We start from the raw sequence: 72089 nt of genomic DNA on the forward strand, positions 1-72089 counted from the left end.
AAACCATAAAAAGAGACAATGAGGGACACTACTTAATGATAAAAGGACTGATCCATCAAGAAGACATAACAATCATAAATATGTACGCACCCAATGTTGGAGCAGCCAGATTTATAAAACAAACTCTATTAGACCTAAAGAAGGAAATAGACACTAATACCATAATAGCAGGGGACCTGAACACTCCACTGTCAATATTAGACAGATCATCTAGGCAAAGAATCAGTAGAGAAACACAAGATCTAAACAAGACTCTAGACCAATTGGAATTGGCAGATATCTACAGAACATTCCACCCAACAACCTCAGAATATTCATTCTTCTCATCAGCACATGGATCATTCTCCAAGATAGATCACATATTAGGTCACAAATCAAGTCTCAATAAATTCAAAAAAATTGGAATTATCCCATGTATCTTCTCAGACCACAATGGATTAAAACTAGAAATTAATAACAAACAAAACTCTGGAAACTATACAAACACATGGAAATTAAACAGCATTCTACTTAATGACATATGGGTCCAAGAAGAAATCAAGCAGGAAATCAAAAAGTTTATTGAAACTAATGAAAACAATGATACATCATACCAAAACCTGTGGGATACTGCAAAAGCAGTATTGAGGGGAAAATTTATTGCATTAAATGCTCACTTCAGAAGAATGGAAAGAGGGCAAGTGAACAACCTAACACTTCACCTTAAAGAACTAGAAAAACAAGAACAATCCAATCCTAAAGTTAGCAGACGGAAAGAAATCATTAAGATCAGAGCAGAACTGAATGAAATTGAAAACCAAAAAACAATTCAAAAGATCAACGAATCAAAAAGTTGGTTTTTTGAAAAGATAAATAAAATTGACAAACCATTAGCATGGCTAACAAAAAAAAGAAGAGAGAAGACTCAAATAACAAAAATTAGAAATGAAAAAGGCGATATTACAACTGATTCATCTGAAATACAAGGAATCATTCGAGACTACTATAAACAACTATACGCCAACAAATTTGAAAATCTGGAGGAAATGGATAAATTTCTGGACACACACAAGCTCCCAAAACTGAACCGTGAAGACGTAGAAAATTTGAACAGACCAATAACAATAAAGGAGATTGAAGCTGTTATCAGAAGGCTCCCAACAAAGAAAAGCCCAGGACCAGATGGATTCACAGCAGAATTTTACCAAACATTCAAAGAGGAATTGACACCGATTCTTTACAAACTATTCCAAAAGATTGAAACGGACGCAAATCTCCCAAACTCATTCTATGAAGCAAACATCATCCTGATACCAAAACCAGGTAAAGATATAACCAAAAAAGAAAACTACAGGCCGATATCCTTGATGAATATAGATGCAAAAATCCTCACTAAAATACTAGCAAACAGAATACAGCAACACATACGAAAAATTATTCATCACGATCAAGTGGGATTCATCCCAGGGATGCAAGGTTGGTTCAACATACGCAAATCAATAAATGTGATACACCATATTAATAAACTCAAACACAAGGACCATATGATCATCTCTATAGATGCTGAAAAAGCATTTGATAAAGTTCAGCACTCATTCATGACAAAGACCCTCTATAAGTTAGGTATAGAGGGAAAGTATCTCAACACAATTATTTGAAGTTGATACAACAAACAAACAGAAAGGACATGGTTGGGGGGGAGGGGGGAGGGAGAAGGGAGGGAGGTTTTGGTGATGGGGAGCATTAATCAGCTACAATGTATATCGACAAAATAAAATTTAAAAAAAATAAAAATAAAAAAATAAAAATAAAAATAAAAAAAAAAAAAAAAAAAAGAAATGCCAATAAGCATACAAAAAGGTCACTAATCACCAGAGAAATATAAATTAAAACCACAGTAAATGGCTAGAATTATAAACAGTAGTAATACCAAGTGATGGTGAGAATGTGGAACAAAGGGAACATTCTAATGCTGATGGCTAAATTAAATGATACAACCATTTTGGGAAAAAAAAAAAAAAAAAAAAAAAAAAAGAGTTAAAAGACAACCAACAGAGTGGGAGAAAATATTTGCAAAATATACATCTGACAAAGGATTAATATCCAGAATATATAAGGAACTCAAACAACTTTACAAGAAGAAAACAAGCAACCCAATTAAAAAATGGGCAAAAGAGCTAAGTAGGCATTTCTCTAAGGAAGATATCCAAATGGCCAACAGACATATGAAAAAATGCTCAACATCACTCAGCATCTGGGAAATGCAAATCAAAACCACATTGAGATACCATCTAACCCCAGTTAGGATGGCTAAAATCCAAAAGACTATGAACGATAAATGCTGGCGAGGCTGCGGAGAAAAAGGAACTCTCATACATTGTTGGTGGGACTGCAAAATGGTGCAGCCTCTATGGAAAATGGTATGGAGGTTCCTTAAACAATTCCAAATAGATCTACCATACGACCCAGCCATCCCACTGTTGGGAATATACCCAGAGGAATGGAAATCATCAAGTCGAAGGTATACCTGTTCCCCAATGTTCATCGCAGCACTCTTTACAATAGCCAAGAGTTGGAACCAGCCCAAATGCCCATCATCAGATGAGTGGATACGGAAAATGTGGTACATCTACACAATGGAATACTACTCAGCTATAAAAACGAATGAAATACTGCCATTTGCAACAACATGGATGGACCTCGAGAGAATTATATTAAGTGAAACAAGTCAGGCACAGAAAGAGAAATACCACATGTTCTCACTTATTGGTGGGAGCTAACAATTAATATATAAATTCACACACACACATACACACATACACACACAAACGGGGGGGGGTAAGAAGATATAACAACCACAATTATTTGAAGTTGATACAACAAACAAACAGAAAGGACATGGTTGGGGGGGAGGGGGGGAGGGAGAAGGGAGGGAGGTTTTGGTGATGGGGAGCATTAATCAGCTACAATGTATATCGACAAAATAAAATTTTTAAAAAAAAATAAAATAAAATAAAATAAAATAAAATAAATAGGATATACTGAATGCAAAAAAAAAAAAAAAAAAAAAAAAACAAATTGGCAAAACTCAGAGACAAAGAGAGAATCTTAAAAGCTGCAAGAGAGAAGCGTCAAATCACCTATAAGGGAGCCCCAATCAGGTTAACATCAGACTTTTCATCACAAACCCTAAAAGCAAGAAAGGAATGGGATGATATTTTCAAAATACTAAAAGACAAAGATTGCCAGCCAAGAATACTCTACCCTGCAAGGCTATCCTTCCGAAATGAAGGGCAAATAGCATATTTCTCAGACAAACAAAAACTGCGGGAGTTCACTACCACACGACCACCCTTACAAGAAATCCTCAAGGGAGTACTGGGTTTGGTTCCTGAAAAATAACTACCACTGCCATAAAAACCCAAGAAAAATCTAAACCCGCTAGTACAATAAAAATGGCATTCATGAAGAGAAAACAAGCTAACAAAAACACTATCTACAACCTAAGGAACCAACTAACACAGAAAACAAACAGTAAATCAGAAAGCAAGGAACAAAAGACACCTAAGACAACCAAACAACCAATAAAATGCTAGGCATAAATCAACACCTTTCAATAACAACTCTTAATGTAAAAGGCTTAAATTCCCCAATCAAAGGACACAGACTGGCTGACTGGATCAAAAAGGAGGACCCAACTATATGCTGCCTACAAGAGACCCACCTCACCCATAAAGATTCACACAGACTAAGAGTGAAAGGATGGAAAAAGATTTACCATGCAAACAGAAAAGAAAAACGAGCTGGAGTGGCTGTTCTTATGTCTCACAAAATAGACTTTAAACTAAAAACCATAAAAAGAGACAACGAGGGACACTACTTAATGATAAAAGGACTGATCCATCAAGAAGACATAACAATCATAAATATCTACGCACCCAATGTTGGAGCAGCCAGATTTATAAAACAAACTCTCTTAGACCTAAAGAAGGAAATAGACACTAATACCATAATAGCAGGGGACCTGAACACCCCACTGTCTATATTAGACAGATCATCTAGGCAAAGAATCAGTAGAGAAACACAAGATCTAAACAAGACTCTAGACCAATTGGAATTGGCAGATATCTACAGAACATTACACCCAACAACCTCAGAATATTCATTTTTCTCATCAGCACGTGGATCATTCTCCAGGATAGATCACATATTAGGTCACAAATCAAGTCTCAATAAATTCAAAAAAATTGGAATTATCCCATGTATCTTCTCAGACCACAATGGATTAAAACTAGAAATTAATAACAAACAAAACTCTGGAAACTATACAAACACATGGAAATTAAACAGCATTCTACTTAATGACATATGGGTCCAAGAAGAAATCAAGCAGGAAATCAAAAAATTTATTGAAACTAATGAAAACAATGATACATCATACCAAAACCTGTGGGATACTGCAAAAGCAGTATTGAGGGGAAAATTTATTGCATTAAACGCTCACTTCAGAAGAATGGAAAGATGGCAAGTGAACAACCTAACACTTCATCTTAAAGAACTAGAAAAACAAGAACAACCCAAACCTAAAGTTAGCAGACAGAAAGAAATCATTAAGATCAGAGCAGAACTGAATGAAATTGAAAACCAAAAAACAATTCAAAAGATCAACGAATCAAAAAGTTGGTTTTTTGAAAAGATAAATAAAATTGACAAACCATTAGCATGGCTAACAAAAAAAAGAAGAGAGAAGACTCAAATAACAAAAATTAGAAATGAAAAAGGCGATATTACAACTGATTCATCTGAAATACAAGGAATCATTCGGGACTACTATAAACAACTATACGCCAACAACTTTGAAAATCTGGAGGAAATGGATAAATTTCTGGACACACACAAGCTCCCAAAACTGAACCATGAAGACGGAGAAAATTTGAACAGACCAATAACAATAAAGGAGATTGAAGCTGTTATCAGAAGGCTCCCAACAAAGAAAAGCCCAGGACCAGATGGATTCACAGCAGAATTTTACCAAACATTCAAAGAGGAATTGACACCGATTCTTTACAAACTATTCCAAAAGATTGAAACGGATGCAAATCTCCCAAACTCATTCTATGAAGCAAACATCATCCTGATACCAAAACCAGGTAAAGATATAACCAAAAAAGAAAACTACAGGCCGATATCCTTGATGAATATAGATGCAAAAATCCTCACTAAAATACTAGCAAACAGAATACAGCAACACATACGTAAAATTATTCACCACGATCAAGTGGGATTCATCCCAGGGATGCAAGGTTGGTTCAACATACGCAAATCAATAAATGTGATACACCATATTAATAAACTCAAACACAAGGACCATATGATCATCTCTATAGATGCTGAAAAAGCATTTGATAAAGTTCAGCACTCATTCATGACAAACACCTCTATAAGTTAGGTATAGAGGGAAAGTATCTCAACATAATTAAAGCCATATATGCCAAACCCACTGCCAATATCATCCTGAATGGGCAAAAGCTGAAAGCTTTTCCTTTAAGAACAGGAACTAGACAAGGATGCCCACTCTCACCACTCCTATTCAACATAGTGTTGGAAGTACTAGCCAGAGCAATCAGAGAAGAGAAGGAAATAAAGGGCATCCAGATTGGAAAAGATGAAGTCAAACTGTCCCTGTTTGCAGATGACATGATCCTATATATCGAACAGCCTAAAACCTCTACAAAAAACTGTTGGAATTGATAAATGACTGCAGCACAGTAGCAGGATACAAAATCAACACACAAAACTCAGTAGCATTTCTTTTCTCCAATAGTGAACATGCAGAACGAGAAATCAAGAAAGCCTGCCCATTTACAATAGCCACCAAAAAAATAAAATACTTAGGAATTGAGTTAACCAAGAAGGTGAAGAATCTCTATAATGAGAACTACATACCACTGCTGAGAGAAATTAGAGAGGATACAAGAAGATGGAAAGATATCCCATGCTCTTGGATTGGAAGAATCAACATAGTGAAAATGTCCATACTACCCAAAGTGATATACAAATTCAATGCAATCCCCATCAAAATTCAAAAGACATTTTTCTCAGAAATGGAAAAATCAATCCAGACATTTATATGGAACAATAAAAGACCACGCATAGCCAAAGCAATGCTGAGCAAAAAAAATAAAGCTGGAGCCATAACACCACCTGACTTTAAGCTATACTACAAAGCTATAATAACCAAAACAGTATGGTACTGGCATAAAAACAGACACACTGATCAATGGAATAGAATAGAGAATCCAGAAATCAACCCACACACTTACTGCCATCTGATATTTGACAAAGGCACCAAGCCTATTCACTGGGGAAGGGACTGCCTCTTCAGCAAATGGTGCTGGGATAACTGGATATCCATATGCAGGAGAATGAAACTAGATCCATACCTCTCACCGTATACTAAAATCAACTCAAAATGGATTAAGGATTTAAATATACACCCTGAAACAATAAAACTTCTTAAAGAAAACATAGGAGAAACACTTCAGGAATAGGACTAGACACAGATTTCATGAATACGACCCCAAAAGCATTGGCAACCAAAGGAAAAATAAATAAATGGGATTATATCAAACTAAAAAGCTTCTGCACAGCAAAAGAAACAATTCACAGAGTTAAAAGACAACCAACAGAGTGGGAGAAAATATTTGCAAAATATACATCTGACTAAGGATTAATATCCAGAATATATAAGGACCTCAAACAACTTTACAAGAAGAAAACAAGCAACCCAATTAAAAAATGGGCAAAAGAGCTAAGTAGGCATTTCTCTAAGGAAGATATACAAATGGCCAACAGACATAAGAAAAAATGCTCAACATCACTCAGCGTCTGGGAAATGCAAATCAAAACCACATTGAGATGCCATCTAACCCCAGTTAGGATGGCTAAAATCCAAAAGACTCTGAACGATAAATGCTGGCGAGGTTGAGGAGAAAAAGGAACTCTCATACACTGTTGGTGGGACTGCAAAATGGTGCAGCCTCTATGGAAAATGGTATGGAGGTTCCTCAAACAATTGCAGATAGATCTACCATACGACCCGGCTATCCCACTGTTGAGAATATACCCAGAGGAATGGAAATCATCAAGTCGAAGGTATACCTGTTCCCCAATGTTCATCGCAGCACTCTTTACAATAGCCAAGAGTTGGAACCAGACCAAATGTCCATCATCAGATGAGTGGATACGGAAAATGTGGTACATCTACACAATGGAATACTACTCAGCTATAAAAATGAATGAAATACTGCCATTTGCAACAACATGGATGGACCTTGAGAGAATTATATTAAGTGAAACAAGTCAGGCACAGAAAGAGAAATACCACATGTTCTCACTTATTGGTGGGAGCTAAAAATTAATATATAAATTCACACACACACACACACACACACACACACACACACACACACACACACACACACACACAAAACCGGGGGGGGGAAGAAGATATAACAACCACAATTACTTGAATTTGATATGACAAGCAAACAGAAAGGACATTGTTGGGGGGGAGGGGGGAAGGGAGAAGGGAGGGAGGTTTTGGTGATGGGGAGCAATAATCAGCCACAATGTCTATCAACAAAATAAAATTTAAAAAAATAAATAAATAAAAAATAAAATAAAATAAAATAAAATAAAATAATTTGCATTTCCCTGATGGTTACTGAGGCTGAGCATTGTTTTAAGTGCCTGCTGGCCATTTGTGTGTCTTCCTTTGAAAAATGTCTGCTCAGCTTCTTTGCACATTTTTTGACTGGGTTATTTGTTTTTCCCTGTATAGATGCTTGAGTTCCTTGTATATTCTGGATATTAGTCCTTTGTCAGATGTATAGTTTGCAAACACTTTCTCCCATTCTGTAGGTTACTGCAGAACCTTTTTAGATTGATATAATCCCATTTATTCATTTTTTCTTTTGTTGCTTGTGCTTTGAGACTCTTGTTCAAAAAGTCTTTGCTCAGTCCTGCTTCCTGGAGTGTTTCCCCATGTTTTCTTTTAGGAATTTTATAGTTTCAGGTTTTATATTTAAGTCTTTAATCCATTTTGAGGTGACTTTGGTATATGGTGAGAAGTCCAGGTCCAGTTTCATTCTTCTGCATATAGATGTCCAATTTGCGCAGCACCATTTATTGAAGAGGCAGTCTTTTCCCCAATGTATGTTCTCATTGCCTTTGCCAAAGATCAGTTGGCTATAACTATGTGGGTTGATTCCAAGGTTTTCTATTCTGTTCCATTGATCTGAGTGTCTATTTTTATGCCAGTATCATGCTGTTTTGGTTACAATAGCTTTGTAACATAATTTGAAGTCAGGTAGTGTTATGCTTCTGGCTTTATTTTATTTGCTCAGAATTGCTTTGGCTATTCAGGGTCTTTTGTTGTTTCATATGACTGTTAGGATTATTTCTGTGAAGAATGTTGTTGGCATTTCGGTGGGGATTGTATTGAATCTATAGATCACTTTGGGTAGTATGGACATTTTCACAATGTTAATTCTTCCAATCCAAGAGTTTGGTGTGTCTTTCCACCTTTTTATTTCCTCTTTAATTTCTTTCAGTAGTGTTTTGTAGTTCTCATTGTAGAGATCTTTCACCTCCTTGGTTAAATTGATTCCTAAGTTTGGTTCTTTCTTGATTTTTTGTTTTTTGTTTTTTGGTTTTTTTCATGGCTATGGTAAATGGGCTTGCTTTCTTGAATTTTCTACCTGTTCATTCATTATTGGAGTATATAAATGCAACTGATTTGGGGGTGTTGATTTTGTATCCTGCAACCTTACTGAAAGTATTCATCAGCTCGAAGAGTTTTTTGATAGAGTCTTTAGGTTTATCTATATACATAAGATCATGTCATCTGCAAATAGGGACAGTTTGACTTTGCCTTTTCCAATCTGGATGCCCTTTATTTCTTTCTCTTCCCTGATTGCTCTGGCTAGTACCTCCAGTGCTATGTTAAATACAAGTGGTGAGAGTAGGAATCCATGTCTTGTTCCTGTTCTTAACGGAATAAGCTTCAGTTTTTCCCCATTCAGGATGATATTGGCAGTGGACTTGTCATAGATGGTTTTTATTGTATTGAGATACGTTCCTTCTATACCTAATTTGCTGAGAGTCTTTATAATGAAGGGATGACTGGATAAGGAAAATGTGGTATATATACACCACAGAATACCACTCTGCCATAAAAAAATGAAATTCTTCCATTTGCAACAACATGGATGAGCTTGGAGAAAATTAAGTTAAGTGAAATAAGCCAGGCACAGATGGAAAAATACTGCATGTCCTCACTTATAAGTAGGAGCTAAGAGAGAAAGAAGGAAGGAAAGTGGTATGTTCGACTCAAAGAGAGAGAGAGCATAACTAGGGTTGCAAGTGGGGGAGTGGGGAATGAGAAAGGGAAGGGAGGCTGAGGGTTATTTGGGTGGAGGACATGGGTAATAATCACAATTTGTGGCAATGGGCATTCTGATACTATTGATTTGACCTTCAAATCCTGGGCACAGGAGGTGAAGATCAGCTTTGTACCCCCTGAATATGCATAATCAACAAAATTATATTAAAAAATTAAATTAAATTGAAAAGTTCATGTTACCCAAACCAATCTACCCATTCAACACAATCCCTATCAAAATGCTAATGATACTCTTCACAGAAATAGAAAAAATAATCTTAAAATTTGTATGGAACCACAAAGGACCCCCTATAGCTGAAGCAATCTTGAACTAAAAGAACAAAGTTGGAGGCATCACACTTCCTAACTTCAAAATATACTACAAAGTTATAGTAACAAAAACAGCATGATACTGGCATAAAAATATATAAATAGACCAGTGGAACAGAATAGAGAGCCGAGAAACAAAACCACACACTTATAAGCGACTGATTTTCGACAAAACCAAAAATATACAGGGGAGAAAGGACAGCCTCTTCAATAAATGGTTCTGGGGTAACTGAATATCCACATGCAGAAAATTGAAACTAGACCCCTATCTCTCGCCACACAAAAGTCAACTCCAAATGGATTAAAGACCTAAATCTAAGACCAGAAACTATGAAACTACTGGAAGAAAACATAAGGGAAACGCTACACAAAATGGGAGTACGCCATGCTTTTTTGAGCAAGACTACAAAGGCACAGGCAACTAAAGCAAAAATACCCAAACGGGACTACATCAGACTGAAAAGCTTATGTACATCAAGGGACACTATCAATAAAGTGAAGAAACAACCTACAGAATGGGAGAAAGTGTTTGCAAACTACATTTCGACAAGGGGTTAATATCCAGTACATATAATGTACTCAAGCAACTCAACAGCAAAAAACCAAATAACCCAATTAAAAGATGGGCAAAGGATCTGAACAGACATTTTTCAAAGGAAGACATACAGATGGTCAACAAGCACATGAAAAAAACACTCAAAATCACTAATTATCAGAGGAATGCAAATTAAAGCCACAATGAGATATCATCTCACTCCAGTTAGAATGGCTGTTATCAACAAGACAGAAAAGAATGAATGCTGCTGAGGATGCAGAGAAGAGGAAACCCTCCTACATTGTTGGCGGGAACGTACATTGATGCAGTCATTATGGAAAACAGTGTGAAGGTTCCTTGGAGAACTAAACATAGATTTAGGTTACGACCCAGCTATCCCACTACTGGGTATATATCCAAAGGAAATGAAATCAATATATCAAAAAGACACCTGTACTCAACAGATGAATGCCCATCAACGGATGAATGGATAAAAACCTTGTGGGATAAATATTCAATGGAATACTCTTCAGCTATGAAAGGAAAAAATATCCTATTATTAGGATATTAAGGTGATGCTCATTTTACATTTGTATGTATGCCCATGTCAATAATATCCTATTATTAGGATCCCTACTATTATCATGATGCAACATGAATGGAACTGGAAACCATCACGTTCAGTGAAGTCAGATGCATCAAGACAAATACCACATGATCTCACTCATATGTGGAATCTAAAAAAACAAAAAAGAAAGGAAATGTTTTTCTCATAGAAGCAGAGTGTAGAGTAATTGCTGTCAGAGTTCAGGAAGAAAAGTGGTGGACTAATGGGTACAAAACTATGCCATCTACCCTAAGCAAATCATTGTGCTGTATATGCATGTATTGAAACAACACACTGTATCCCACAAATATGTACAAGTAAATATTAAAATTAAAAAATTTTAAATAAAATGAATAAATAAATAACAAATGAATCATAGACCTAAATGAAAGCCCTAAAACTATAAAACTCCTAAAATAAAACACTGGGGAAAATCTTAGATACCTTGGCTTTGTCAAAGATTTGTTAATTTTATGACACAAAGAATAAAAAACATAAAACTAAAAACTCAATACAGAGGAGTTCATAAAAATACAAATGTTTGCTCTTCAAAACACACTGCTAGGAAATCGAATCAAAAACCTGGGAGAAAATCTTTTCAAAACAAATATCAGATAAAGGACCCATATCAAGAATACATAAAAAACTCTTACAACTCAATAATAGACGAACACCCAATTTTTAAAAATGGGCCAATGATTCAAATAGAAACTTCACCAGTGAAGACTGATATATGATAAATAAGCACACAGAAAGGTGCTTGGAATCATTAGTCATAAAGAAATCCAAATTAAAACAACAAATGAGATACCACTACACACCTACTAGAATGGCTAAAATAAAAACACTATACCAAGTATTGGTGAGGTTGTAACACAACTGAAACTTTCAGACACTACTGATAGGAATGTAAATCATACACACACTTCAGAAAACAGTTCCACTATTTCTTAAAAAATTAAACATGCATCTACCATGTAATCCTCTCCAGCAACTCCACTTCTAGGTATTAACCCAAAAGAAATAAAAGCTTATGTCCATATGGACACTTATACATGAATATTCATAGAGTAGACTGAAAACCAGTAGTTAGAAATAACCCAAATGTCCATCGACAGATGAATATACACAGTGGAATATTTCTCAGCAATGAAAAGAATGAACTTCTGATAAATGCAACAACATGGATGAATCCCTGTTACAGACTGAATGTGTCCCTCCAAATTTCATATGTTGAAGCTCTAAACTCCAACATGATGGTGTTTAAGATGGGGCCTTTGAGAGGTAATTAAGATTAAATGAGGTCATGAGAGTGGAGACTCATGATTGGACTATGAGAAGAGACACAAGAGAGTTTTCTCAGTCTCTACACCATGTGAGGACACGGCAAGAAGGCCACCTTCTGTAATTCACAAAGAGAGCCCTCACCAGGAACCGAACTGACCAGTGCCATGATTTTGAAATTCCTAGCCTCCAAAACTGTAAGAAATAAATTTCTGTTGTTTAGCCACCCAGTCTATGGTATTTTTGTTATGGCAGCCCACGCTGACTAATACAATTTCAAAATAAATATGCTGAAAGAAACCAGATGAGAGAGTGTATATTTTATGATTGTATTTACATAAAACTCTTGAAAATGCACACCAATCTATAGTAAGAGAAAGCAGAGCAGAGATTGCTGGGGGCTGAATAGGGGTTGGGAAGATATGTTAGGAAGGCATACAGGAGAAATTAAAAAGAAGTACAAGGGATAGGGCCACAGGAGCCTTTGGGGATGGTGCAGACGTTCGTTACCTTGACTGTGATGCTGATTTTACATTTATATGTATGTCCATGTCAAAAATGATCAAATCGTACCTTTTAAATGTGTAGTTTATTATTTGCCAAGTATGCCTCAATAAAGTAGGTTTTTAAAAGGCTGAAACCAAAAGCAGACAGAGCTAAATGGAGAAAAACAATTACTCTGCACTATAGAGAATACAATTTTTTCCCTTTCTCTTAATTATAAAGGGGAAACTTTCTCAAGCATGCAGGAGTAACAGGATATTTTCTGTTTCTCATAATAAATGTCATACTTCACCGTAATAAATAAATGTATCTCATATAAAAATTAACTCCAGAAAAGTCATTCATTATTCAACCTTCCTCAGTCTGGCTAAAGGGTGGCAGTATTTAAAAAGTATTTGAGTTAGGGCTGTGCAGTGCTGAACAAACAGGAACCTACTTATGGGCTCTGATTGGTGCAGTCTCCTGCACCAGTGAGCTACAGTAACCTCTGCTAGAGAAGCCCATTTAGAAAACCTGAGTCAGCTGTGTTCTGAGGAACCAAAGGGATGGAGACTCTTCTGCAAGTACTCATAGGGATATTGGGGTTGCAGACAGCCTGTAATTATGTGGTCAGTCTGGGAGAGGTGTGAGGTGGTGATAGCATCCTGAGGGCAGGAATTGAACCATCTTCTCTCCTGCGAAGGCCCGTTTGAGAGCCAGACATATGTTGAAAGAATGGACAATATTCTGTGTTAATGTGATTGATGATGATGCTGCCTGGGGGACGTGAGGAGGTAGAGAGAAGCACCATCCCAGCTATGACCATGAAGATCTTACAAGAGTCTCCTATGTTTTTTTAAGTTGTCTTTTTGAACAGGGGTCAGTAGCCAAGAATTGGAGCAGAGTCCTCAGTCCCTGGTCATCCAAGAGGGAGAGGATCTCACCATAAACTGCAATTTATCAAAAACTTTTTATGGCTTACAATGGTACAGGCAGAAGTATGGTGAACGTCTCATCTTCTTGATGATGTTACAGAAAGGTGGGGAAGAGAAAAGTCATGGAAAAATAACTGCCACGTTTGACAAGAAAAAGCAGCAAAGTTCCCTGCATATCCAAGCCTCCCAGCCCAGTCATTCAGGCATCTACTTCTGTGGAGCAGATACACAGTGCTCTCCAGGGCTCTACCAGCTGTCCTCAAATCTGCAGCTGTGTTCTGCTGACACAGGGCTCCTGAGGAGAGGCTGGGACACTTGCCAAGACAAGAAGCCTGAGAACAATGCAATTGTCTCATTGCAAAAAAGTGGGGTAGGGATGATACAATGGGAAGCTATATCTTTAATAGCAAATTTAACTTGACTTTTTGTTACCTTTTAGTAGGTAGAACATTAAACTGGGATGAAAATGGCATAAGTTTCAGTGATTATGCAATAGTTATGCATAAATCTTGCATCTCTGTTGTGCCAAGGATCCTCTTTCCTTTCTGCTATTCACCCACCTTGTTAACGGAAAGAAATTCTGGGTCATTTATTAGGTTCTTTGTGACATATTAAGACCATACCATAAATATTGGAATAGCAATACTGTCACACACTGGGAGGAGTCACAGGCAATATTTTTCTCTAAGTTATATTACAGATATAGAAATATACAAATGGATGGATAAATAGACAGATAAGAATAGATACCTAATCCAGTCTTAGACTGGCCTCCACTTCTCTTTTTATTGTGCTTTTATTCATATTCTGTTCTCAGTATTTCCCCAGGCACTCTGAACTATCAGCTTGAAAAATTGTTTCCCAGTTTGCCCCAATATGAAATGGCCAAAATCTTACCTTCATCTTCCACTTGCACAGCCAGTATAGAGCTGGCTCAAAGCAGGTGTTTAAAAGTATTGATTGAATAGCTGATAAGATTATAGGTTAGAGAAAAATAATTCACATGTTTCTTAGAGGAGCTAAAATGCTCTAGCGAGTAAATTGCCAATCTGTAAGTCCCAGTTCTTCTTCTTATAAGCCATGTGATGTTGAGCCATTAACTAACTTTCTAAGTCTCAATTTTCCCTCCATAAAATTGATACAGTCATACTATTTTATTCATATGGTTCTTATTAGGATGAAGTAAGGTTATAAATTACATATATTAAGTATCTGGTATGTTGTAAACCCTCAATATTTGAAATAGTTTCTTCACTATTAATCAAACAATGATAACCTCAAGTAAGTCAAAATTCACTAGATAAAATCAGTTGATGAGATGGCTCCAATCTAGTTAGGGGATATTCTATTATTTAAATGTAGAAAAGAAAAGGGTCTCATGCCCTCAGAAACTGCCTAGTGACCTGGTTTCAAGGGAAACTGTACGTAAAATAGGGATAATCATTCATGTTGGCCAAGGCCAGGGCAGATTTTTAAAAATCAAGCATAGTTAGAATATTTTCCATTTTAAAGAAATGTTACCTAGACCACTCATCAGGATAAAAGCTTGCTAAAATAACCAGGAAAGAGAGAAAAGAGAGAAGTCCTTGAAAGGAAATATTTGGTAATATGATCCGAAAAAAGAACATAAGGTCTTGATTTTTGTGAAATGTTGTGGATAAAGTGAAACATATCTATGTGTGTGCACATATATGCATATACATGTGTGTACATGTATGCATATGCATGTCCATATACGAATCTGGAAATATAGACTGTACATATTTGCATTAATTTTTCTAATTGGGAAATAATACTGAAGGTATTATCTGCAATGGATACTAGGAATACTAAAATTTATAAATGTAAAGATGAGTACAAGTCATAAGGGTGTTTAAAGATTAACCTGCCATGCCCCACAAGACAGGTAAACCATTGTTTTCAGGAGAAAGGAACTGTTAAATCCATATTAGTGTCTTAGGTCAGCCTAAGCAAATAGGTTATATGGCACGCAACTTAACCTTCTCCCCCTCCTTCCACTCCAATCACAAGCCAATTTTCCTGTTCTGAGAAAAGCATTCACCCTCTCCTGTGATTCTGACTAAGAATGTCTAACAAACTGAACAAGGCTGAGCCCAGACATTCATTGATTTTGACTCTGAGCGCAGAAATTTCCCTAAGAGACAAGACACCAGCATGACTTTTCCTAGTGTGCCATGAGCAGTGACCAGCTCTGCCTGCCTGCACAGGGATAGCTCCTGACGGAGAGGCCATCAGGAAAAAAGAGGGTAGGAACCAAGTTTTTATTCCTTCTACCTTGAGTGCAAGATTTAACTCCAGTTCTAGCAGTTCTCAGCAATTCCATTATGAATCAACTGAGAGGATTAGTCTAGCTCTTCCCTTTGTTTACAGGGCCTAGCATGTCCCAGAAAGTAAGTTAACCTCCACCAACAGTATTTGGATAAGAAGGGAGATTGTGAATTTTTTCATAGAACATATGTGTTGTCATTATTATTTTGGTAAAAATGGCCTCCCAGCAGAGAGATAATTTTTCTTGCACTTTGGAAATCTGCTACAGAAACCAATGGAATGAAGGACCAATATTTTCTGAACTTCCAGAAAGGAGTTAAAGCCATCAGACTTGTCGTTTCACCCATAGCTAAAAGCCGTTGCAATGTATGTCTCTGCTCTATGGATACCACAGTGAGGAAAAAAAAAAAAAGTATGCATCAAAACAAGCATAAATACTTTTCTACATTCCAAGTGATTTTAACTCTGACCCCATAGTAACTCTGTCTTATAAGTGGATCTATTGAATGAGGTCACCCATAGCCACAGCCTATCATATTTCTAGTTAATATCCTGAGAGAAAAGATTTTCATCAGGAAACTTGTCTTCACCTTTTGGAGCCTATTGTTAATCTTGCTGCTGCCTAACTGGATATGCTAGATATGAGCCTGCTAGTTTAAAGCCAAAGAATTATTTATTCTTCTACCCAGTTCTCAACTGTGTTCAAGTTTACAGAACAAATCTTAGCCTTAAATTCCTTACTTAACACTTCACTTCCTCTGGGACCTATTCTATTATGCTGTAGCACTGACAACTTGCCACGACAAAAGGTTGGGAGTTATAATAGAAAGAATAGCTAAGGAGACCTTAAAACCTGCTACCAGCTGACAGGAAAAGCCAGGAGTCATTCGTGTTAGGAAGATGATAACATGATTCAACGGATCCTACATTACCATGACTCTTAGAGCCCTTTGTGGAGAGAAAGGGCAGGAAACTGAAAATAATTAAAAGAAATACCTAAACACAGCCCTTCAAACAGACAAGGAGGAAGAATTCTAACATTTAAAGAACACCATGTCTTTGACACTTCTTAATAGTGTGACTTTGAGCAAGTTACTTAACTTCTCTGAAGCTCAGTTTCCTCATCGGTAAAGGTAGGATAGTAATACCTATCTCAAAGGAATATTTTGAGGTTCATAAAAGGTCTTGAGAGTACTCAGTACTCTGTTGTTTACATAATGTCTGTTAGTTATGTTAATATGTGGTGAAAGTGTGTATTGTTTATCTCATACACTCTACCCCTTTAGAAAATAGACATTATTCATTTTTCAGATGAATCTAAGTTCAGAGAGATTCAGTTACATTCCTAAGGTCATCTGGTTTAGAAGTAAAAGGGCTTGTATATGAGTGATCTCTAAGATACCAAACCTTTACTCTTTTTACTGTGCTGCCCCTGAAACAGCTTAACTTTCAGCACTTTTCTGACAAACTAGTTCCCCTGCCTCTTCTCTCAAGATGAACTTTTGCTAATACAACAAAACCTGTGTCAGATTGGGCCATTGGTCAGAGACACCAATATACAGGATGTAATCAAGATATAGAACCAATGTCAGCCTTCCAGACAGAAATGGAACAATCACCTAACTTAGTCCAAGAACACGTTCTACAAGCAAGAGGATCAACTTCCCAACTCGTGGAAACAAGGAGAACCATGATGAATGTAGAAGAAAATCATCATCTCTGAAATTGTCAGAAAAAAATTTCTGTCAAGGAATTCTTTTGAGAACTTGAATTCTGGGGAAGCACATTGGAGGCCACATTTACTCCAGAGACATGGAGGCCACCGTTATATGGCAAGGCCTCACCTCCACTCATTTCCTGTCACTGGGTGTCACTGAAGAAATTTTCTCATAGTCCTAGCCACTCACCTAGTGCCTGGAGGCAGGTATTACTCTGCTCTTACATCTGCAAAAAGAGCGTATCAGAAGATGATGGAACCCAGGTGTTATCGACTGAATGTTTATATCCCCTCAAAATTTACATGTTGAAGCCCTAACCCCTGGTGTGACTGCATCTGAAGATAAGGTCTGTAAAGAAGTAATTAAGGTTAAATGAGGATATAAGGGTGAGGTCCTGATCAAATAGGATTAGGGTCCTTACGAGAGAGTACACTAGAGAGGTCTCTTCCTTTTCTGTCTCTCTCTCTTCCCCACCCCCACACCACCACCACCACCACCACCACACACGTCATGTGATACCTTAATCTTGGACTTCCAGCCTCTAGAACTGTGAGAAAATAAACTATGTTGTTTAAGCCACCCCATCTGTGGTATTTTGTTATGGCAGCCCAAACAGACTAATACACTAAGTTACTCTGCTCCTGGCTTTACTAATTGAGCTAAATCTTCTTTTGTCCCCAAATATCTCTCCTGGAACAATGTATGCAGCTCCAGAGCTGCAACATTTTCCTATACTCAAAAGTGGTGTCCCCCTATTTTTTTTACTTCATGTTTGTTTTATGGGGGTTCCTAAAAGGTATCTTCCTTCTCTTACAACCTTAAATAGGTATAATCCATCTTTTTAAAGCAGGATTTTCTTTCTGAACAAGCTCACTAGCATCATTTGCTACCCTTGATCCTCTGGCATAGCAAATCCAATTAAAAGACCATCTGAACAATTACATTAGAGTACACAGCAACTATATTTCTTAGGTTGTTGTAGTTTTCAAACAAAAAACATATATGAGTTTTTCTAATAACCTTCTTGTTTTTAAGACTTTTCTACAAATTACTGCTAACAGTCAGGGATAATGAGGCCATATTCTTGGAGGCTTGGGAGATATAGTCCTCTATACATAAAATTTCTTTGAAATTTCATGTTCTATATTTAAAACTCATGTGCTACTTTCTAATCTGTAATATATCCGCACTTGTTTCAATATACAAAAAATCCTTTAAATTGATGATCCAGAAATGTATGCCATGTTTATCTCAGGGCTTAATGTCACCGTTTATATACTGCTACTTGGCTTATTCTCCTTTAGGGCATAGAAATGTATTGCCAGTATTGTCAAGGAAATGAAGACACTTTCCAGGCTGAGACAGCAGGTCTCATGGAGAACTGAACAACACTCACTGTTACCGAGACTGCAACAACAGCCAGGATGACAGCAAGGAGGCAGAAAAATCTAATGATAACAGCAAACTTCTCACCTTGTCATGTCTGTGCCTCCCACATTCTATTAAGAGAGTATCAGATTTATGCAAATTTCTTTTTAACTGAATAAAGATGTTTTGGTTTTTTATTTATTCTGTTTCATTTTGTTTTGTTTTGTTTTTTAAATGCAGGCTGGCCAGTTAGCTCAGTTGGTTAGAGCATAGTGCTGATAACACCAAGGTCCAAGGTTCGATCCCTGTACTGACCAGCTGTCCAGGAAAAAAAAAAAAAGATAATAATATTCTGTCATCTGAACATACAACATTTCAAGGTCAAGAGTTCAGATCCTTGTACCAACCAGCTGCCAAATAAAATAAAATAAATAAGGTAAAAATGCAATTCTCCAATAAAATATCACAGAATCATTAAAAAAGAAAGAACAAAGAAACATGAGGTTACCTCTATTTATACTTGGTGGGAGGTAGTAACTCATATTAAGAAACATTCCCATCACACAATATAAGTAGAGGTGATGAGCAAGGTAGATACACACACAGAAGTAAGTCTTGGTCAAACCGAGGCAAAAACTCTATGCAAACCTAGAGAAAAAAACTAGCTATGAAACTGGAAGGATAGAGGGATGCTCAGTTAAACAGAAATAGATCTTTCTGCTCTCCTGTCTGAGGAGCACAATAGAATATGAATCAGAAATCCTCACCAGTAGATGGTGAAAGCTCATTTACCTAAATCAGAACTGAATCTATAAGGCATTCTTTGGGCACTCAGCACAGGTCCTAGGTATTGGAAACTCCAAGATGTGATATTAGTTTTATTCTTGAAAACCAAACTCCCCCTCCAAAATTCCATCTGTAAAAATGAGGTTTTGCTATTATTCAAAGTTTTTTCTTCTTAAAGAAAGGTGGGAATGTTCACACCATTGTATTAATAGCAATGGCAGCCTTCTTCTTGCATTGTCTCTGTCAGGGTCCTTTTCTCTTTTCGTTTTTGTCTCTGCTTTTCATGTTAAAATTTTTTTTTTCTGAAACATCTAGTAATTCTGGGGTACTCATCCATACTTAGTGGGATATAAATCTGGGATTTGAGCAAAAGAAAATGACTCCAGTTGCTCTGTTTTTAAATATTTGCCTACCTTCACCCTCAACTAAGCCTTGTATCACAGAATCTTATGACTCTTTGTTCAATATATTCAGAAAAATAGGCTTTTGTTTCACAAAAGCGGTTGGGAAGGAGAGAACCTCTATCTTTTCCAGGTCAAGATGAGAGACCTGAGCATATAACTATACTTGATAAAATTGTACTTTATACTTTATGCATTCTGTTTAAAATCCCCTACCTCCACCCTTTACTCTGATCTCCTGAGGTATCAGGTGCCTTGATTACTGAGACTTTTGAGGCACCTGGATTTTTGTTGGCGTTTTCCTCATAGGCCCTTAGGATTCAACTTCCTTCAGTGGTTTGAATCAGTTATCACTTGCTCATTCACTCCCATTTCCCAAAACATCTCACATGCTGTCATCTCTCACCTGTTCTCTATGTCCTTCGGAGCTCAAAACTTTTTAAAATTTTTTTACTTTCATTTTAGTGGGTTCTCATAATGTAAGAGGGAAAAATTATGTCTTCAATTCACCATGCTTCAGCATAAGTCTAGCCTTCACTGATTTTCCAGAGATATTACAAGTTTCCCAGAGGCAGTGTTCTGTCTGTCTTGTTCATGTCTTTATATTTCCATAGCATACAGTGAGTACTCATTAAGTGTGTTCATCAAATGAATAGGAGAAATAGAAGGAAGATCAAAAGAAACTGAACAAGTGGCATGAAAGGACAGCAATCTAGTGTCTCGTCATAGGGGGGGCAGCATCTCCATTCACAGCAACTCTTCAAGGTTAGCTCAAAACTCTGGGGGAAACCTCCAGTGAGAGATCAGACTAGCTGATATACAGAACAGATATTTTAACTTTATGATGGTATTTATAGTGTCACACTAAGCCCAGAGGAATTTCTTGAAGCAAAGAAAAAAAGAAAGAAAGAAAGAAAAAAGAAAAAATCCATTCAGGGAATAATTCTTTGTCAGCAGAGATGCTCTTTGAAGTTTTATTAATAATCCTATGGACGCAGCTGACATGTGAGTCTTGGGAGTTTCTGATTCTCGCACAGAGAATTCTAAAGGGGTGGAAGTTCTGTGAGGAAAGGAGGTGAAGCTTTATCCAAATCTACGAAAAGAGAGAAACAGAGGAGAATAGCTAAAGAAGGAAAAAGGAAAGGAAAAACAGAAGCAGACTGGCAAGTTCAGGGATATAGTGCTCATCCCAACTCTGAGACAGGTGATCTAAAGATGATCTTAACTACCCCTCTCTGTCTTTCTGAGCAGGGGTAAGTGGCCTACAGCTGCATCAGGTTCCTCGGTCTGTGTCCACCCAGGAAGGAGGGGATGTCTCCATGAACTGCAGCTCCTCAAGTACATTTAACACCTTGCTGTGGTACAAGAAGGATCCTGGGAAAAGTCCTGTGCCCTTGATAACCTTATATAAGGGTGGTGAATTGGCCAAAAATGGGAAAATAACCACTCAGTTTGGTGCATCCAGAAAGGACGGCTTCCTGAATATCTCAGCCTCCAAGCCATCAGATGTGGATGTCTACTTCTGTGCCAGGCAGCCCAGTGCTCCTCTAGCACCTGCGGTCTGTGCTCAAACTTGCACCTGGGACTGCAGTCACTCCTCTTGGCATGAAATGTGATTATGCATGCGACCTATGTCCCCTGTCATTGCAGCACTGCAAACTCCCATGTATTCGAGGATATACCTTCAAAAGATTGTGCTCTTTACTTGATAAACTTCCCCCTCTTGGTTCCTTTTTAATGTGCATAATAGATTTACTTACTTATTTTTGTCAGGATATAAGGAGAATTGATAAATACACATTCACAATAGAAGATTTTAAAATATCTCTCTTAAAAATAGATATCAATGGAATAGAATTCAGAGTCCAGGAATAAAACCATACGTCTATGACCAATTGATTTTCAACAGTAGCAGGGCCGGCCTGTGGCTCACTTGGGAGAGCATGGTTCTGATTTTCAACAGTAGCGCCAAGGCCATTCAATGGAAAAAGAATAGTCTTTTCAACAATAAAGTTGGATCTTTACCTCCTACACATAGAAAAGTTAATGCAAATGGATCAAAGATCTAAATGTAAGAGCTAAAAAGAGCAAACACTTAGAAGAAAAATTAAGTGTAAGTCTTGGTGACCTTAGTCTTTGCAACAGTTTCTTAAATTTAACACCAAAAAAAATAACAACCAAAGAAAAAACAGATAAGTTGAATTTCATCAAAACTAAAACTTTTGTGTATCAAAATGCACAACATTTTCCATAAAGAACAGTGAAAAGATAGCCCACAGAATGGAAGACTGTATTTGTACATCGTGTATCTAATAAGCATCTAGAATAGAAGATATATTTTTTAAAACTTTACAAGTCATTAAGACAAATGACAATTTTTAAATGGTCCAAGGAATTGAATAGTCATTGCTTCAAAGAAGATATACAAATGGCCAAAAAGCACATGAAAAATGCTCAACATCATTTTTCATTAGGGAAATGCAAATCAAAACTACAATGAGGTACTACATCACACACATTAGGATGTCCATAATTTTTTAAAAAATAAATAAACAAAAAGAAAAAAGATAAAGAATCCTCATTCAGCACTGGTAGAAATGAAAAATGGTATAGCCACTTTGGAAAACAGTTTGGCAGTTCCTCAAGTGGTTAAACATAGCGTTACTGTCTGACCTAGCAATTACACTTCAGGATATCTACCTAAGAGATCTAAGTATTGATACATTTCACTGGCCAGAACCATGTCATATGGCCAGCACTGATTGTAAGGGAGGTTGGGAAGGTGAGCATCTAACTTGCCTAGCCTAAGAGGTGAACATGGAAGATGGTGGTTGAGGATAAATGTTGGATACCTACCCCAAAACATCTGCCATATGATACCAAGTCCTCATTCCCCCGAAGAGACTCTGATGACACTTTTTGATAACCTTATTATCGTTATTCCCTAATAGCATGTGCCAAAGAAAGCTGAAGTCTGTAAAGCTATACAGAGCTGTCTCAAATGAATTAATTGGTTTTGCTCTAAAAATATACTGTAGGTTTTCATCCTTGCAGGTGTCCTGAGGGAGATCAAGATCTCCCAAGAGGAACCAGCTGATGTTTCTGAAGAGAGATGGTTCACTGCTGCTGGCCGTGTTATGGGCAGTTCCAGGCAGTTTCTTAAAGTTAGTCACTTTAACAGTTCACAGAGATCATCGTGTTCTCAAATGTCAATGAAAAATTTGCTTCCCTCTTCCCTCTCCCCTGAAGACCCAGCTGAATATTTCTGTGGGTCCCACACATGCATATGACATAACCTTCAAAATTCTACGAACATTTTAATTGAGGTAATGCTTTCACAGCTATCTGTAGGGTTCCCAGCACAATTCTGTCCCCAGAAACTTGAAAAACAGTATTAGCTAACCATAACTATCCATGTTTTCTCCTCCTTTCTCCATTCTCATTCATTTGTAGGTAGGTGTATCTACCATCCTTTCTTAGTGCTTAAGCTATGGATTATTTCACAGCAGGCTTTTCTAATGTGTGTTTAATTATTGAAGGTAAAGATGGCTGTATTCATTTCTGTATGCTCCTCAGTTCCTGGTACAAAGAAAATAGTCAATTAAAAAATGTAAAATGAATTAAGGAGCAAGATGGTAACTAGTTCTCACATCTGTACCTCTGTGTCACCTAGAAACACAGAAGGAAATGTGGATAATATCATCTGACCTTCATGGAGACAGTACAGACTATATTCATAAGCAATAATAGAATGTGTTGTTATTTTCTTTATTGTGAGGTTGTCAGATCTGTCAACCTCTTACTTCATGCTTCTGGGTTTAATTTTCTTGGTAAGATCTGGACAATTAGGCCACATTATCATTGTCACAAAATGGCTGGGTTGATTTGCAGCAACGTGGATGAGTCTGGAGAAAATTATATTAAGTGAAATAAGCCAGACAAGGAAAGAGAAATACCACATGTTCTCACTCATAAGCAGTGGAGAGGAAAGAGAGAGAGAGAGAGAAAAGGAGGGAGGGAGGGAGGGAGGGAGGGAGGGAGGGAGGGAGGGAGGAAAAAAGAAAGAAAAGACCACAACAATATGTTGAACTTTCAGTGGGAGAGAACAAACCTAAAGATACTAGAGATGGGAGGCAGGGAGGGAGAGGGTTTGGGGAGTGATAGGTCAGGTAAAGGGCATAAAGAAAAATCACAATTTGTAATAATGAATACACTAATAATAAATAATAATTTTTTTTTTAAAGGCTGGCTTGGAAACCAAGCAATGCATCACTTTATTGGGCTGTATGGCTTTTCTAGAATAAAAATATGTATGTCTTCATTTTGAAATCTTCCTAATAAGTAAATTACTTCCTAATAAGTAAATTTTTTCTTAACGATTATGAAGATTAAACAAGGAAATATAGGTTTTCTTAGACTTGGACTCTCCCTAGATGGATCATACTTATTTTACTAAAACAAGACATTCATAGACAATGACAACAGGAAAGCTACATAATGATACTTTGGAATGGAATGCCACCAAAGCTATACCCCAAGTGTATTAGTGAGGTAAGTCAATCTATTCTAACAAAAATATGCCAAACATTCAGAGGCTAAAAGAACAAAGTTCATCTCTCTCATGAAAGTCTGGAGTGAGTCTGGAGTAGGTATTTCAGGTCAACAGATAGTTCTTCCCTACATGATCTTTGAGGACCAGGTTATTTCAATGTGGGGATTCCACTATTTCTGAGGAACTTGCCCTCGTATGCAGGGGCACAGTTTGACACTGCCATACCAGGTTCCAGCTAGCAAGCAGATAAAAGAGAATAAGCCCACTCCCTTAAGGCTCCTGGATCAGAGATATAGTCACTGACTTATAGAGCTATGGGTAGCTTTGGGTAGTCTGTCTTTTCATGGTGAAACAATTTTAGAAGACTCTACCAACACTGGTAAAACATATGGACGCAAGTTTTCAACTATTCTGCACCCGCTCACAAGATGGCAGTGTTCTGTTTTGAATGACTCCTGTGGGTGATGGACTGGGAGGAATTTGAATTTAAATTAGAACTAAATGAAGGCCGAGCCCGTGGCGCACTCGGTAGAGTGCTGCGCTGGCAGCGTGGCGACGCTCCCGCCGCGGGTTCGGATCCTATATAGGACTGACCGGTGCACTCACTGGCTGAGTGCTGGTCACGAAAAAACGGCAAAAAAAAAAAAAAAAAAAAAAAATACATTAAGAACTAAATGATACTTTTTTTCTGGCTGGCTCAAGAGCCAAATTACTATTTCCCTTTCACAGTGTGCGTGTGCGTGTGCACCATGCATATGCATATGCTGGGGGAAAAGGGTGTTGGTTCAAAAAGAAAAGAAAAAGCTTAGCGCAGTGAATCACATTGCGCCCAGAAAAATACACCTAGAAACTGAAGGATGAAGAAGTGTCCACAAGCTTCACCTAGTGATCTTTTGGCTTCAACTGAGCTGTGAGTAGGGTTACTACAAAGGGTCGGGGACAACCAGGAAACCTGAGGATTGATTCTCAGAAAACTAAGAGGGGAAAGTGGAATTTACTCTGACTTATCTGGGAGCCTTACAGTTGCAATGGAAAATAATTATTACTTTTTTCTAAACAGGGGTGAGCAGTGAAGACAACGTGGTACAGAGCCCCCCATCTCTGGTTGTGCATAAGGAAGACAGTGCAATTCTCAACTGCAGTTATGAAGTGACGAACTTTCAAAGCCTACAGTGGTACAAGCAGGAAGAGAAAGCTCCTACATTCCTGTTTACACTAATTTCAAGTGGGAATGAGAAGAAGTCAGGAAGCTTAAGTAGCATATTAGATAAGAAAAAACTTCTGAGCACCCTGAACATCACAGCCAGCCAGCCCGGAGACTCAGCCACCTACCTCTGTGCTGTGGAGGCACAGTGCTCCCTCGTCACCTGCAGCCCGTACCAAATCATACTGTTAAGGCGCTGCTAAATGGGGTGAGCCCTCAAAAATAAGTCATGAGGAAAAGCAGCTATTAGTCAAGATCCTCATGCACATGTTGACATTTACTTATGCAGTTTACTGAGTCCTAACTCAGACAGAGTCATATCACTGCCTTCACTACCTTCTCTGTGCTCTACTATGGGATTTAGCGTACTAATATTTTTAAAATGTCACTCATAGGATACAAACCATTATGCCCAGTGGTAGAAAGAAAGCTCTTTTATCAGGATTGTCCTGGCAACTGATATATACCTACCCAGCACAGACTGTGCCTAACAGCTGTAGGTGTTTTATCTTCCCACTTAGAACAGACACATTTATACATAGGGTTCTGCCTGCAACTCTTCCTGCTGGACCTATTAGCAAAGAACAAAGGGTGGGAACAAGTATCATTGCTTGATTCAAACAAAAGTTTTTCTTCCCCACTTGCAGAATTCTTACTCACTCCGTTTATTTCAGGGTTGTTTCCTATGCTAGGCACTTCATGAAAGTGGTGGTAGAATTTTCTCGAGATGTTATACATAAATTTGAACACTTAGTACCTTAAGAAGGCTCCCAAAAGAAAGGGGTTAGCTAAAGAAACTCAAGCAAAACTAACATAAACATAGCTTAGTTACGGCTTGATAAATTCTTTCAATAAAATATTTTCTATAATCATATACATTATATGAGTATTTACAAAGAGTTTGCAATGGAAGCTACTGTTTATTGAGAGCAAATATTATGTATCTTGTACTTGGCAAATATTACCTCATTGAATTCTCAAAATAACTCTGACGGATTATAAGCATTATTCTCAGTTAACTGATAAGGAAATTTAAACTCATAAAGATTAAGGTTTTCCTCCCTCTCCAGACAGACAGAAAATAGACTTTAAAATCAGGTCTATCTAACTTCAATGGCTCTGTTTTCTCCATTCCATGAGCCATGTTAATATCACAGGGGAAAAAATTACCCACAGTATGACCACAATTATGTACAAAGTATATAAAACACTGGAATATCATGTGTTTAACACGTGAATAAAATATCTTGTTCACAATAACATGTGAACAAAGTAACACCAAAACGTTTGCAGCAGCATTGGTTGTCTTTGAGTGATGGGCTTAAGACTGTTTATTGTTCCTCTGTTTTATAACATTCGTTTTTTCCACATATAATATAATTTAATTTTTTTATTGAAACAGTTGATTGTACATATATGTAGGGTACAGAGTTGAATATCAATACCTGTGTGCAATATGTGACACTCAAGTAAAGATAATTGGTATATTCAACATTACACAGTGTAATAATTTTTCACGGCCCATTACCAATTCCTCCTTTGCCCACCTCCCACCCACATTCCCATTTATGGTAACCCCAGTTCTATTTTCTTTTTTTGAAAGTTCAACCTATTATTATGATTGTTATATTTTTCTTTCCTTCTTTTATCTGTTTATTTTTTAGCTCCCACTTATGAGTGAGGACATGTGGTATTTCACTTTCTGTGCCTTTCTATATTATTTCACTTAATATAATTTTCTCTAAGTTCATCTGTGTTCCTGTGAATAGCAGTATTTCATTTTTTTTCATGTCTGAGTAGTATTCCACTGTGTAAATATATCACATTTCCCTCATCCAGTCATCCAGCAACTGACATTTAAGTAAAATCCAACTTTCGGCTATTGTAAATAGAACTGCAATACACAAGGAAGTGTAGTATAATTTGAAGTCAGATATTGTTATCCCTCCAGCTTTATTTTTTTCTTTTTGCTCAGGAAGCTTTGACTATTTGTGGTCTTTTGTTGTTCCATATGAGTGTTAGTATTGTTTTTTTTTATTTCTGTAAAGAATGCCATTGGTATTTTGATGGGGATTCTTTCTTGGTTCACTCTTGGTAATATGTATGTGTCCAGAATTTTATCCATTTCTTCCATGTTTTCACATTTGTTGACATATACTTCTTTATAATAGTCTCTAATGATTCTTTGTATTTCTATGTTATTGGTGGTAATGTCTCCTTTTTCGTATCTGATTTTTTAATTTGAGTTTTCTCTCTTCTTTTTTTAACATAGCTAATGGTTATCTGTTTTATTTATCTTCTCAAAAAGTCAACTTTTTGTTTCATTGATCTTTAGTATTGTTTGGGGGGGTCTCTATTTCATTTAGGTCTTCTATGATCTTAATTATTTCTTTCTGTCTACTCCCTTTAGGATTGGATTGTTCTTCTTTTTCTAGTTCTTTGAGGTATAACATTAGGTCATTTATTAGAAGTCTTTGAATCCTTTTGATGTAAGTGCTTCTTGCAATAAACTTCCCTCTTAGTACTGCTTTTGCAGTAATCCACAAGTTTTAGTATCATGTATCTTAATTTTTGTTGGTTTCAAGACATTTTTTGATTTTCTGTTTAATTTCTTCTTGGGTCTGTAAGTCTTTCAAGAGCCTGTTGTTTAGTTTCCATGTATTTGTATGGTTTCCAGAGTTTCACTTGTTATTGATATCCAGCTTTAATCTGTTGTGGTCTGAAAAGATACTTAAAATGATTTCAATTTCTTTAATTTGTTGTGACTCGATTTGTGACTTAACATGTGGTCTCTCATGGAGAATGTTCCATGTGCTGATGAGAACAATGTATGTATGTTCCACAGTTGTTCAGTGGAATGCTATATAGATATATGCCAGGTCCAATGTAGCTTAAATCCTGTGTTTCTCTGTTGATTTGTCACCTAGATAATCTGCCCAATGCTGAGAGAGGGGTATTCAGTTCCTCCACTTTATTGTATTGGGGCCTATCTCTTTTTTTAAGTCTAATAGTGTTTCTTTATAGATCTGGGTGCTCCAGTATTGGGTGCATACACATTTATGATTGTTATGTCTTCTTTCTTTAGAGATCTCTTTATCATTATACAGTGGCCTTGTCTCTTTTTATGGTTTTTGGTTTAAAGTCTATTTTGTTTGATATAAGAATTGGTACTCCTGCTCAGTTTTGGTTTCCAATCATATGGTATATCTTTTTCTACCTCTTCACTATTAGTTTGTATCTGTCTTTACAGGTGAAGTGAGTCTCTTGAAGACAGCATGTAGTTGGGTCTAGCTGTTTAATCCAATCAGGCAGTTTGTGTCTTTTGAGTGGGGAATTTAATCCATTTATATTTACAGTTGTTATTGAAAGGTACTGTCTTATTCCTGGCATTTTACAGTTTTTTGGTTTAGATGTTTTATGTATATCATTTGTTACTTTCTTCCCCTTTTGTTATTCATCTTCAATGTTTGTTTGTTTGTTAAGTTGGTAAGACTTAGTTTCTTTCTCTTTCTCATTTGCATTTTTGTCCTACCAGTGCATTTGTTCTTTCTTGCATATTTGTGGTAGGGATTATCAGTTTTTTTTTTTTTTTTTGGATTCCACATGCCAGACTCCATTGAGAACGTCTTGCAGTGCTGGTTGTGTGGTGGTGAACTCCCACAGTTTTTGTTCGTCTGGGAAATATACTATTTTTCCCTCATTTCTGAAGGGAAAAATAGCCTTGCTGGGTGTATCATTCTTGGCTGGCAGCATTTTTCTTTTAGTATTTTGAATATATCATCCCATTTTCTTCTGGCCTGTACAGTTTCTGTTGAGAAGTCTGCTGTTAGTCTGATAGAGGCTTCCTGACAGGTGACTTGATGCTTTTCTCTTGCTGCTTTTAGAATTCTTTCTTTGTCTTTGAGCTTTGCCAGTTTGACTATACTATTTCTTAGAGAGGATATTTTTGGATTGAATCTATTTGGGGTTCTTTCAGCTTCCCAGCTGTGAAGGTCTGTGTTCTACCCACACCTGCAAAGTTTTCCATTATTATTTTCATTGAATAGGTTTCCAAGTCTTTTCCTTTCTCCTCCCCTTCTGGTATACCCATAATTTGGATGTTTATGAGCTGAAGGTTGTCTGCTAGCTCTCTTAGATTTTCTTCATTTTATTAATTCTTTTTCCCTCTTATTTGTCCCCCTGCGTTATTTTTAAAAAGCCATCTTTGAAGACTGAAATTCTTTCTTCTGCCTGCTCTAACCTGCTGCTTAAGCTCTCAGTTGTGTTTTTTATTTCATTGAGTGAGTCTTTCCATTCCAGGAGGTTCTGCTATATTCTTTTTTATGGTATTAATCTCTTTGTAAATTCCCTCCTTCAAGAACTGGATGTTTTTTCTCATTTCATTTTGTTCTCTAATTGGGTCTTCTCTTATCTCTTTGAGTTTTCTTAAGATCATTGCTTGGAATTCCTTTTCAGATATTACAAGATTTTGCTGCTCTGTGAGGTATTGTACTTGAGAATTAATGTACTCCTTTGTTGGTGTAGTATTTTCTTTTTGATTTATATTTCTAGTATCTTTTCATTAATGTCTGGTCATCTCATAGAGCAGAATTTTCTTCTGTTACTCTGGAGTGGGCTTTGAGGAGAAAGGCTTCCTCATCTATTTGCAGGTTCTTCTGGTGACTCTCCTTGTGTCAGTGTAGTAGGGTGTGTGGCAGGCTGCCCACAGGGTGGTCCTGGCTTTTACTGTGGTGGTGAGCAGTCCTTGAGGCAGCAATAGCTGTGGAGGTGGCTGTGGTGGACCACCTGTGTGGAAACTGTTTGTGGCACTTCTCTGGTTATAGGACACTCACTTGCCTTCTTTCCTGGCAGTAGGAGAAGCTGCCCATGGCTCTTGCCTGGGTTCCCAGTCATGGGATACTCACTTGCCCTTCTGTTTGGGGATGCCTGGGGCTCCTGCCTGGATAAAGAAATTCTATCTGCTCTGTATTAGTAAAATCAGTCTAGTATTTCATTTTCTAATTTGACTTGTTTTCCTCCATTTTTTCTTTTTCTTTTACAAATTTTACCTCCATGGGCTGACTTTCTTTTTATACTGTTGTAGCTTTTAATATGTATATGATTTCTAAAATCTTTGGTGATTTTAATTTTTGATGTTTCTCTCTTTTTCCTGTTGCACAGTGATATTTAGCTTTTGAGGAATTGTGACATGACTATAATTTGTCTTAAAGCCATGTCTTTCACTCTGTGTAGGCACTGTTACAGAAAAACACATGCTTAACAGAATATTCTCTTAATAAGATTGAAGCTATCAGATTGATGCATGCTATATGAAGTTAATAGTAATTAGATGACTGCTTTCTTAGGTTTAGAACATTAAAGTGGGCATAAGATTTCAAAATAAGTGCTTTTCTCGATTCTCTGTGTGCTGTGCACTGAATGCCCCCCCAAAACTCATTGAAGCTTGACCCCCATTGTAACAGAATTAAGTAGATGGGAAATCCAATTGTGGCATTTGAAAGGTGGGGTCTTTGAGTAGATCTTTAGAACTGTGCCCTCATGAAAGAATTGATCAATTTATGGTGTAATGGATGTGGTTCAGATGGCTTTATAAGAAGAGCAAGTGAGAAGGTTAGCTCTCTTGCTCAGCCCATTCTCACCATGTGACACCCTACATCACTGTAGAGAGTCACCACCAAGAAGGCTCTCATTTGATGCATTCCCTGGACTTTAGACTTTCTAGCCTCCAAAACGTTAAGAAGTAAATTTTATTTCTTATAAAATACCTAGTTTCAGGTATTCTGTTATAAGCAACAGAAAACAGACTAATACAGAACATTGATGCTGGGTGTGGGACATTGCTTATAACAAATACCTGAAAATGTGGAAGCAGCTTTTGAACTGGGTGATGGACAGAGGCTGAAAGAATTTGGAGGGGAAGGCTAGAAAGAGCCTAGATTCTGGCAAGGGTTTAGGAGACAAGAACACCAAGGAAAGTTTGGAAGCTCTTGGAGAATGGTTAAGTGGTTATGACCAAAATACTGATAGAAATATGGACAGTAAAGGCCATTCTGATGGAATGGAAATAAGGAAGAAACTGGAGCAAGAGACACCCTTGGTATAGAGTTGCAACAAACTTGGCTGCATTCTATTCATGCCCAAGGGTTTTATGAAATGTGAAACTTAAAAGTGATAAACCTAGGTATGTGGCAGAAGAAATTTCTAACAGCAAAGCATTCAGGAAGCTGCATGGATACTTGTAATAGCCCATGGTGATTTACGGCAGTGAAGGCATGGTGTAAAGCTGAAATTTATAATTAAAAAGGAAGCAGAGGGTACAAAATTGAAAAACTCTCAGCCAGGTCATATAAAGAGTAAAAAAGTGTGTTTAGTAGAGAAAAACCAAGGTTTTAGCCTATCTACCATTTGCTAAGGAGATCAGGTCGGAAAGAAAGAATCATGAAAAGAGTGGAAGATAGATCCTGAAGGAATTTCAGAGATCTTCTTAGGCGACCCTTCCCATCACAGGCCCAGAGGCCAAAGAATATGGAATGGTTTTGGGGAACAGGCCCAGGTCACCCTCCACCAGCTTGCTGCCCGGGGCTGTCTCAGGACACTGCTCCCTGCATTCCAGCACAGTGCACCTTGGCTGCTCCAGCCATGATTAAATTGGCTTCAGGTGCTGCTGGACTTGCTGCTTTGGAAGATCCAAGCTAGAAACCTTGGCAAAATCCATATTTTGTTAAGTGTGCAAATTCATAGAATGCTAGAGCTGTGGAGGCATGGCAGCTTCCACCCAGATTTCAGAGGGTGTATGGAAAAGCCTGGGGGTCCGGGAAGAGATCTGTCACAGCTGTGGAGTCACCACAGAGAGTCTTTACCAGAGCAATGCTGAGTAGAAATGTGGGGTTGGAGTTGCAGCAGTGAAACCCCACCAGGTTCATACCTCATGGAGCCATGGGAGCAGGACCACCACTGAGACCCCCAAATTTTAGGGCTACCAGCATGCAATGCCACCTTGGGAGAACTGAAGTATGACCAGAGACCAGGAAAGTCATAGGAACAGGGCTGCCAGAGGACTTGGTGGCTCAGCCTGGTGAGAAGGTTAACTCTCATGCTCAGCCCATTCTCACCACATGACACCCTGCATTGCCATAGAGAAGTCTCTCCACCAAGAAGTCTCTCACCTGATGCATTCCCTGAACATTAGACTTCCCGGCCTCCAAAACTGAAAGAAATAAATTTCATTTCTTAACAGATCACCCAGTTTCAGGTATTCAGTTTTAAGCAACAAAAAACAGACTAATGTACTATGCAATCAAGACAAGCGACACTCCTCTTTTTAAGGGAAAACTAAGTACTCTGATGTGGATGCGGCTGTTGAGTTAGCAGGTATCAAAATAATTGGGTTTTCATCTATAAAAATTGTGAAATGGGGAAGAACTATTTTGAAATGATACTCATCTTAATTTCATGGATATTTTAGGATACTTCGAAGTAAAAATCTTAAGTGCAAATCCAGGTATGTCATTTGCATTTCTCTTTCGGCAATTAAATATGAACACAGCAGCCAATGTGAAAAATGCATGCTCTGTATTGGCATAGAAAACAACAAAATGTTGTCCCCATGGAGAGATCTGAAACTTTGTATTAAACTTTTCTATCTTATCCCATCCCCAAGTGTTTAGGATTTAAATTGCCAAGGATTTATTAAGAATTTAGTTAGTTTTGGGGTGGGAGGAAAGAAGAGTCTGAGAGTGTTTCTTTTGCTTTAAATTACTTGTATAAAGAAAGATCTGAGACAGCTGACATCTTTATCATCCTCTAAGTCTCCCTCAGTGATAAATAGGTTATCCCTACCTAGGCGGGGATACAATGATGGCTCTGAGTTCAGGTCTTATTGAAAGTCCTGATCTGTACCTCATTATGAAACACTGTGATTGTAACGAGGTCAACTAACTGTTTGTTGTTCCCTTTGCATTCTCTCCAACCCTCTCTCCAGACACCACCTTTTTTCTCCTGGCTCTGCATAGTGGTACGAGCCCACACTATCCATAGGCACTAGGGTTTGCTATTATATATACAGGAAGGAGGCAAGATCACAGTGAGAAGGTGACAATTTGGGAAATACCAAAGAAAGGGAAGAAAGCAAAGCCATGAGCTATCTGAGGGAAACCTGTTTCAGGAGGAGAGAACAGCAAGTTTAAGTCCCTAAGGTGGAAGTGTGTTAGCATGATGGATGGATAGTAATGTTGCCAGCTAGATGGAGTGGAGAAATTAAGGGAGAGAGTTACAGGGGTTGTCATTAGAGAGGTAACAGAGGGCTAGATTGTGTAGGTGCTTTTAGGCCATTGTAAAGAGCTTGACTTTTTTGGTAAGTGAAATAAATGCTGTTGGAGAGTTCCAAGCAGAGGAGTTAGGTTTCCTGACTTATGTTTAAAAGGTATCATTCAGTATTAATTTTTGTAAAGCCCAATTTATCAATTTTTTCTTTCATGTTTCATGTGTTTTTTTCTTTTGTTCTGGGAAAACTTTGCTCATCACAGGTTTGCAAAAAATTTTCATCTATGTTTTCTTCTAGAAGTTATATCATTATAGGTTTTATATTTAAGTCTAAAATTCATTTCCAGTTAACCTTCATGAATGGAGTAAGGTCAGATCGTTTCTTTTGTTCATATAGTTGTCTAGATGATTCAGCACCATTTCTTATATTTTTTATTTATTTGCTTAACGAAACTTAAAACACCATTTCTTGAAAACACTTTTCTTTCCCCACTGGATTATGCCCTAGTCTGGTTTCTGTTGCTGTGACAGAATACTACAGACTGGGTAAATAATAAGGAAAATAAGTTTATTTAGCCCATGGTTCTGGAGGCTGGGAAGTCCAGGAGCATGGCATGGGCATCTGCTGAGGGACTTCGTGCCATGTCATAACATGAAGAAGGACATCACCTGGTGAGAGGGCAGGAGAATTCATCTCACTTCAGGTCTTTCCTCCTCTTCTCAGTTTCATCATGGGGTCCCCACTCTGATGACCTTATGTAACCATAATTACCTACCAAAGGCCCCACTTTCAGTCAGCATATGAATTTTAGTCAGATTTCCCATCCTCTTAATGTCGTCACAATGGCAAACAATTTCAACACATAAATTTGGGAGAGACACCTTCAAACCATAAAAGGTTATCTTATTTGTACATTGTGTGAGTCTGTTTCTGTAATGCCTGTTTTGTTCCATTGATCTACATGTCTTATTTTCATCAATACTGAATTGTTTTGACTATTGTTCTTTTTAATAGGTCTTGAAATCAGGTAGGATGTCTCCCAATATTGTTCCTTTTAAAAATTGCTTTGGTTGTTCTAGGTCCTTAGCATTTCTGTATAAATCTTAGGGTCAGTTCATCAATTTCCACCAAAAAAGAATGCTGGAATTTTGACTGGTATTGCACTGAATTTATAAAAACTCTGCGGGAGGACCACCATCTTAAAGCTACTGAGTCTTCTAATACATGGACATGACATACACATACGTTTATTAAGCCTTCTTTAATTTTTGTCAACATTGTTTCGGACTTTTCAGGGCAAAGGTCTTCGACATTTTTAGGAAAAAAGAAAAGACAAGCCACCAGCTAGGAGAACTACTTGGAACACATATATCCCTCAAAGGACTTCTGCAATGCATATTTAAAGAGCTTTAACAACTCAATAAAAGAGAAGAAATGGCCCAGTATAAAAATGGGCAAAATATTTGAGCAGACTCTTCATAAAAGAAAGTATATGAGTGACCTATAAGCACATAAAAAGATACTGTACATCAGGGTCAACAAAATATGGCCCATGAGACAAATACAGCCATTTGCCTACTTTTATAAAGTTTTATGGGAATCCAGCAATGCTCATTGTTTGTGTATTATCAATGGCTTCTTTCATGCTGCGCTGGCAAAATTGAGTATTTGCAACAGAGACTGAATGGCCCACAAGGTTGAAAACATTTACTACTTAACCCCTTTTGGATAAAGTTTGCTGACCTCTGTTCTACATATTTAGTCATCATGAAAATGCAAATTAATACGCCACTCCACATCCATTATGCTGGCTAAAAAGAAAAAGAAAACTATAGGAAGTGTTTACAAAAATGCAGAACAATGATCTACTTTAGAAACTATGTAAGGACATGTTCTCTTCAGTATGAAGGGCTCTCCCTGATGTGATGTTGATATGGACCCACATAGTGACTCAGCCTGAAGGTCAATTTCTGCCTCTGGAGGGACCCCTGGGCAGGTGTAGTGCGTATTTTATATTTCAGTAGCCCTCTTCTCTTCTGGTATTTCCAGCATCCCAACCAATTCTTCCAGATTTTTCTGTGACACACCTCACTAGAGAGCAGCAAGGGATTTATAGCTGACCTCAACAAGGGCAAAATTCCCTTCCATCTGAAGAAATCATTGTCTCATAAGGAAGACAATGCTCTTTTCAGTGCTCTGATTGATGTAAGGGCTGCCATACACAAACTTTTAAGAAGCTATAGGAAAGGCTTTAAGGAAGTAAAGGTCCCGACGGTTCTGTAAAGCAACTGTTGACTGTCGCGAGTGAGGTGACCTGTCACTGAAGGGAGGAGATGCTGTCTATGCTTAGTTCTTCTGAGAGTTTTTGATAGAATTGAGAGGCAGTAACAGGACCTGCTATGCCAGTTCCAATTGCAGGAAGGATCCCTGCCTCAATTAAAAAGGTTTGCAGTGTGATACTCTGCAGTCACTGTTGCCACCACTGAGATGCTCACCAGATGTGTTCCCTTTCTGGAATCCCAGCCCCAGAAACTTGGCTATCCAGCCCAAAATATCAATAACACAGAAGTTAAAAAACCGTGCTTAGACACACCCTGTGGTGCCAGCACAAGAACCAGCAGGCAGGCCTCACCTCCGCCACCAACTCCATCCCCAACCTGGCAGAGTGCATGCAGAGCAGGGAGACGTCCAGCAAAGGAGGTGGAAGCTCCACAGAGACCACACGCCCTGCAGTGCCATTGCGTGACCCAGCAGGTAGGCCTTATCACTGCCACCTGACTCCATCCCCAGCCCAGTCGCATGCATGCTGACCAGAGAGGCGGCTCCCCGGAGAGGCCCAAGACCCAAGGCAACAACACACACAAGGCACTAGTGGTCAACAGAGCAGACACTGAGGGAGCCATACCAAATTGGCAGCCACAGCAGCATCCTAGCCAGACAATACTATCAAACCAGTGGACTGTGAATCCCCCAGCCACAATGATTAAAAATCAAAGGAAAGGTACCAGAAATATGATAAATAAGAAAGTACTCCACCAAAGGGTAATAACTCTCAAGCTCTAGATCCTATAGAACAAGAAGCCCTTGAAATGTCTGACAAGGAATTTTGAGTGATAATTCTAAGGAAACTGAATGAGGTACAAGAAAACTCAGCTAGACAACACGATGAAATGAGGAAAAGTATACAGGACCTGAAAGAAGAAATGTACAAGGAAATCAGTGCCCTGAAAAAGAATGTAGCAGAGCTAGCTGAGCTGAAAAATTCATTCAATGAAATAAAAAACACAACAGAGAATTTAACCAGCAGGCTTGCAGAAGTAGAAGAGGGAACTTCTGACCTTGAAGATGGGCTGTTTGAAATAATGCAGGCAGACAAAAAAAAGAAAAAAGAATTATAAACATTGAAGAAAATCTAAGAGAGATATCAGACAACCATAAGCACTCAAATATCCGAGTCATGGGTATTCCAGAAGGGGAAGAAAAAGGAGATTGCATTGAAAACATATTGAACAAAATAGTGGCAGAAAAATTCCCAGTTATTGGAAAAGACACAGATCTTCAGATTCAGGAAGCTCAAAAATCCCCAAACATATTCAACCCAAAAAGGTCTTCTCCAAGACATCTTACAGTCAAATAGGCAAAACTCAAAGACAAAGAGAGAATCTTAAAAGATGCAAGAGAGAAGAGTCAAATCACCTATAAGGGAGCCCCAATCAGACTAATATCAAACTTTTCATCACAAACCCTAAAAGCCAAAAAGGAATGGAATGATGCATTCAAAATACTAAAAGACAGAAATTGCCAGCCAAGAATACTCTACCCCACAAAAATATCCTTCTGAAATGAAAGGCAAATAGTATATTTAACAGACAAACAAAAACTGTGGAAGTTCACTACCACATGACCACCCATACAAGAAATTCTCAAGAGAGTACTGGGTTTGGTACCTGAAAAACAACTACCACTGCCATAAAAACCAAAGAAAAATCAAAACACACTAGTATAATAAAAATGGCATTCATGAAGAGAAAACAAACCAAAAAACAGGCTATCTACAACCCAAGGAACCAACAAATACAGAAAATAAACAGTAAATCAGAAAGAAAGGAACAAACGACACCTAAGACATCCAAACAAAAATCAATAAAATGCTAGGATTAAATCAACATTTTTCAATAACAACTCTTAATGTAAAAGGCTTAAATTCCCTAATCAAAAGACACAGACTGGATGACTGGATTAAAAAGGAGGACCCAACTATACTCGGCCTTCAACAGACCCACCACACCCATAAAGACTCAGATAAACTAAAAGTGAAAGAATGGGAAAAGATTTACCATGCACACAGAAATGAAAAACGAGCTGGAGTAGCTATTCTTATATCTGATAAAATAGACTTTAAACTAAAAACCATAAAAAAGAGATAATGAGGGCCATTACTTAATGATAAAATGATTGATCCATCAAGAAGACATAACCATCATAAATATATATGCACCCAATGTGGAAGCAGCCAGATTTATGAAGCAAACTCTATTAGACCTAAAGAAGAAAATAGACACTAATACCATAATAGCAAAGGACCTGAACACCCCACTGTCAATATTGGACAGGTCATCTAGGCAAAAAATCAGTAGAGAAACACAAGATCTAAACAACACTCTAGACCAATTGGACTTGGCAGATATCTACAGAACATTCCATCCAACAACCTCAGAATATTAATTCTTCTCATCAGCACATGGATCATTCTAAAGGATAGTTCACATGTTAGGTCACAAACCAAGTCTCAACAAATTCAAAAAAATTGGAATTAGACCATGTACTTTTTCAGGCCACAATGGATTAAAATTAGAAATCAATAACAAATGAAATTCTGGAAACTATACAAACACATGGAAATTAAACAGTTCTCTACTTAATGATATATGGGTACAAGAAGAAATCAAACAGGAAATCAAAAAATTTATTGAAACTAATGAAAACAATGATACATCATACCAAAACCTGTGGGATACTGCAAAAGCAGTACTAAGGGGGAGATTTATTGCATTAAATGCTTACTTCAGAAGAATGGAAAGATGGCAAGTGAACAACCTAACACTCCACCTTAAAGAACTGGAAAAACAAGAACAATCCAACCCCAAAGTTAGCACACAGAAAGAAATCATTAAGATCAGAGCAGAACTTAATGAAATTGAAATGCAAAGAACAATACAAAACATCAGTGAATTTAAAAAGTTGGCTTTTTGAAAAGAGAAATAAAATTGACAAGCCATTAGAACAGCTAACTAAAAAAAGAAGGGAAAAGACCCAAATAATAAAATTAGAAATGAAAAAGGTGATATTACAATGAATACATCTGAAATACAAGGAACCATTAGAGACTACTATAAACAACTATATGCCAACAAATATGGAAATCTGGAGGAAATGGATAAATTTTGGGACACACATAAGTTACCAAAACTGAGCCAAGAAGATGTAGAAAATCTGAACAGGCCAATAACAATAAAAGAGCTTGAAGCTGTTATCAGAAGGCTCCCAACAAAGAAAAGCCCAGGACCAGATGGATTCACAGCAGAATTCTACCAAACATTCAAAGAGGAATTGACACCAATTCTCTACAAACTATTCCAAAAGATTGAAACGGAGGCAATTCTCCCAAACTCATTTTATGAAGCAGACATCACCCTAATACCAAAACCAGGTAAAGATAGAACTAAAAAAGAAAACTACAGGCCAATATCCTTGATGAATATAGATGCAAAAATCCTCAATAAAATACTAGCTAACAGAATACAGCAACACATATGTAAAATTATACACCATGATCAAGTGGGATTCATCCCAGGGATGCAAGGTTGGTTCAACATACGCAAATCAGTAAATGTGATACAGCATATCAAGAAAATCAAACACAAGGACCATATGATCATCTCTATAGATGCTGAAAAAGCATTTTATAAAATTCAGCACTCATTCATGACAAAGACCCTCTATAAGTGAGGTAGAGAGGGAAAGTATCTCAACGTAATTAAAGCCATATAGGAAAAACCCACTGCCAATATCATCCTGAATGGGGAAAAGCTGAAAGCTTTTCCTTTAAGAACAGGAACTAGACAAGGATGCCCACTCTCACCACTCCTATTCAACATAGTGTTGGAAGTACTAGCCAGAGCAATCAGAGAAGAGAAGGAAATAAAGGGCATCCAGATTGGAAAAGATGAAGTCAAACTGTCCCTGTTTGCAGATGACATGATCCTATATATTGAACAGCCTAAAGCCTCTACAAAAAAACTCTTGGAGTTGATAAATGATTTCAGCACAGTAGCAGGATACAAAAGCAACACACAAAAATCAGTGGCATTTCCATTCTCCAATAGTGAACAAGCAGAAAGAGAAATCAAGAAAGCTTGCCCATTTACAATAGCCACCAAAAAAATAAAATAATTTGTAATTGAGTTAACCAAGGATGTGAAAAATCTCTATAACGAGAACTACAAATCACTGCTGAGAGAAATTAAAGATGATACAAGAAGATGGAAAGATATCCCATACTCCTGGATTGGAAAAATCAACATTGTGAAAATGTCCATACTACCCAAAGTGATATACAAATTCAATGCAATCCCCATCAGAATTCCAATGACATTTTTCTCAGAAATGGAAAAAACAATCCAGACATTTAACTGGAATAACAAAAGACCACGCATAGCCAAAGCAATGCTGAGCAAAAAAAAAAAAAAGGTAGAGGCACAACACTACCTGACTTTAAACTATACTACAAAGATATAATAACCAAAACAGCATGGTACTGGCATAAAAACAGACACACTGATCAACGGAATAGAATAGAGAATCCAGAAATCAGCCCACACACCTACAGCCATCTGATCTTAGACAAAGGCACCAAGCCTATACACTGGGGAAGAGACTGCCTCTTCAGCAAATGATGCTGGGATAACTGGATATCCATATGCAGGAGAATGAAACTAGAACCATACCTCTCACCATACACTAAACTCAACTCAAAATGGATTAAAGAATTAAATATACACCCTGAAACAGTAAAACTTCTTAAGGAAAACATAGGAGAAACACTTCAGGAAGCAGGACTGGACACAGACTTCATGAATACAACCCCAAAAGCATGGGCAAACCGAAGGAAAAATAAACAAATGGGATTATAACAAACTAAAAAGCTTCTGCACAGCAAAAGAAAGAATTAACAGAGTTAAAAGACAACCAACAGAGTGGAAGAATATATTTGCAAAATGTACATCTGACAAAGAATTAATACCCAGAATATACAAGGAACTCAACCAACTTTACAAGAAAAAAAAAGCAACCCAATTTAAAAAATGGGCAAAAGAGCTAAATAGGCATTTCTCAAAGGAAGATATACGAATGGCCAACAGACATATGAAAAAATGCCCAACATCACTCAGCATTCGGGAAATGCAAATCAAAACCACATTGAGATACCAACTCACCCCAGTTAGGATGGCTAATATCCAAAAGACTGTGAATGATAAATGCTGGTGAGGTTTTGGAGAAAAAGGAACTCTCATACATTGTTGGTGAGACTGCAAAATGGTGCAGCCTCTATGGAAAATGATATGGAGGTTCCTCAAACAATTACAGATAGATCTGCCATATGACCCAACTATCCCACTGCTGGGAATATACCCAGAGGAGTCGAAATCATCAAGTCGAAGGTATACCTGTTCCCCAATGTTCATTGCAGCACTCTTTACAATAGCCAAGAGTTGGAACCATCACAAATGTCCATCACTGGATGAGTGGATACGGAAAATGTGGTATATCTACACAATGGAATACTACTCTGCTATTAAAAAAAAATGAAATACTGCCCTTTGCAATGACATGGATGGACCTAGAGAGAATTAAATTAAGTGAAACAAGTCAGGCACAGAAAGAGAAATATCACATGTTCTCACTTATTTGTGGGAGCTAAAAATAAATAAATAAATGAATACACAAAATAACAGGGTAGGGAGGAGGGAAGAAGACAAAACAATTACAATTCCTTGAAGTTGATATGACAAGAAAACAGAAAGGACATTGTTGGGAGGCAGCAGGGAAAGGGAGGTGGGAGGGAGGTTTTGGTAATTGGCCACAATAATCAACCACATTGTATATTGACAAAATAAAATAAAATTTGGAAGAAAAAAAAAAAAGAAGCTATAGGAAATTGTTCAGTGTAACCTCCCTATATGGCCACAAAGGGGCAGTGCTGCTGCAGAGAAGATTCGGGTTTGCCTTGTGTACACGTATTCGAGAAGTAGCCAGAGGTTATGCTTAAAGAATTTAGTAAATTATGATTTATTACTTTGCTTTAGTTTATATAGACAGATAGTTATCTATATATCTAACCATTCATCTACCTAAATAGTATTTGTGTTTATTCCAGTCTAATAGGGTTGAAAAAATCGACTTTGGAAATCAACATTTTTTTTGATGATACATGTGCTACATTAACGTCTCTATCACCATTTATAGTGTTTTCATCCATACACAGCTCAGCTTCCAGCCGCACTGAGTTACTCTGTATCTATAATTCTTACTAGGACCTACTGATGGTTTAAGGCCCAGTTCAAGCATGTCTCCCATCAGAACTCTTCTCTGACTTGGTCTGGAAGCAGAGTCCATCAATCTTTTCTTTAGCATATGGTCCAGACACACAGGTCTCTATGGTGGGTTAAATCTAGCTTACTCGGTTATTGAAACTAGACTGACTGAAGATTGATGCTGTGTCTCTTCATGAATGAGGCCCAATTATTGCCCATTTAGTAGGCACTTAATAAGTACTCGATAAATATTCATTGAAGACATGTATAAATTAATAAATAAATGAAAAAGAAAAAAAACACATCAAAACTTAAACAATAAAAAATCCCTTTACTGTAGTAGAATGAGATTGGATTGTAGATTGAGGAATGTGGACCATTATCTCCTTTGGAGAGTGATTATCTTTTCCTTTGATTGTATTTGAGATAGCATCAAATACAGATGTAACAAAACCCTCTCTGTGTTTCAGGAGGGAAAAAAAAAATGTGCTCCTTACATGCTTTTAACTTTTGTTATTTATAAGACAGATCACCCTTACTTTTAGGGATGCTTTGGAATTTATTTTCAATTTCTGCCTCTATGTACTCCTTGTGTTAATATCAAAAACCAAAGTGATTACTCGTACTTTTATATTTCATCCCAGACGATACAGAGAGAAGAAAATATCAAATGTTTGTTGAAACTCAGGATGAGGGCTACCAAAAATGCGACCGTACTGATGGCCACGGCCTCATATCTTCTGAAGTCTGCAGAATTTTTTAATCAGCTCTTACATATTTGAAGATCAAAGATTCTCCAGAACAGATAGATAATTCTAGTACTTCCTAATTACTTTTCCCCAAATATGTTCTTAGAAATATTTAATTTACATGTTCTGCATTTTAGAAGACATACAAAGAAATTGAAATTGATTTAATTATCTTCTATGATATATTAGAGTCATGTAAAATATGGGCATATCTGAAAGATTGTTAAAAAAAAAATTAAATTTCCTGAGAGGAGATTAAATGTCCTCATCATAAAGAAATGATTAAGGTTTGTAAAGATGAATATGCTAATTACCCTGATTGGATCATCACAAATTGTATACATGTATCGAAATTGAAATTCAACTCTGTGCCCCACAAAGACGTATGATCAATACATTTCAGTAAAAAAAGAAAAAATAAGTTCCCTGAGGACAAAGGAATATGTTCTCCGTGTTCTGATCCATGGCCTCAGCTTGTAATGAGATATAATGACTAAACTTTGTTAGTATTTGTAATAAAAAAGAAATGCCTCTATACCTCCACTCTTGTGGCTGCGTGGGAGTCTCTCTCTTCCATCATTATAAAATAAGGTAATCTCCACTGACACATCCAGCTGTCCTAGGGTGCAATTTTTAGTATTCTAGTAGGTGTAAGGAAAAGGTAGAGAGGACATGGGGAAGAAAAATGCTAAACTGATTCTTATCCATGTGCAAGGAGGAGATTTCTGACTCCTAAGAAATTTATTTTCAGCAATTTTAAGTTTGGACAAAATGGAGAATGTTCCTTTGAGAGAGAGCTCAAGTGAAAGCACCTGTGCAAAGGCGGGGCTGCTGAAAGAGTAAAGTGGGTGTGAATTCAGAGTCAGAGTTCCAGCTGGCTGGGAAAACTAGAAGACTACTTGAGTTGTCACTGAGCTCTGGTGCCAGAAGGAATGGACAAGATCCTGGGACCAACATTTTTAATTCTTTGGCTTCAACTAGGCTGTGAGTTTTGGAGGAGAAACCCCAGGATATGTCAATAATTTGGGGGACTGAGAAAACTGAAGTACAAACTCATGCAGGTAGAAACTTTAAGAAAATATAAATCTAATGACTTTTTATCTTTCCACGCAGGGGTGAGTGGCCAACAGAAGGAGAAAAGTGGCCAGCAGCAGGTGAAACAAAGTCCTCAATCTTTGATAGTCCAGGAAGGAGAGACTTCAATTCTGAACTGTACTTATGAGAACAGTGCATTTAACTACTTTCCATGGTACCGGCAATACCTTGGCAAAGGCCCTGAGTTATTGATAGCCATACTTTCAGTTGATAATAAAAAAAAAGATGGAAGAGTCACAGCATTCTTCAGCAAAAGTGCCAAACACCTCTCCTTGCATATCATGACTTCCCAGCCTGGAGACTCAGCCACCTACTTCTGTGCAGCGAGAGCACAGTGCTCTCCAGGCACCCGCAGCCTGTACCCAAACCTACAGCTGAGGCTCTAGTTATACCCTGCTGTGGAGGTTTACACTGGCACAGATGTAGACCAGTTTTCATTTGCCCATAGAAGTGATGAAATAAATGTATAAGTGCTAGCATGACAGTATGAGGGGGTGGTTATTAAAGTATATAAAAGAAAGTTAATCATGTTAATGAATGACCAATTTGTAGCAAACTTCTCATAATGGTTAAGGTATTTGAAATTGTCAGAAGCATCCAACCATCTGGGGGCAACTGGGACATTTATGCATTGCTGGTGGAGTGCAAACTGGTATGAACACATTGGAAAGACATTTGGCAGTTTCTTATAAATTAATCTTAATATATAACCAGGAATTTCACTCCTAAGTATTTACCCAAAAGAAATGAAAATATATACACACAAGAAGTTTTCTTTATAGCAGTCTTATCAATAATAGCCTCCAACTGGAAACAACCCAATTGTCCATTAACTGGTGAATAGAAAAACAAATTGCTGTATATTCCTATAATGGAATACTACACAGCAATATAATGGGATAAACTACTGATACAGGTAGCACATGAATCTCAAAACCTTTATGCTACATTGGTGAATAAACTGTGGTACACATCCATACAATGGAATACTATTCGTCAACAAAGAAGAATGGACTGTTGATACACACGACAACTTGGATAAATCTCAAGACATTATGCTGAGTGAAAAAAGTCAATATCAAAGGTTACATGACGTATGATTATACTTATATAACATTCTAAAAATGGCAACATTATGGGGATGAGGAAAAGTCAGTGCTGATTGGAATGCAAACTGGGCGATCACTTTGGTACATTCTCATAAAATTCGACATACACCTTCTGCTACCCAAGGATTCCACGTCAAGGTATTTACCCCAGGGAAATGAAAACCTATGCCCACGAAAAGACTTGTACAAGAATATTCATAATAGCAATCAACAAGACAAAATACCTACAAATAAGAGATCGAATAAATTGTACTCTATACATTCAATGAAATATCAGCTACAAAGTGGACGGAACTGCTGATACACATAACAACATGGATAAACCTCAATTGCATAATACCTAACAATATTGCCAGACACAAAAGGGCATATACTGTTTGATTCCATTTATATGAAATTTTAAAATAGGCAAACTAACCCCTGGTGAAATAAAGCAGAACAGTGGTCACATCTGTGGTTTGGGAAAAGTTTGGGTGGGGCACAAGGGATCTTCTGGGTGAAGGAACAAAATGTTTTATTTCTTGATACGGGTGTGGTTTAAAAGGTTATTTGCAATTTTCAAAACTCTAAGTCTATACTTATGGCCCACTTATTTAACTGTATAATTGTACTTCAATAAAAAATAATAAGTACTAAAACAGAAACTAGTCAAACAGGAAACAAAAACAAAGTAATAAAAGGAAAAATCCAAAGCTGAATATTATTGAAAAATTTTTAAAAAGGTAAATATTTGGTAATGTTGATAATGGCCCCCAAAGATGACCATGTTATAATCCCCAGCATCTGTGAATATGTTACTTTACATGAAACATTAGATTCCTAGGCCTGTGGGAACAAAGTACCTCGGACAATGTAGCTTAGAAAAGCTTATCATCTCACAGTTCTGGAGGCCAGAGGTTTAAATTCAAAGTGCTGGCAGAGCCACAGTCCTTGAGAAGGCACTAGGGAAGATCTGCTCCAGACTCCTCTCATGGTTTCTGCCAGTCTCAGGCATTCCTTGGCTTGTAGATGGTCATGTCCTCTCTCTGTGTCCTCCTATCTTTTTCCCTCCGTGTGTGTCCCTGTCTCTCCACCTGGCGTTCTTTTTATAAGGACACCAGTCACATTGGACTGGGGGCCCACCCTGCTACAATATGACCTCATTTTTACCTAACTACTTAATTGCATCTACAATGATCCTATTTCTAAAAAAGATCACATTCTAAGAGATTCTGGAGATTAAGACTTTAATATATGGATTTTGTGGGGACACAATTCAACCAAATAACATGGAAAAACAGACTGCAGATGTGATTGACTCAAGGATCTTGAGATGGGGAGGTTATCCTGGATTATTTAGGTGGACCCAGTATAATCACAAGGATCATTATAAAATGGAGAAAGTAGAGTCAAAATGAAAAACAAACTAACAGACAAAAATAGCAATGCAGTGCTGGAGTGAAGACAGCCTCAAAGCTGGAAAAGGCAAGAAAACTGATTATTCCCAGAAGCAACCAGAAGGAACTCAGAACTGCTGGAACCTTGATTTTAGCCCAGTGAAACTGATTTTGGACTATGACCACCAGAAGCATAAGAAAATAAATTTGTGTTGTTTTAAGCCACCAAGTTGGTGGTATATTGTTACAGCAACAATAGGAAACTAATAAAAACAGTAGAAGAGGTTAAAAAGCAGCTATATCTAGAGATATAGGTAGACATTTTAAAAATTATTAAGAGAAAGTTATGTACAATTCAACCCAATAAATTTTAGAACTCTTAAGAAAAGAAACATTTGGATAGAAAAATATATACAACCAAAAGTAACTCAAGAAGAAAACCTAAGAAAAACTAAATAGATTTATAATCATTAAAATTATGTGATAAGGGCCGACCCTGTGGCGCACTCAGGAGAGTGCGGCGCTGGGAGCGCAGCGGCGTTCCCACCGCAGGTTCGGATCCTATATAGGGATGGCCAGTGTGCTCACTGGCTGAGCGTGGTGCAGACAACACCAAGCCAAGGGTTGCGATCCCCTTACCGGTCACAAAAAAGGGAAAAAAAATAAAATAAAATGAAAATAAAAATAAATTATGTGATAATTACACATAAAAATCCCTAGAGAATTAGTAATAAAAGAGAAATTTTTAACCCACATGTGTGCCTCATCTCAAAATTAAAAACAAGACACATACCAGGATATACTTGTAAACCATATAACCCAGAAAGTATTAGAAAATAAGGTCAGATAGAAAATTCCTAAGAATAAATAAGAAAAACATCCCAAATAAATATAGATAAGGATATAAGAGGCAATTCAAAAAGAAGAAATAGAAACTGGCAGTGAACACGTAAAACATCAATTTCCACAGTACTCAAAGAAATCAAGTTAAAAGAAATTACTATTTCATTTCTATCAGATCAACAAAAATTTAAATGTCTGATAACATTAAGTATTGATAGGAATATAGGGAAATGGGACTTTTTATATTTCCAGATGGATAAAAATGACCACTCAGAGAGAAATTTATAAAACCACGTAGGAAAACAATTTGCCTAAACTAGTTAAGGAGGCGGAGAGGTAAGGGAGGAATTGGTAAAGGGACACAAAAAACAATTACATTGTATAATGTTGAATATACTCATTATCCTGATTTGAGCATCAAAACCGCACACAGGTATTGATGTTCAACTCTGTACCACACAGATATGTACAATCAACTATGATAAATAAAAACTAAATAAATAAGTAAACTAGTTAAGAAAATACACATATTTAGAAACCCAGAAATTGCAATTCCTGATACCTACGTTTTAAAAATTCAAATATGTGAACTAGAAGGAATTTATAAGGATTCTTACTGCAATACTTTAAAAATAATAAGTATTATCAACAGTGGAATGAAAAATTGTGGTTTATTCATGCAATGGAGATATGTAGCTATTACAAGCAAAGAAGTGGTTCTACACATATATGCTTAGATGAACCTTAAAAATAAAACATTGAATGTAAATAGTAATTGTCAGAGTGATAAATACTGCATGGCACCATTAATGATAAATCTCAAAATACAGACACAATATAATGTATTGTGATATATATCTATAAAAGTAAAATTTCAAATGACATGCATGGAATCATCCCAGTAGTGGCTACTACTCTGGAAAGAGAAAAGAAGAAACAGGGGTTATTATTTTAGCTCTGTCTGAAATGTTTGAGAGAGAGAGATCTGTAGAAAACAATCCAAAATCAAATATGTATTTATTCTCATTGCTGGGTGCAAAAGTGTCTGCTACACAATTTTTTATACTTTTCCACATGAGAATTATTTCATAAATTTTAAGAAATATTCTTTAAAATGGATATCAACCAGCACAGTTTTTACTACCTCCACCAGTCCACAGAATGGATAATGGAATGTTTATTACCTACAAATTGCCAGGTTTATTTTCAGTAGGCCACATAAATGCTGATAAAAATTCCATTGGAAAAATATCTTAATTTGGTTATGGATAAAAGGAAGTTCAACCTGAAGTAAACAACACAGTGGTTCCATCTCTCAGTCCACAATGCGTACTTTTTCAATGCACAATAAGAGAAAGTAAAAAATAAAATAAAATCAGTTGGCTCTTAGCAATGGGAGATGTGCCCACAACATGTCAGTGTATGAACTCCTCCTGGCACTCAAACTATGTTTTACTTTCCTTTCCAATAGTTTAAAAAATTGGAGAAGAAATTTGGAATGGTATTTTTGTCTGATTGAAGTAGCTTTCATTGGACTGAAATATACAAGAGTAAAGTAGAATACAATGCCTAGGTTGGAATTTGAGGTCAGCATCAGAGCAGAGCCATTAACAAAGGATGTAAGGGGCAGAAGAATTGTGAGGATCTAGGAAACTCAGTAGTAACTCTGTGGCTTTACATGGTACGTGAATTTGGGATCGCTATAAAAGGAAGCAGGGAGAGTGAGGACAGTTTGCTATAGAATAACTCAATTATTCTCATTTGGGTTTCCCTGTGAGGAGGTCAAACAAAAACAATGTTTTGGAATGTGGTGAACTGACTTAAATTCCTTCACCAGATGAATTTTCACATAAACTAGCAATGAATCTTCATTCCTTCAAAGTCCTAAGAGGGAAAAATTTTTATTTTGAACAACATTTATACTATTAAAATTTTGGATATGTTTACTGATAAAACAGCATTTTGTGAATGGTTTTGTCTTTCTGATAACTATAATAAGAACTGCAGATTTGCACTAAGCAATACACGTGTACTCATGACAACAACGTGGCTGAATATTTGAATTTAGAAAGCCTGCGGTTTCATCCTTCTTAGAACTTCTAATAAAATTAAGCATAGGGTTACATTATTAAAAATATGGCTTTACTGCTGCTGCCATAAGCACTCCAGTACACAACTGGAGAGATCACAGAACGTGGAAGCCTTTTTTGACCTCATTTTTCTGAGCAGATCCTTTGCTGCTGTGAAGTCACCAGTTCCTATGGTTTGATGAGTAAGTAGGAAGGAAGGCGATGATTTCTGGTTTGTCTCCTGTGGGGAAGCCAAGCATTGGTGAGCACGTTTCACATTAGAATCAAATTGAAGGCAAGAGAACAATCAAAAGAGGAACGAATATTTGCAATCACAACAATGATTCGTCATAAATTTGTTTCAGATAAGCCCCTCAGATCTTATCACAGATTTACTAAACATGAAAATTTTAAATGATCAATCTCCTTCCTATACTTCCTTCAACATTATGCTTTATGCTTGATCTTTATCAGGTATAATTTATTTGTCATTTGTCTATTAAACCACAAGAAAGGGAGAGAAAGAGAGAGTAGAACAGCAGTTACCACAGGCGGGGAAAGGGAGGAGCTGGAGGTCAGGGGAAAGGCTGGTAGACTGTACAAAGTTACAGTCAGAGAGGAAGAGTAAGTTCTGGAACTTTAGAGTGACAGTAGCTGATAATATTGTACTGTATATTTCAAGGTAGCAGGAAAAAGGGATATTGAATGTTATAACCACAAAGAAATGATAAATGTTTAGGTGATAGATACACTAACTATCTGATCAGATCATTCCACGATGTATGCATATATTGAAACAATAAACTGTACTCCATAAATATGTACAATGAAAAAATTAATGAAAAATAAATAAATATATATAAGTAAAAAACAAAATGTATATATCACAAGAAAAGGCAGAACAATTTTTAAGATGGGACAAATTTCCCAACCTAGATGTTATAGAACATTCAAACTTGACCCACCCAGATATGACATTACAGAGGCAGCTGCGATACACACCTAAGGGACTTGCATCTGCATTGTCAGAACACAAAGCAGGGCCATTTCAACAAGAGGGAAATCCTGTCATCGTGCTGCTCCCCAAGCTGCCATGGATATTCATGAGCTCCATCTATTAGGTGCTAATAATTACAAACCAGGGCATCAGCTTCCTGTCAGCACTCAGAGGTGATATGGGACAGAGGAGGAGATGTCTGAAATAGTGAGAAACTCTCATTTCAACCTGTGTCAAAGAACTGAAACTGTTTTAGAGACTATTTATATAAACTTGCCTATGGTATCTTTTCTAGTCATCTATTTGCCTTTTGGCCCCTTTGTATTTAATTCATCCATTAAAACAATGAAACAGAATCTTAATTCTGGAAGATTAACAGCTACATTCCACATGATCATATAACAGCATACAAAAACCCAGCCACCAAGTTCTGTGGTGTTGACATGCACTAACTGCATGGAGCCTATAGGTAATCACATTCTGTAAAAGTGGATTAGAGCACTGTCTCACAAAGAGACCTGGCATGCTTAGCATGACTTTAGTTTACAAATATGAATTTTTAAAAATACCCAGCCAGAATTTAACAAGTAAGACTGAATTACTTTAGATCAGGAGGATAGAAAATGTGATAGAGCATGTTTAGGATTCTACCTGTGAAGGCAACAGGACAAAATATACTGCTTTTCTTCAGTCTCGTAAATAAAACTCAATGTTAGGTTTCGAAAGAATAATATTTTATTCCTGTTACAAATCTATAAAAACAGAAGGTGAACAAGGTTTCAGAATAGCTTCTGAAAGTCAGAAGGACATTATCATTTGATTTTGGAATATCTTTATTTATTGTAAAACTTAAGTAGAGCCCAGGAATTCAGCAATTGTATTGGATACGATTGCCTTTCAGAGAGAGCACCAAAGATCTGTGAGGGTTTTTGTCTGTGTTTTGGGGGATTTTTTTGGATTCTGGATGGAGAAAAGCAAAAATATGCTAAATGAATGACCAGTAAGTAGATTCTGAGGAGGATCATGACTCATAAATTCTACTTTAAATGGGTCCCCAAAATTATTCCACTAAATAATTATTAACATATGCCAACTAATTCAATCTTTAATTTCCCTCACCTCCAACACTCAATACTAATTGATTTTTTCATGCTCCTTTATCAGGTGCTGACTAACTTAATTACCTGGCAAAGACAAGTAGAGAAAGTAAAGAATTGGGGTGAGCCAGACTTTTTTCTCACCTCTGCACAGACCATGTGGTCTGCGAATATAAGAAACCCAATTTCCTGAGAGAAGCAGTAGAACCCAGGAAGTAGGCACACACAGTGCCCGACACCGAGAGCTGAACTGAGCTTGAGGCAGAACAAAACAAATTTTTTGCAGGGGGATACGTGCCACATGCTGCTCTCCAGCCTGCCATGGGTGTTTGTGGCCTTCATCTGCTCTGGTATGGATGATTCCAAAAATGGTTATGAATGTTGAGGGTGAAAGATTTGCACACAGGCATATGGTAATTCACATGGACTTGAGGAGGAAAGGGGGATTGGAGAAACGCCAGCATATTTTCAATTTGGTTTGTCTTTGGGTCCTAAATTAGTCTGATTCTTACAATATTTCATTTACTACATCAGAGGATCACATCTGTTTTCTGATTGTTCCCACAGGATCCAGTGTGGCCCAGAAAGTTACTCAAGCCCAGTCAGCTATATCTGTTCAAGAGACGAAAGCAGTCACCCTGGACTGTGTGTATGAAACAAGTTACAGCACATACTACATTTTTTGGTACAAGCAACTTCCCAGTGGAAGGATCGTTTTCCTTATTGGCCAGTATTCTGCTAACGAGAATGCAAAGTCGGGTCGCTATTCTGTCAACTTCCAGAAAGCAGCTAACTCCATCAGCCTCACCATTTCAGCCTTACAGCTGCAAGATTCAGGAACGTATTTCTGTGCTCTCTGGGAACCCACAGTGTTGGAAGTGATAGTAAAGGCTGAACAAAAACCCCAGTGCTCCATAACAGAAAGCCCCCCGCTGCAGGAGCCAAGCTGAAATGCACACCTGCAGATCCCACACAAGAAATAGTAATGACTGTGGTTGCTTGATTTCTAGTCTGGATCAAAAGAATTAATTCTAAGTAAAACCGCCCTCTATCTCAATTGGAAACAGGTGTCTAGGGCAACTTACTGCTAATCCATTCTCAGTTTTGAATTTTTGACTTAAAATAGATCATACAGAACATATGTAAAGTTGCCTAAAGTTTTTAAAAACTTGCCCCATAATAACTTTAAATGGCTGTTTCACTTAAAGATGCTCACAGCACAAATCTGGGCCTACTTATCTGGAATCACTATAAAAATCACTTCCTTATTGCTTTCACCTTAGGCTTTGTGTCAGTTAGGTATAATCAGAGAAGCAGAACTACCATGATGATGTGGAATAATTAATTATTAGATTAGACCTCATACAATTGCTGGAGCTAGGGGTAGAATCTACGCAAAGCTGTTGTCTTTGCACCTGGGGTTGAGCCTGAATTTACTATTTGTCAGCTAGACTAATATTTGGGAGGAAAGTTAGATGAGGACAAATGCCCAGACAAACTGTGACTTAGGAAGGACATAGTGGAGCCCGTGATGACAATTGGAACACGCAAGGACAAACTAGAACTTGTCTGTCTCTCACCTCCTTTAGTCTTGTAATGGTGGGGGACCTTCAGAAGAAACATCCATTTGTGATCTTCCTACATGTGTATTCAACCTAAAACAAGAGAAGCTGAAGGAGGAGATCTGGGGGGAGCTGGAGGAGCTGAGTCAACAACAAGATGAGCTAGCAGATCAGCTGCAACACGTGTGAACTGCCGCAGTGCCTGGAGCCCTACTCCAACCTGCAGAGCACGTAATCTAGGGCTGCTGCGTCACAACTACCTGCCAAATCTTGTGCAATTTCTTTTGTGGTCAACCCTAACCCAGAACAATACAGGGAAGCAAATTCTGGGAAATATATTTCCAGATAGTTAGGTTGAGACAGCACACAGCTACCCCAGTACTCCCTCTGTCAACTTGACATCCATATGCGTCTCTTTTAACACTTAATTTTCAAATAAAGACAATAGAAAAATCATGCTTCCTGCTAATATGATGTATCTTTTCCTCATTCAACCAAAACATGCTAACCCTCTCCCCAAAAGTGGTTGCAGAACTCACTTTTCCATCCGTGGGTGGTATTTCTTCTTCCAGCTACGTCACACTCTCCCATTGACATCCTGTAGTTTAACTACTGAGATATAATACTAACTTTTATTAGCACATCTTATGCTATTACAGATAGGCAAATGGGAGGAGAGTAAAAATGGTTAATATATACATAAATACATTCATACCAAAATGAAAAAGAATTTTATAACTATTACAGTCCTTTTCTCTGCACATGATCACATGCTTCTAGCTGGTTTTTAAACTACCTCTCCTATCACCCATTTCATAATCTCTTTGCTCATGGTGAGCACCTCCACTCATTTGACTTCCTATAAAACAAGCTCCTTGGGACTTCTGATCAAGATGGCAGAGTAGACGGTACCCAGCATCACTCTCCCCTACCATCAACCAACTTACAACTATTAAAGAGCAAAGACTGCCATGCTGGGGCCTCTAGAGCTCAGGGGAAGAGGAGGAGTTCATGAAGGCAGGAGAAGCAGTGATGAGATAAAGAAAAGACCACTCCGACCATTTTGAGCCCCAGCCACTTCAAGGTTAGCCCTGGTGAGCACACGGAACAAGAGCTGGCAAAAGCCACAGATGAAGTTGCTTTGAGGAAGCAGACAAAAAGGGCCTTGGTGGCCCCTAGGCCAGCTAGACCACGAACAGGGTTCCCGTGGATACACATAGGAGTGAGGGGCCACAGACAGCTGAAAAAAAGGAGCCACTTAGAGGCTGGTGAGTCATTGCAGGAGACGTTACATGGTCTGTCCCATAGGAAGTGTTTGGAGTGAAGGCGATGGGGGAGACGGGCCCACCAAGGGAATGCTGGGGTACAGCATGAACAGCTCATCTGTCCCCCAGTCAGTGTAGGACCACTCAGAGGACACTGGTCAGGAATATAGAACTGCAGGGGGTGCAGTTTGCTGAAAAGACTCAGGCCCACAACAGAGTTTCCACATAACTCAGGTGTACCAGTCCTCACTAGACCTGGAAGTGCTTACAAGGTCAATAATTAAAACCTGAGCTGCACCAAAATCCTTCCGCAGAAAATCGGCAGCAAAGCAGCAATTTAGCTCAACTACAGGGCTCAAGGGCTGGTCCCCACAGGAAGTTCCCCCGTGTTAGAAGTAAGCAAAGGAAAACAAAACAGTTCCAGTGCAGACTTTAAGTGGCGAGAACAGTGAATAATCCAACACAGAACTGAAAAAAAAACCCCAAAACCCACAGATCAGACACTAAGTTCTGATATTAACCAGAACTTTGGTTAATATCAGAACTTTATTTTAAAAAAACCAAAGAACTCGAAAAAACCTAGAAGCCCCGCAGACTCCCAAGCCGCGGTAGGGAGAGGGCCGAGTACTTCAGCCACAACCACCCTACGTCTGCATCCCCAGTGATGACCACCAGGCCACCGCTGGAAGTGCCCCCACTCCCTGGGTGGCGAGGTCCAAGGGACTCAGCCACATCCCCCTGACCTCTGCATCCAGGCCAGCCACAACCAAGGCACCACCAGAAGCCCCCTGGCTCCTCTGCCAGAATGAGGGTGGTGCCACAGGCTTTGACCTTGCCCCCCTGCCCCTCCCCTTCCCCTCTCTGCCTCCACCCCAACTGCTCCACAACATCCTAGAATATAAAATTAATTAATTAATTAATTACCTTTTTTAAAAAAAGTGATCTCCTTGGTCAGAAGCAATGCTTTACGGAATGCCATAAAGTTGAGTAAGAAATTCTGTAAGTTCATGACGTTGCTTTTGGCAGAAGCATTACAAAGATGGAAGGCAAATCCATATTTAGAGTTACTGTTTAAGTGAAAAAACAAAAACAAAAAACTTGCCAAGGGCCAGAGAAAGTTGATACACTGTGTTCTGGGAAACATTATTAAGAATGATGCCTGAGAGCTGGCTGGTTAGCTCACTCCGTTAGAACGTGGTGCTGGTAACACCATTGTCAAGGGTTCGGATCCTCCTACAGGACACCTACCAAAAAAAAAAAAAAAAAAAAATGAATGGTGCCTTAGCTTTCATCAAAAGCAATAGAAGTCAACAGGAAAAAAACATTTTGAAAGTGCTTAAAGGAAACAAACAAATAAAACCTTCCAGCTAGCTTCCTACAAACATGGAACATATTTTTAAGTTGTCTTTGTTAAAAATTACTGTTAATAGGGTGGAAAGTCAATGCACAGACTGGAAAACTATATTTGCAAGAAGTATTTCTGACCAAGGAAGCAAGTGCAGAATATATAAAAAGCTCATAAAAACTAATAAGGAAAGAAGCACTCAATAAAGTGACAAAAAACTTGAACAGCCACTGCAGAAATGTGTTATCCAATAGTAATAAGCATACAATAAAAGCTCTTAATATTATTACTCACTAGGGAAATGAAAATAAAATCCCACGTGAGTATTACATCTGTATCCTTTCAGCACCCTGAGTATGTTAATGTATCCAGGAGGAAATGACCCCAAAGAATAGGGAAAAATAATGACTACCTCCAGGGAAAGGGATGATTAAGTTCTCTAGAAACTTCCATTATTGCTCCCAGGTGGAGAGAAGAAAAAGCAGCAAGGCACAGACTTAACGCTGAAGAAAAGGCAGATTTTACTAGGGGGCGAAAAAAGTTGATATTTATTGAGCTTACTCTATGTCAGGCATTGTATTACACATTTCAGAATCATTCTCTGATTTCACTGTCACAAACCCTATGAGATACATCTCACTGCTCCCATTTTTTAATTGATACATAATAATTATAGATATTTGGGGCGTACATGTGATATTTTGATACACATGTACAATGTGTAACGATCAAGTCAGGGTAACTGAGATACCGATCATCTCAAATAATTGTTTCTTTGGGAATATTCCAAATTTTCCCTTCTACCTATTTTGGAATATACAATAGGTTAGTAGCTATAGTCACCCTACCGTGCTATCAAACAGAAGAATTTACTTCTCCTAGCTGTATTTTGTACCCATTAACCAACTTCTCCCTATTCTTCCTACTCAACCTCTGGTAACCACTATTCTACTCTCTGCTTCTATGAGATCAATTTTCTTAGCTCCCACATATGAATAAGAAAAAGTGATATTTGTCTTTCTGTGCCTGACTTATTTCACCTAATACAATGTCCTGCAGACTTGCTCATGATGCTGAAATTACAGAATTTATTGTTTTATATGGCTGAAGAGTATTCCATTACACCACATTTTCTTTAGCCATTCATTCATTGATGAACACAGGTTGATTCCTAATATGGCTATTGTGAATGGTGCTGCAATAAACATGGGAGTGCAAATATCTCTTCAACATTACTGATTTCCTTTCTTTTGGATATACACCCAGTGGTAGGATTGTTGGATAACATGGAATTTCTACTTTTAGTTTTTGTATTGTTGCCATTTTTTATATTTGGGAAATGAGCCATAACTTTCTTTAACATTGAAAAGCATCTCTAACTTTTCTTGTCAGCCACGATGTAGCATCTTAGAGGACTCTTAAAGGGCAAGGTTTGGACAGTGAAGAAGCAATTGGCCCCAGAACAGGGTGGCTGAATATCTCAGTGATGGTGACATTACTGATTTCAACTGGAGACTGAAGGCAACTAGAGAAGATGCCAAACCTAGGTACCAAATGTCCCAGGATGAATAGATGAGTAAATCTTCAACTAACCAGTTAACAGTGCTGAATTCATTAGCGAATCTATTTAACAGCAGTGTGCAGGGAAGCATAAAGGGTTAGAGGGAAAGAGGAGATATTATTCCTGAAACACTCCAAGCATGTTTCCATATCAGGATCTTTGCCCCTTGCCTTTGCCCTCCCTGCCTGTAATGCTATCCCCCCAAATGTCTGCATCGTGTATGTCTGAACTTCCTTTATGTCTTTACTCAAATACTGCCACTTTGTGAAGCATTTTTCTAAATCTTTCTATTTTCCTTCCTTAAGAATCAGGCTGTAGCAAACTCCACGTGTCCAGAACTGAAAAAAGTCCTTGCTGAAGCACTGCCACCTGGTGTCTGGCTAAAATATTCTGTGATATTTAAGCTTGTTTCCCTGCTGTCCTCTAGTGTTCATGGGTTAAATTGTAGCGAACCCTACCTAGTCACAGCAGGGACAAACCATTGCTCATCCAAAGTCTGTGAACTTCCCATTTGCAGTAATCATGGGAGAGAAGATTCAGCAGGAACCCTATCTGGTTTCTGATCCATTGCCCTGTAGATGTGAAGGTGATTGACTTCAAAATGACAAATACAATACATGGGGTAATTTGGACTGTAGAGTAATAGAATACCTTGGATATACAGCTTGCCATTGCTGCACAAGGTGAGAGGTTTTTTTCTAAGTGAAATTAGGGCTACTGCTCTGCCCTTTATTGCAATATAAAAATATCCTGAGAAATGGGAGCAGAAGTCAGTGATGGAGAAAAATAAACCATTGTAGGGAACACTACTTGTTATACTCTTTCCATGTTCTTATACAGTCCTCTATCTCCCAGTATAACATCACAACGCACTGATTTCCCATTGACAGTAAGAAACATGATAGAACATGAATGTTAATGATAATGTATGAAATCAGCATGTAAATTACAAAATCCATTTTAGAAAAATATCGTGAGCTTTATCTTGTGGATAGACTCCACTGCAATTTCAGATCATGTCTTCCAGTGCCGCCAATATTTTACATATTGAATGCATCTGGTTGAGTGCCAAGACAGGGAAGTTATTGTACTAGGTGATTTGCATATGTGTCCTCATTTAATTCTCATTGGAACCATTCGAGGTTGGTAACATCTTTTTTTAGGGAGACAGTGTAGAAAAGTGCTTGAGACCATAGACTTGGGTTGGATTTCCAGATCTACACTCACTAGTTGAGTGATCTTGGGCAAATTACTTAATAATTTTTATGCTTGTTTCCTCGTTCCTACACTGAGGGTTATTGATATCTACCACACAGGGTTATTATGAGAAGTAAATGAGATGACAAATGCTAATGTTTAGCCCAGTGTCCAACAGAAAGCTACTGGTTACCTACAGAAAATTGAGGATGTGAGAGGTTCAATACCTTGCTTAATGTTGCAGAATAAGTGTCTAAGCTTTCCCTCTACACTCTCTGTAGAGAAGATGCCTTTCCTCAGCCCAAGAGTAACTCTCCATTTCAGTACAGTATTGTTTTGTCTTTACAGTGCTTATCACTATCTATAATTGTCTTTTTTAAAGAAATACACTTATTGAATTTTTTTTCTCCTCCCACTGTCCTGTAGGCCCTTTTCTATCCTCTTCACTACTGCATCCTCCACACCTGGAACAAGGTCCTAGCACACAGGAGGCACAGTCAACATGTTTCTGTTGAATGAATGCACAGAAGGTACAACTATTTCTACAGTCCTTGCAATTCAAACGCGAGTATAAAAGTATAAGTTGAACTAGTTTTTTTGTTATTTATCTAGAATTATCAAGATTTTTACTCTAGAAGTAACTTAAGGTAAAATTTAAATATGCAAGTGCTGAATAATGGACCAGCCGTCTGGTTTATCTATGTTGCTTTCTTTAACAACACTTTAAGAGAATTAATAAATAATCTTACTGAAAGTTTTGTCTGTACATTCCTCACTTTAGTTGCTTGGGGGAGGAGGGGTTGAAGGAAAGAGGATTTTGAGGCATTTTCTCTGATAATGCATGCATCTTGTCCTTTACATTGCAAAAGCTTTTCAAAAGCCCCATGTTTGTATGTATCCATGGGTATATGCATGCATTTTTATGTTTTTAAAAATCACACATACACACACACACTCAGTCTTGCATAAAGGTAGATATATAGCCCTACTATTCGCACAAAGCAGAAAGAGTGAATTGACCCTGTTTTCCCCCCACTATACATGGAGGTACATTTAGAATCCTCCTTTGATATAAAAGCTGTAAAGAATGATGGTGAGAATTGACATTACCAGTTGAGTTGTTCTATGGCCAAAGCGGGAGGAAAGAAACTAGGGTTATGAACACTTGAAGAAAGATAATCTCATTTGTGTTTATTTTTTCCACAAGGGCCAGCTATATCCATTGGTCAATGGGCTTGGCCACCTGTGGGAGTCTGCCCTAGTAGTTACAAGAATGCTCCCTGCTGTTGGAGGTATGTTCCTCTTGTTCTGGACACTGCCCCACTAATATGTGGGTAAATTTATCAGTGGGCCAGCGTTCTCATCAGAAACGAGCTCCACAGCAAGTCTGCTTTCTGAACAGCGTGGTCCTGACTTTACTCTCCTGTTGCTGAGTCGTTTGAATGCTATAACCTAGAGAAAAAAGCAACTTGGAGTGGTTTCTTTCCGTCTAGCAGCACATCCCTTACTCTACTTTTTACACTTCTGAATTAGGAGATATTACTGATGCTTTTGAGGATTTCCTTTATCAACCTTAACTGTATCACCTCTCTTGGGAGGGAGAGCTAGAAGTGAGCCATGGAGATGCCTTCTGATCCTGTTCCATTTTTCAAACATGATTTAAGTGTGAGTGTGTGAAAGGCTCCGCTCCCTGGTTTTAGCACCTAATCTGTTTCCTTTGCTTATTCCAGTTGTTCACTGGAAACAAAGTCTTGAAGTCAATTCATACTACCAATTTCCAGAGGTAGAATTTACATTATGAAAAATTTTAATGAATGCTGTCTTGTACTTTCATATTTCTCGTGGAGATATTTCTCGAATGATATTTTGAGTTCACAGGGGCCAGGGGATGTTTCTTTTGTAATTTTTAATCCCTCAGAACTCCCAGGGAAATTCTAGGCACAAAATCATTGTTCTAACAAATACATGTATGGAGAATCAAATTAACATTATACCTGGACCATGACACAGACAAGACACAGCATAATTCTTATTTACTTTTAAACTTTATTTGGGTATAATTTACATTTCACAAATTCGTCCATTTTAAATGTACACTTCAGTGATTTTAAATTAATAACTATGTTATAAAACCCCTACCAAAATCCATTTTTAAATATTTCCGAGACCCCAAAAAGATCATTTACGCCTAAATATAGTTAATCTTTAACCCCACTCCTGGCCCCAGGCAACCGCTGATCTTCCTTATGTATCTATAGATATTCTTTTTCTGAACATTTTATATAAATAGTATCCTTCAACATTCAATCTCCTACATCCAGTTTCTTTTCCTTAACATAATATTTTTGAGGTTCATCTGTAGTGTAGTATATACAGTCATGTGCCGCATAGCAATGTTTCGGTCAACGATACACCATATGTAGGATGGTGGTCCCATAAGACTGTAATGGAGCTGAAAAATTCCTATCGTGTAGTGACATAGCTGTCGTAAGATCATAGCCATCATAATGTGACACAATGCATTACTCACATTTGTGGTGACGCTGGTATAAACAAACCTACTACACTGCCAGTTCTATAGCACATACAATTATGTTCAGTACGTAATATTGATCATAGTAATAAATGGCTACATTACAGGTTTATGTATCTACTATACTATATTTTTTGTCATTATTTTACAGTGTGCTCCTTCTAGTTATTCAACAAAAAGTTAACTGTGAAGCAGTATGCTGTGTTACACTGGCAGCAGCCTCATCTCCTGTTTATTGTGTCTCTTGACTGCCTCATTTTATCTTGTGCTTGATTTAATCTTGTGTTGTTTTGTTCATCATGGCCCTTGAGTGCACAAAATCCACAGATAATGCAGCCAGTAAGAGGCCAGGTCAAGTGACAGTGTAGTAGGTTATTCCATTCCATAGGTTTGTGTAAGTACACTCCATGATTTTTGCACAACATTGAAATCATCTAATGACATTCCTTTTGTTAAGTGATGCATGACTGTATTAGTATTTAATGTCTTTTTATTGCTGAATATCATCTGTATAAGTGTATGGACGTACAACATTTTGTTTATTAACCAGCTGATGGACATTCAGGTTTTTGCCATTAATTTTTTTTTTTTGGCCTTTATGAAAAATAAACACAAATTAGACTCCCAGTATTTTTAAAACACATCTTATATTTAAAACATTTACTGAGCATCACAAATGTAGGTGGCATGGAAGATTACGAAGAACAGAGACTCCAGAGCCAGACAGATATATTCATATGTTCCGATTCATATTGTGTAACTTATCAGATAATTGACCTTGAGGAAATTATTTAATTTCTTTGAGCTTTAGATTTCTTGTTTGCAAATTGGGAATAGTAATATCTCTATTGCATGACCTCTGTATTAAAATAGTGCACATAAAGCAAAAGGTAATGTAGCACATAGAACATGTGCATATTTATAACTTGTGGGGATTTGAAAGTTTTTGAAAATTTTTTGAAAATTCTTACAAAAGATTCGTAACAAAATGCTCATCCTATCACAGATTGTCATCCCATCTAAAACTCCCTCCAAATTTAAATAACAGCAGTCAAATTCTGTAAAGTTGTCAATTTTCTTTGTGTTCTGAAGTCATGGAGGATTTCCTCAATGTTTGTGAAGCTGGCCTCAAGAGAGCAGTCTTCAATTCCTCCTTGTGAATGACAGGAAATCTAGGCAGAGGTGGTTGGTGTGTTTCTAGGACATTTACAGGGGCTTGTCTCTGGTCAGCTGGGCAACAAGATGCCAAATCCCATTTTCTAAAGCAGAATATTTCCACAGATTCAGGCTGCAGAACATCCCTCTGCTGAGGATACTTGGCAAGGATGAATAGAGAAGGATCCTTGGGCAACCTCATTACTGATCCTGTGGCTTCATCTTGGTCATAAGTCCAGAGGTTGCAGAGGACATTCGGAATAGTCCAGGGTGATGATGGGGCAGGAAGAGGATGCGGTCAGGCACCTCTAGGTTCTATCTGGAAATATGTGAAGAACATGCGAACTCAGCAGAGACACCAGGTTCTATGTCTGACTCTGTCCTTCTAAACAGCAGTGAGCAGCATACTGAACATGGAAAAGAGTCCTCAGTCACTGCATGTTCAGGAGGGAGAGACCACCAATTTCACCTCCACCTTCCCTTCCAGCTCTTTTTCTGCCTTACACTGGTACAGATGGGAACCTGCAATAAGTCTCAAGACCCTGTTTATAATGACTTAAAATGAGGATAAAAAGAGGAAGGATGAGTAAGAGTCATTTTTAATACTAAGGAGGATTACAGCTACTTGGACATCAATGGACCCCAGCCTGAAGATTCAGCCACATACCTCTGTGCCTTGACACAGTTTGCACCAGCAGCCCATACCCAAATCTGTGGCCGGTGCTACTCTGGTCCTCAGTACTGATGAGGAGTTGTGTGTCGGGTGGAAAAGGCAAATTCAGTGAATTAGAGCTCTTTCAATATCAGGGGAATATGACAACATAGTTAAACAAGCATTCTAGTAACATCCTGAGAGCTAGTTCTTCCATCATATTTGCTCACAAGCATGAATGAAGCATGTGGACATGCCTGTTCCCCACACATCTGGCACAGAAAAAGCACAAAAGAAGAGCAATCTCTGTTCCAGCTGCTGGTCAACTTCCCAAACCAGGTCCCCATCATTACTGGCATAAAGATCAACGGAAGAACTTCTAATATTTTCAGTAATGACCTGTGACTTTAGCTAACTGTGAGTTGGTAGAAGCAAAAGGCTCAGAGAAAGAGCAAACTCTGGCTCGCTGTCATTGCTGCAACACAGTGCCTCACAGCCTTCCTCACTTCATGGCACGATAGAAAGTGACTATACTTACACAACACTTCAGTGTAGAATGTTGCTGCTTGATACTGGCCCATGACTCCAACTTCCTCGATTCCTCTGCCTGCCTACGGCCGTGTGGAGATAGAAGTTTTCCCTATTTATACTATTTATGCAATAAATTCCTGGATATTGTGGCACATAACTTGGACAATCTACTGTTATAAACAAGGGGAAAATGGAAATCTCCGGTGCTGAGTTCTTGCAAAAATATTCGCATCTCTAAGAAAGTTATGTGTAACCAAAGAAATATGAATGAAAATCTCCAGTCTCTTTGGGTTCTAGAATTGATCTGAAATTGTTTGTTAAATTTTGATTGTCTAAAGTGTCAGAGGCATGCCCTTGTGAATAGCCTCTCAAATGTTTTTAGTTTAGAGACATGAAATGAGAAGAATGAGTGAATTATAAAAATTATATCGAATGAGAAATACTTACATCTCCCTGTTTTTTGTAGGGTCCCAACCGGAACAACCAGCCATCCACTCCTGGGCTGTGAAGGCCAGGGCTCTTAGCACACCTGAGAATTGCCACTAGGTCTTCTGGGCTAGAGCAGAAGCACTAGGATGATATTTGCAAAGAAGGCTGGTGAAATAGGCAGATATTTCAGGTCAAGCTATTAGAGATCGTCAGAAATCACATGCAGGAAACACGTTTTTATTGTGGCTGATTTCTAACAAGTTCTCAATAAGTCTATTCTTCACAAGACTTCAAAACTTTTGTGGTTTGCTGGATAAGAAACCACCCAAGACTCAGTGGCTTAAAATAACTCTCATTTCTCTATCTCATGTCACTTCTGCTCCTTGTGATGATGGGTGGGGCTAGAGTGCTCTGGGGGACTGACTTACAGGAACTGTCCCAAATTGCTCATTAAATGTCTGGAGCCCTGGTGGGAATTCTGGAAGGTTGGGCTCAGCTAGAACAACAAGGTGGCTGGGCTCATCTCTCACTCCATGGGCGTGTTCTTTCCCACATGGCCTCTGCATGTGGTGTCTCTAGCAGGGAAGTTATACACCTTCCCTGATGGGTCAGGGTTCCAAAAGCACAAAAGTGGAAGCTACCAGGCCATTCTAATGTTTAGGCCCAGAAGTGCCACAATATTTCTTCTACTGCATTCTGTTTATCAAAGTGGGTCACAGAGCCAGTGCAGATTCGGTGTGGAAGGGGGCTAGACAAGGGCAAGGATATCAGGAAGCATGGGTCACTGGGGCTACTACAAGAGCTAATACAGCAAACACATTTCCTATGACAGATACAAGTGCTAATGAAGCACAACACACATCCACTAATTATCAAGGCCATGTCAGTTTTAACTCTCGAATACCACTCATAGCCACTTCCTTATTTATATACTCCTTGCTAATTTCCGAATTCAGGCATTCAGCACCTCTCACTTGGAAGATTACATTGGCCTCCTAATTGTATCCCTACCACTAATTTCAACTCTTTGAAACTTACTTCCACATGGCCACGAGAGTTATTATAAAACATATATCTAATCAGATCAGTTCCTGCTTTCTTTGGGTAATGAGGATTCAATAGAAGTTGTAAAGTTCAAACTCTGAATTAAAACTTATAAATCTTTCCACACTTTTCCCTAAGTTACCTTCTATTTGAATCTTCCATCCTTTTCCACCACATACTGTAAGTGTACATAAGCCATTTTAAAAGTCTAAACATTTATGCACATATAAGCTCTTTCCTAAATCTGTCCTTTTTGCCCAGAATATACTTTTCCCATTGGAAGATGCATACAAGTCTATTCAACCTTCATGACTCAATTTAGGTAACACTATTTATTTCTTATCTGAGATCTTACAGGATAACACTTGTAACATTTTCTTGGATCTGGTCCTCTTCAGATTGTTTTTACAAGAGTATTTGCTACTGAGAGCTCTCTTATGTTTGTATTCAGTGAAAGCATTTTCAAGTATGGGTGCAGAGATTCCTTTTACTTCTTAAACCAATGCATGGCCAGGTCTTCTTCTCTTCCTTTAGCATATTTTCCACTTCAAACCATAAGATCTAGAGACAGATGGCAAAAGAGACCATGCTATGAGTTGGTAAACGACACACATCTCCTGGGCTAGATTCCTCAGTCTTGGTTTACGACCCCCTATGTAAACTGCAGCAGTGTTTCTGTCCTGGATGAAGATGACAGAACTTTTACAGCATGCACAGTTGCTCTTTCCAGACTCTGCTCTTTTTGAATGGGGAAGGAGTCCTTAAGCCATAAAACTGATAACTTTGTCTTCAATTTGGGATCCAAATCCAACAACTTTAGAAAGAAAAAGTATCCCAACAGTGTGTACTTCAAAAAGGTTGATCTTAACTCACAGGATTTGACATTTTCCAGCAAATCCTAAAAATGCTTCTTGGTCTATTTCTATATTATGCAATAATTCAGATTCAGATTCAGTTATAGCTCTAAATGAAGTGTTGAAATTTCAACCATGAATATATTTGCATGGCAACAGTTTAAAGACATTGGATTTCTTGTAGTGGATTGAATGGTGCACCCTCCCCCCTTCCCCAAAAGATTTGTCCATGTCCTAAGCCCTTACTGTGGGTGAGACCTTATTTGGAAAAAGGACTTTTGAAAATGTAATTAAGAAAAAAAAAAAGAAAGAAAATGTAATTAAGGAAATCAAAATAGGATCACCCATATTATCTAGGTGGGCCCTAAATCCAATGACAACTGTCCTTTTAAGAGACACAGAGATGAGAAGGCCATGTGAGGACGGAGGTAGAGATTGGAGTTAAGCAGCCACAACCGAAGAATGCCTGGAGCAGCCAGAGGCTAGAAGAGGCAAGGAAGGAGGATTCTCCCCTAGAGCACTCAGAGGGAACATGGCCCTGCTGACACCTTGATTTCAAACTTCTGGACTCCAGCACTGTAAGACAATACATTTTTGTCATTTTTAGCCACTAAGTTTGTGGTAATTTGTGAAGGCAGCCCTAGGAAACTAATGCAGTCTCCCAAAGGAAACATTTCTAAATAACTAATACCAATCTTTGATTGTTTATATTCATGGAAGGGCACATGGCATACCAACGCCACTTGATTCTTCTTTAGAATATTTCAAGTTCAAATCCTCACACATTATACATACAAATACACACTCTTATTTGTCATTCAACAAACACTGGAAGATCCACAATTTACCAGGTATCAGAGTAGTTTTTGAGGACATGATGTTGAACAACAGACAAATATTAATTGGTGCTTACCACATATCAGGAAGTACACTTGTGATACATCAGGAAACAAAACATACAAAATTCCTTGTTTTCATAGACCCTATATTCCAGAGCAGTGTTTCCCCATGGAATTTTCTGAGACAGTAAAAATGTTCTACATCTGCACTATCCAATAGACGGCAGCTACATGTGCTACTGAGCGCTTGAAATGTGGCCAGTATGATGGAGAATCTAAATTTTAAATTTTCTTTAATTTAAATTGAGTTCTCCCCACGTGACTAGTAGCTACCACATAGGTCAGCACATTTACTGAAGATGATACAGTACACACCCTTAAGGTACATGAGGCCAACTCAGATAATTAGTGGGTAGTTATGCAGGTAATAAGCATTGTGAGGAATATGACCAAAGTTCTGTGGGAGTCCATAGGTTTTCCCTAAGCTACATTCTATTTTCATCTTCTACTCTTTTCTACCACATATTCTAGATGGATAATAGCCAGAATATACCAGATAGGATAGGAAGCTATTCCATCTACATGTTTTGCTTTAAGAAAGACTTCCTACAGGAATTGATAACTGATGAGTTAGACTTTTCTTTTTAATTGTTTTAATGTGGACAGTAGATATGAGCTTTAAAATGAATAATTTACATGAGAAATCTGGATGACAAAAGAGAAATAAATATTTTTTTATCTTCTATTTTTGGGTAAAGGACTAACAATCAATTATGAGCCTTTTCCACATTTATTAAAATATCTGATGTGGCCCATTATGTTCCATCAGCACATGTGCAAACACATACTACATGCACAAGTCAGTTCTTGATGACAGTGTAAATAACAAAATGGGACTTTCTATTTTCTTCTGATGCCCCGGTTTTAAATCACAAAATCCATTTTTAAAAGGCAAATTATTTCTCCCTGAACAGTATCGTTATCTGTAAACTCTTTCCTTCCAAGCCTGACACTCATACATACCATCTAAATTAGAAAACAACTTTAAAGATTCTGTTATCAAATCAGCAGTTTTTGAGTCCAGTCACAGGGGGCAGCATCTGCAAACAGAGACTCTCCTCTGAAGTGGGTGGCAAAATAGTCTGATTGGCTCTCTCAAATGCAGTCAACCCTGTCCCCTTTCTTTTCAAAATACAGTGGTAGACCATGACTAGTTTTTAGGGTCTGGAAGAAGCTAGTACAAGGGGACCCCACTCAGGAGCATCAAAGTCAGCAACTCTTTCTGGAGAGGAAGGAGAGGGAGATGCTGCGCACCCTGCCAGTGCTGGTCTTGTGGATGCAATTGCCACGTGAGTTTCAGGCTTCCCTGACGGCCTCCAGAAAACCCAGCCAAAGCAGTAGAAAATTATCTGCAGGCAGGGGATGGAACTTTCTGTTTAATAATTTTTAAAAAGAGAGGGACAGAAAGAGGAAGATAGAGGGGGAGGGGGAGGGAGACATGGAAAGGAGGAGAAAAATAGAAAAGCAGAATGAGACCCTTGTAGCTCAGGGAATAGAGATCTAATGAGACCTTCTCTGAGGCTTCCCATTGTCATTCTGAACAGGGGTGAATGGACAGCAGGTAAAGCAAATTCCTCAGTTTCTGCATATACAAGAAGGAGAGAACTTCACCACTTACTGCAATTTCTCAGGCACTTTCACTACCTTTCAGTGGTATAAACAGAGGCCTGGGGGAAGTCCTGTCCTCTTGATGATATTAACAAAGGGTGGAGAAGTGAAGAAGCAGGAGAGACTGACAGCTCGGTTTGGAGAATCAAGAAAGGACAGCTCCGTGCACATCATGGCAGCCCAGACTGCAGACGTGGGAACCTACTTCTGTGCAGTGGTGGCACAGTGCTCCCCAAGCACCTGCCGCCTGTCCCCAAACCTTACCCTGGGCCTCAGAAGCAGCTCCTCCTTCTCTCCCTAAGAGCAGCAGCCAGAGAAAGCTGAAGTCACAATGTCTGTGAGGACCTAGTGCAACTCTTCCCCATGAGCACTAGGAATGCATGTAGAAATTCAGTCTTTAAGACATGGAAGAGTTGAACATTTTTAGTTTCTAAAACTCAGCTATTGGTTTTCTTTTACACAAATGTCTCAGGCATTTCCAGTTGTCCAAGGAAGAACCAGTGTCTTTTGACAAGTTGTGGTACAGATATTCTTATAAAGAATCTGAGTGAATCTTGGTGTCAGAGGGTTTCAATCAGTTCAGTTTCTTAAAAATTTTAAGCAGTTTCCTTAAAGATATTTTGGAAGATTTGAGAATTAAACATTTTTTATTATATAAACTAATTTTTAAAGAAATTTACTGCCATCTCCTTGAAGAGTTACCTCTGTAGAACTCATCTGCCTCAATGCGGTGCAGTCCAATATAACATGAAGATTACGCAAGAGGTAACTACCTTTCCAGAGAAGTGAGTGAACAGTGCTCTTTTTAAAATATGAAACTCAGAAGAAACTGGAAGGTGACCCATGAAGTGATTTAGGTATGGTCTCTTCTTTACTCTGCCAACTGTAATGATGTCCCTCAAGCCCAGATGAAGTTGATGATACAAGTTCTGGTAGCCATGTTAACTGATCTAACCACTAGAAAGAGATATTTAGCTATATATTTCCAGGTTACAAAGTAGCTTCATTGATTTGACTAATTACCTTATTTCTTTGGACTTATAAAAATTTTTGTCCTGAGAAAAAGAAGGTAAATTCACCTGTATTATAGAGGATATACATTAAAATCAAGTGAGATATTCACTCCATAGCTGAATGGCCAAGTAAAGTTTGTGCACCTTTTACATGAAACATTTTGTAGACATAGAAATTATTGTGATGAAAATTTTATGGTATAAAATAAATTTATCAAATGAAAAAAGCCAAATACAAAATAGTTCTATGCCATTTATAAAACAAAATAAAATAACATTTATATAGAGAAATATGGTTGGGAACATACACATGTTCAGGTTAATTCTAAGAGTAGCATAATTATATGGTCATTTTTCATCCATTATAAAATTTTCAAGGCTATTACAGAGTTGGGCCAAAAAGAAATAGATTAAAATTTTTTTTAATTATTTTCTTCTCTCCTCCCACAGCCTTGGCCCATCTGTACATTGGTCCTCTCCAACTACCACCTCCTTTCCGTTTTCCTGGGTCTTTCTCTCATAAGTTTTTCTGTCTTTGTCTACTTCTTCTTTTTTTTTTTTTTTTTTCATATGTTCTCTGTATTTCTCTGCTGCAAATCACTCCAAAGCAAAAACTAAATTAACAAAATCACAGGCATTGAAAAATAGAGATGAGCTCTAAAAATCCTCACAAGTAATTCTGGGAAGATAAAAAGTGCCCTTTATGGACAGTAGGAAAATGATTGTGTCTGTCAAATCAGCTGCCAGAGATGATTCACCTCTGAATACAAAAAAATCTTACCTGTATAATCAGGATTTAGTTTTCATTCTCTATCAAATTTAAGCAGAGCATGGTTTGATATTTCTTGGTTCCCTTCACTGACTTTTCTTTCCTTGTCAGTGTATCTTTTGTTAAGCTCATGAGAAGGGCTTTTATGCTTTGACTGTCCGACCTTTTCTTCCCAGGAGACACCATCTGCAGAAACCAGGAGTTGACTGGCAATTTCAAATAGACTGAAGCGTTGAAGGAAGTTTACTGGTTCTTCTTCCAAAACATCTCCTTCTGCACAGATTGTTTGGAGATACTCCCAAAGATTACAGCTAGTTTAACTACTGTTTAAACCTGTATCAGTAGAATCTGTTTACACGACTTCCTTCAGAAGATATTAATCATGCTGTTTGCTTTGTTCATGACACCCGGTCTATATCTTCCTGCCTTATGAAGAGTGATTCTCCCACTTGCTCTTTACAACGATTGGGTCCATTAGTTCACATCTCTGCCTTTCTTCTTCACTCACAAGAGATGTGATAAAAAACAAGTAACAATAATATTGCTTTATGAAACAGGTATTATAACTTCTAGTTTATAAGGGAAGAAATTGAAACCTCAAGAGATTGAGTAACTTTTCTCTATTCACTTATAAAAATGGCTAAGATCCTAAAGTCTGACAGTATCAATTCCTGGTAAGGATGCGGATCAACCAAAACTTTCATTCACTGCTAGTAGGAAATAAAAAATAGTCAGCACTCTGTAAAACAGTTTGGCAGCTCTTACAAAGTTAAACATTCCTTTGCAATATGTTCCAGCACTACCTCTCCTATGTGTTTACCCAAGAGGTATAAAAGTTCCTACATGAATGCTTATTGCAGCTTAATTCATAATCACTAAAAACTGGGAACAACCCAGATGTCCTTGCACTGGAGAATGGTTAAACAAATCATTGAACATCCATATGATTGAGTACTACTCAGCAATAAAAATAATGAATGATCAATTTACGCAACTACACGGATGAATGCTCAATGCATTTTGGTAAATAAGAGAGGCTGAGTCCAAAAGACTACATGTTGTGTGGTTTCATTTATATGATATCTGGGTCAAGGCAAAACTATAAAAATGAAAAACAGATCAGGATTGCCTGGGGTTTGCAAGAACTGTACCATAGAACTGTGTACCACAAAGAGTAAATTTTACTGTGTGTACATTTTCTTAAAAAACAACCAGAGTGTGAATGGAACTCAAAATAAAATAAGAATTGTAATACAACAATGAATCATATAACCACAATGAAGTTCTTTTCAGTGTGGAAGAAAATAACTAACCTAAATAACTTTTAAACACACAATTTTGAGTGAGTACTGTATCCACAAACGTTGGGTGTACAGTTTGATGAATGTCAACTTATGCATATACTTGCATAATAATCCTCATAAATCAAGATGTAGAATGTTTCCTCCAACCCAGAAATTCTTTCATTCCTCTGCTCAGTCAATATCAACCCCCAGAAATAACCACTATTTTGACTTCTATCACCATAGGTTAGTTTTCGTTTTTCTTGAATTTTATATAAATG

At 37.8% G+C, this 72089-nt stretch overlaps 2 gene segments (V, D, J or C); both read left to right on the forward strand.

Moving 5' to 3' along the window:
* Nucleotides 1-44454: 44454 nt before the first annotated feature.
* Nucleotides 44455-45003, forward strand: LOC134372376 (T cell receptor alpha variable 23/delta variable 6-like). The segment is given in 2 exon segments: nucleotides 44455-44506; nucleotides 44636-45003. Coding segments are annotated over 2 exon segments (420 nt in total).
* Nucleotides 45004-52409: 7406 nt separating this feature from the next.
* Nucleotides 52410-53058, forward strand: LOC134372702 (T cell receptor delta variable 1-like). The segment is given in 2 exon segments: nucleotides 52410-52458; nucleotides 52676-53058. Coding segments are annotated over 2 exon segments (432 nt in total).
* Nucleotides 53059-72089: the final 19031 nt, after the last annotated feature.

This window comes from Cynocephalus volans, chromosome 3 (genome assembly GCF_027409185.1).
Source record: "Cynocephalus volans isolate mCynVol1 chromosome 3, mCynVol1.pri, whole genome shotgun sequence".
NCBI classification, from domain to species: domain Eukaryota; kingdom Metazoa; phylum Chordata; class Mammalia; order Dermoptera; family Cynocephalidae; genus Cynocephalus; species Cynocephalus volans.